General features: G+C 45.6%; 2 protein-coding genes and 1 pseudogene across 4 annotated transcripts; 2 read left to right on the forward strand and 1 right to left on the reverse strand.

Moving 5' to 3' along the window:
- Nucleotides 1–1,822: 1,822 nt before the first annotated feature.
- Nucleotides 1,823–23,254, forward strand: CMPK1 (cytidine/uridine monophosphate kinase 1; the record flags this gene model as incomplete). Of its 2 annotated transcripts, XM_084243606.1 has the most annotated exons (6): nucleotides 1,823–1,993; nucleotides 19,157–19,303; nucleotides 20,097–20,249; nucleotides 21,828–21,904; nucleotides 22,128–22,224; nucleotides 23,213–23,254. In XM_084243606.1, the coding sequence occupies 6 exons, from the start codon at nucleotides 1,823–1,825 to the stop codon at nucleotides 23,252–23,254; spliced, it is 687 nt and encodes a 228-aa protein (XP_084099732.1). The 2 variants fall into 2 exon arrangements, with proteins under 2 accessions (XP_084099732.1, XP_084099733.1); XM_084243607.1 differs by lacking the exon at nucleotides 19,157–19,303.
- LOC311177735 (large ribosomal subunit protein eL6-like) lies at nucleotides 10,510–11,179 on the reverse strand (annotated as a pseudogene). Its single transcript has one exon. The product of its transcript is annotated as a large ribosomal subunit protein eL6-like (transcript).
- Nucleotides 23,255–54,425: 31,171 nt separating the features above from the next.
- On the forward strand, nucleotides 54,426–55,415 carry FOXE3 (forkhead box E3; the record flags this gene model as incomplete). The annotated part of the gene is made up of 1 exon (XM_084242046.1): nucleotides 54,426–55,415. Exon 1 carries the CDS (start codon nucleotides 54,501–54,503, stop codon nucleotides 55,413–55,415), a length of 915 nt encoding a protein of 304 aa, XP_084098172.1. The 5' UTR covers nucleotides 54,426–54,500.
- Between the last annotated feature and the right edge of the window lie 16,215 nt (nucleotides 55,416–71,630).

The raw sequence follows: 71,630 nt of genomic DNA on the forward strand, positions 1-71,630 counted from the left end.
TTGCAGCTCCTATTACAAATGAAGTTCTTCCTTTCTAAGCCCTTGTAAGTCCTCTGAGATTCTCCATGCGCCCTTTGAATCCATCCGATTTTCTTCTCAAGGGGTTAACTCTCTCCTTCTAAGGAAATCATTTCCAGTAGTTTCAATACAAGCTCTATTGTAACACTGTGCAACAGAACTTTTTGTGATGATGGAAATGTTCTGTATGTGTGCTGTCCAATACAGCTTCACTAGCCACATGTGATTACAGGGCACTAGAAATATGGCTAGTGTGATTGAGGAACTGAATTTTTAATTCTACTTAATGTAATTAAATTGCCATGTGATTAGTGGTTACCATATTAGACACCCGGTTCTTGTCTCCCATCCTAAATAAACTTTTCCTTTTGCCCCTAATTCTTTCTGTTGTCTTCATTTCCTCACTTACTATCTACTTGTTTTTAATATAGTTTCAAATTAAATATAATGTGTGGCAGTAGATTCATAAATCCAAAGATTCAAAGTTACCAAATCCAATTTAGGGTATATTTGCTTTATATGCAAGCATACGTACTCATTTGCTTTTAATAGTGTTGACCTCTACATCAACACAATCCTACCCCAAATTCTCTCCTCTGCTGGAACACCACATTCTCCTAATTTTCCTCCTACATTTTTGGCTCTTCCTTTTCAGAACCTTTCTCCTTTCTCCAACTTCCAAAGGTCTGTTACCAAGGCTCATTCCTCGGACTCCTATTCTTCTTCCTTAAGGTTTAATCCTAATGCAGGTGGCAAGGAAATGGAATTATAGTTAAAAGGCTTCACATTGCAGTTAGACTATAACTGAAAACTTCCTTAACCAAAGGGTTTAAATGACCTGTCACTGGCCTAACTCTCCCACCTTCCACCCCCACTCATAGAGATCTGGTCTCAGAAACCCTCTTTCAATTGCTGGCCAGCTTTCAATTGCTCCAACAAGACAAGTCTTTACAGCTTTTGCATGTACCTTTCTCTCTGGAACATTCTTTCCCAGTCTTTGCCTGCTTTTGCTCTTTCCTAGCTATTGGTTTAAACATCACCTCTCAGGGCCTACCTGGTAGCGCAAGGGGTTAAGACTGCAGCACAAGTTCCATCCCCAGCCAGGTCGCTACCCACACGGTGCAGCAGACCTCTCCTGTCTTCCCGCTGCTCCCCTCCGCAGTGTATTTCGGTCAATCTGTCTGTTCTGTTCCCCACTCTGTCTCTGGTGAATCCTCTCACCCCCTGCACCTCTGTCCTGTACCCCAGTTCTGGTATGCATAAATAAATAAATCTTTTTTTAAAAAAAGTCACCTCTCAGAGGCTTTCCCTGATTCTTTCCCAGAATGACACGCATCCTTTGCTATTCCTTCGTTGTTTTCCTTCAAAGACCGTGGCTGTCTTTTTCGCTTCGCGTGGAATTGTTTAGGTTGGCTGCCTCCCCCTTGGAAGTGACACTCCCAGCGAGCAGAGACTACGGCCTTTGCTCTGTCGTGCACCACGGCCCAGACTCCAGCACAGGCCCGACCCGAGGAGGGCGGGGTAAGATAGCGGCGGAACGAGTCACCTGCAGACCGGGGGCCCAGGGGGCGCGGACCCGCGACGGACGCGGGCCGGCCGGGGGCGGGGGCGCCGCGCTTAGCCCGGGAAGCCGAGGAAGCCCCGCCCCTTCCGGCCGCGGCGCGGACGCCAGGGCAGCCACGGCTGCGGGGCGGCTGCGGGCGCCGGCTCGGCCCGCCCCCTTCTCCCCGCCCCGCCCCGCCCCGCGCCGCCGCGGCCAGCCGCTGGCTGTCAGCTCCCTCAGCGTCCCGGGGAGCCGCGGTGTATGCTGAGCCGCTGCGGCCGCCGGCTGCTGCACGTCCTGGGCCTTGACTTCCCCCTGCTGACTCGCCGGCCGCTTTTCCTCTGTCCTCGTCGCCTCATGAAGCCGCTGGTCGTGTTTGTCCTCGGCGGTCCTGGCGCCGGCAAGGGGACCCAGTGCGCCCGCATTGTCGAGGTGAGGCCCGGGCAGCTGACGCGCTCCGGGGCTGGACCGGACGTCGGCTCGGCCTGTCTCGGCGCGCCCGGCTGTGCGCACCCGCGGGCCGCGGACTACGAGCCCCGGCGACCCACGCGCCGGCCGCGTGGCGGTGGTCGGGGGTCCCCTGGCGCGCGGCATGTCGGGACTGGTAGTTCGCCGGCCCCGGGGCGCCCAGAATGGAAGGGGACCGCTTGGGGTCGCTTTGTTTCTGCGCCCCTCTGTCCGTACATTCTGGCGACCAAGTTCGTCTCGAGAGTGAGCTGGGAGAGGGCTCCCAGGAGGGCCGGCATCCAGGGGCCCCTGGCGCGCAGTCAGCGGGGCGCTGGTGGTGGTGAGGGCAGCAGAAGCGTAGATTTGGGTTAGAGGCCCTTGGAGGGGAAACTGGCTTTTCCTCTTGGCCCCTCCCCGCAGGCCCTCTAAACTCCGAACCCCTCCACTTACCAGTGTTTACCCTAGAAAGATGCCTCTGGGGCGGGGTGCTTCTTTAGATGTCCCAGGATATGCCCTTAGCTCTTCCTGACCCCGGCTCTGGCAGTACCAGCCTGCAAAGAGGCTCAGCCTGGGCTTGTCGGGTGGAAATAGCCCGGAAGCTGGTACTGAGATCGAGCTTCTGCCTCTGGCCCTGCTGCCAGCTCACGCTCTGTCCATCGCTAAGTCACTTCCTCTCTCCAAGTCTCAGTTGCCCTTTCTAGAATGTTAGGAGAGAATGTGCAGCCAGATTTAAACTCAATATAAAATCCCTCCCAACTCTAAGTTTTTTTTTCCCCTTTTCCTTCAAGGTACTATAGGTTATCAGTTCAATTCTGATAACAGTTCTCGAGCAGATGACGTGGTTAGTTGCAGTGACACTATGAGGGGGAAGACAGTGGAGAATCTGAGGAATGTTTGGGAGAAAAGCAAAGCTATGTAGAAATAGAAGAGATGGTGCTGGTGCTGTGAAACACCCAAAGAATCTCGGTGACCAAAAAAAGTATTGAACCAGAACTTCTAAAGTAATTCCTTCCTCTGTTCCAGGATATGACTTATATATCACTTATATGACTTATATTGTTTTGGACTTTCACTCCTTTCCTGTATTTACACAATCCAAATATACTGTCCTATATTTTATACCCTAAAGAGCGTTCAGAAAAAGTTGGGTGGTAACATCTCCTTCATTATCTGTCCTACAGCTGTTTTTATAATCGATCATTTTTAGGAATAAAAGTGGAACTAATTCAACAAAAAAAATACATGGATATATATACTTATTTGTTGGTTCTTTTCACTTTTAAAAGACAAGTGACAATTGGATAGTTTCAATTTTTTTGCTTTATTATAAAATGACTTATACATGTAAATAACATGATATGGAGAGGAACTAAGATTAACTAAGATTTAGAGTTACACAGATAGGGTTCAAGCCCAAACTATCACTTTCAGTTTCTTAGGCTCAGAGAAATGACTTTTAGCTTGAGTTCCTATGTAAAAAGGGTGTAACAATCAATACCTGTCTACTGGTATCTGTGAATTTTAAATGAAGTAAAATATGTGATACACATAGATGCAAATACTTTTTTTTTCATCTTGAACTTCCTGTTCTTAATCTATGAGGTTGGTTATTTTTACTTTGAAGTTGTATTACTTTTTATAAATAGTTTTATGACCGTTACATTTGAAAACATTGAAATATTTTTTTCTGAATCATAATGCTACCAAATATCCACACCCAAACTAATAATACTATGTTACTCCATCGTATTAAAAATAATCTACCTTCTGGAACTAGTATTTACTCTATTTAATAATGATATTTTAGACCTAATGATTAATTATAAGATTTCTAGATGAGATATGTTTCTTATTCTTGAGGATTTCGCAAATTATACGAGCTTAAACTGTTTTAAATGATCATCTTTTCTCACGAAAATATTTACTCTTGAATTTAGTTGTCATAAACATGAAATTGTTATCTACAAATTACAAATACTGTATAATTTCACAGTTGCTATCCCATAGCTAAGTAAATCAGACAATAAATTGTCTACAGTCCGTTAAGTCAGAGGTTTTTTTCCCTTTTTCAGTGTCTTGCATTTTGACTCATTTTTTTATTATTCAGGCAAACATAAGCTGAATCTGAAATACTGTTACTGTGTGGAGTAAAGTTTTATAAATCAAGGTTAATTCCCCTGCCATAACTCCAGTCCTGATGTAATTCACAGGTTGCCTGAAATGTTGCTGAAATAGAATTATTTCTTTGGAAAAATTGCATTGATTTCCATCTTAAGCTGCCAGAAGTACATCTTTGGGCCCTGGCTACAGAGCATGATTTGACACTCATGTCAGATGTCCAGGGATATTAATATTAGCTATGAGGGTGTGACCAGAGGGAAGTTGACATATACTTTTTTCTTCTGGAGATTGTTCTACCACTGCTATTTGCTCTCACACCTTGAGGAAGAAAAGGCAATTCTGACATACAGTGTCTTCTGAAAGTGTTCTAAACTGGAAAGGTTAGGTTTGAGGGGGTTTCGGTTGACTTTGCCTGTTGATTTGTAACTGATCTTTTTCAGTTTTACTTTCTAATTGTTTATAAACCTATATCCTCTCATATGCAATTTGGTTTTGAAAATTGCCATCTTTGAAATCAGTGCAATAATACTTTATTAGAGCTGAGTGCTCAGAGTGGAGTTATTGTGGAATAACTTGTTACAAAAAAATTATTATGTGGATACTGTGTCATTTTTGAGCTTTTAAAGTTAAGCTTTATATTGTTTTGGCCCAAGAAAAATTATGGTGCTGTAACTTAAACTTGTCTTTTTGCATTTGTTAGCTGGAAGAGATATTTATTTATTTATTTATTTATTAAATTTATAGAGGCATGTTTAGTTATTTGTTTGTTTGTTTGTTTATACATGCACTGGGTACAGTCAGAAGCACGGGAGGGTGAGAGAATTCACCAGAGCCAGAGCAGGGAGCAGAGCAGGCAGAAGGACCAAAGTACACTGCTGAGGGGAACAGCGGGCAGCAGGAGAGGTCTCCTCCGGTGGAGGTGGCCAGGGAGCAGCTGGGGATCAAACCAGCGCCACAGAGGCCGCGGGCAGCTTCGCAACCCAGCGCTCAACCGCTGCGCCACCGGGGAGGCCCCCTGGAAGAGATATTTAAACGTCTACTCTTTTAAAGGTGGTAGGGCATTTTTTTTTTTAATCTAAACAAATTATGCAGGACACTCGCTTGTCCTAAGATGTGAAATAGTTTTTACTTTGGTCCCCAGGGGGCGCCCAAGTAGCACTTTACTCTCCCTATATCAGGAACTACTAGCTCCTTCAGGCAGATTTCTCCTTTAACACTTCACTTTACTCTCGTTGAATAAAATTGATAGGTTTGTGAAAATCTGTTGAACATTCGAAAATTTCCAAGCTTTTTGATTGCAAATCCCCAAAGCATATTACCACTTGTAGAAGAAACTAGATAGAATCTCCTTTTGGTGGGGTAGTATAGAGTGAGATAGGTATTTGTTTGTTTAATAGAAAGTTTATATTACCTGTACAAAGGATAGCCCACAGAATCCCTGACTCTTCTAAAGCACTACACTTCCATTAATATTTGTATCATGGTGGTTTTTTGTTGAGAACCCAGAGGAGGTGTTCAAAAGTAATACACATTTCTTAAATGTTTAATCCTGAGGTCACCAATTTTAACTGTCTGGTATTAACTACTTCTACATCTCTCTCTCTCAATGTTCTTACAAGTCAAAATGCAAATATTTGCCTTTTTTTAACCTCTAAATGTGATTATCCTATTTTTTTACTGACTCTGCCTACATTTGCCTTGCTCAAGGCCCCTCTTCAATATCTGTTCTTCCTCTTAAACTTACTCCCTTGGAAATCTGCTTGATTTACACCTTTTGGGTTAATGTTTCAGTGACAGCAATTGGTTAATCTAAGCACCACCTTTCAGTTAATGATAGAGGACTGTAGTCAGTGAAGACCTCCCAAAATCATATAGAATATAGTATTTTAGCATTTGTCCTTCTGAATTGAAATTCAGAGCATTTCAGAGAAGTCATTTTAGTCCTGGGACTTTACGACCAGATAAGAGAGAAAGGGTGGAGGCAGGGCATAACTGTCTTATTCTTTGCATCAGGTTGTCCTCACCACTCTGACTCCTGTATCCTGTTGCCTTAAAGCTAGTACTTTTAACCCAGTTACCATATGAAAATGTATCTGCTCTAACACTTCAGTTGCTTTTACCTGACAACATTTTTATAGACTGAACATGCCATTAGAGCATTTAGAACTTTATAGAGAACAGGTGTAAGGGAATATATTGTTTGCTGACAGTTTTATGCTCTCTGGTGAACACAACTAACAAGACATTGTTGGGGGGAAGGGATGTCCTGAACAAACTCCACAAACAGGTTTTATGAACTCCACCCCCACCCCAGACCAAAGAGATCCAAGACACCAAGGGTTACAAATCCCATGATGTCATCACTACTGAAGGGAGGGTTGCTGGGAACCGATGGTGAAGTTAAGCAGCCAGGTTTGGTATATAACCAGACATGTGGGCCTTGGGGGGCCTTGGCTTTTCGCCACCTTTCAGAGTGCTATTGGGGTTCCAGATCAGCGGAACTGTTAGGACACATTCACCAGTTTATCTCCCTCTCTTTCTCCCTGAGTTATTCATTTCTTCATTTCCCCTTTTTTGTAAATAAACCCTTACACTTTTTCTGTGTACCTGCGGTTGAGTCTCACTATAAGTCCCTTTTAAGCGCGCGGGTAAGGACCTCCCAAGCCAACCTATTTCACATTGGGGTTGCCCTGTAACAGCATCACTTTGATAAGGGAAAAGGCACCAGGTGTTACCTACCATTATCAGAAACTTTCACTTTGAGGGACTCAGTCCTGTGAAGCACGTTCATGCCTGGTTTCCATCAGTCTCCAGAAGACCCATAGTGAGTTCCTTGTCATTAGGCTATTATCATATATCAACAAGCAAGTAAATACGCCTAACTTAAGACTACACAAAAGACTGCTTCCCTGTCCACTTTTTGCTAGAACTTCTAGACTGTCTTAGCCATGAATGTTTGCCATTGGAAAGTAAGTGTTTAACCTAAGGATTATTTGCCTTTATAATTATGTATAGTTTAGATTAGATAATAACATGAATTTCTGTTTTCTTGGTGTCTACTAGGAGTAGAGAGACAGCCTAGAAGATGTTTTAATTATGTAACTGAGAATTGACTTAATAAATAATTTAGCTTTTTAAATAAAGAATTTTATTTACTACCTGTTTAATGATCATTGGATGAGGAAAGTGGAAATGGTAATGGTGTCAGAGGTGAAAAAGGGCTGCAATGAAGGGTGACCAGAAACTGGCTGGAGGGTGAGTCAAGTGTGCCTGACTGTTCAAAGTTCCTGGTCTCATCTCTGTGCTAGCATACAACAAAGCAAACAATAAAGTCCAATCAACTTCTGTTATTCAATGGTGTTAGGAATTTGAAGGCAAAAGACTGCATCTCTGTGTCTGTCACTTAAGAATTATGTCAGAGACCCACTTTGGGAATAATAGAGTCACTGATAGTCAGGAGATTGAGTTCAAGAGCAAGTTTCCTCTCCACTGACAAGTCAGCTTATCTGAATTTCCCCTTTTGTAAAATGAGGGGTGTGGAAATGGTCTTTAGTGTTAGGTAGTATATAACACTATAAGCAGCCAGATTTCCAATTGCTACGAATATCTGTGCCTTCTTTGCCTTTCTATGTGGTATGTATAGGAGCATCAAAGAATTGTATTAAATAAATAAATTTCATGTTTACATGGAACTTCAGAGTGGTAATAAAGAATGTGCCAAGTCAGGTAAAGGAATATTTTTGAAATAGAACAATTGTGTATGTGTGGTTTTTTTAATTAAAAATATTTAAGAAATAGGAGTTAGACTGATAGTCTTTTTTAATTTTAATTTAATTTAATTTTATATATATTTTTACATCATTTTTCATTTTTGCACATTGTATGCATTTTCATCTTGGTTATAGTCCCCATACAATTCCCACCCTCCTTATTTTGACATAATCCCTCCTATTCCCCGCCCTACCCTAGACTGATAGTCTTACAGTGAGGCATGGTATTAGAATGTAGATTTTTTTTTTTTAAAGATTTATTTATTTCTTTATACAAGCACTGGTTACAGTCAGAAGCACAGGAGGGTGAGAGAATTCACCAGAGCCAGAGTGGAGAGCAGAACAGGCAGACTGACGAAGTACACCGCTGACGGGAGCAGTGGGCGGCAGGAGAGGTCTGTGCGCCATGTGGGACCCTCGCCGGCAGCTGGGGATCAAACCGGTGCTGCAGAGGCTGCGGGCAGCCTCGCAGTGCTCAACCGCTGCGCCACCAGGGGAGGCCCTAGAATGTAGATTTTGATGTCAGCTATTGGTTTGAATCTCAGTCTACCATCTACAACCTTGTTGCTTCACTTTTCTGATTCTGAATCTTCATTTGTAAAGCAAGGATAATAATGTCAACTTCACTGGGTCGTTATAAAGATGAAGTGAGATTATGGTCCTTCAGTGCTTAGCGTATTTATTGGAAACCTTTTACTCAAATTTACTGGAAACTTATATTTACTCAAATTTATTGGAAACTTACTTTTCATTTACAATATCACAAACACATATGGACATATTAGTAAATGTACTTTTGTCATATAATTTATGTAACTATCATGTTCTACAAATTGGACACATTACTTAGTTATTTCCTATTTTGGAAACTTTATTTTACAGTTATTGTATTTTGTGCTTTAAATCAAGTGTTATTGAGATATAATTAACACATAATACAATTTACCCATGAAGTATATAGTTCAATGGAGTTGGTAATTGCATTAATTTTTAAATATTGTGGCAAAATGTAACATGAGATTTGCCATTTTAACCATTTTAAGTGTACAATTCATTGGCATTAATTACATCCACAGTGTTGTATAGCCATAGCTACGTTTCTGAAACTTCATCTCTCCAAACAGAAACTGTACCATTAAGCAATAATTCCCCATTTCTTTCTCCCCCAAGTCCTTAGTTACCTCTAACCTTCTTTCTGCCTCTATAAATTTGCCTGTTTAAAGTACTTATATAAGTGTATATATGCTACACGTATATACACATGCACACACATACACAAATGCATATACACACACTCACATATGTATAAAGGGAATCATAATATTTGTCTTTTAGTGACTGCCTTATGAATAGTATGTTTTTAAGGTTAATCCATGTTACCTGAATTCCTTTGTTCCTTTTTCTACCTGTTCATGTGTGTGTGTGTGTGTGTGAGAGAGAGAGATTTCATTTATCCATTCATCTGTTGTTGGATACTTAGGCTACTCCGCCTTTTGGCTACTGTGACTAATGCTGTAATGAACCTTGGCATACAAGCATTGGTTTGAGTCCCTGTTTTCAGTTCTTTTTTTTTTTTTCATTAGGAGCTTTTTATTAATTCACATTGTTTTTACATTTTCATTAGTTCTTCAGAGTAAAATAGTTGTTTACAATTCACACGCATCAATTGATATATTAACTGATACATTAACTCGGTCCTAAAAAAGCTACTCAGATAGCTTGGACAATACTGTTTTTAGTTCTTAAGTAACTCTCAGACCGTCTACCACAGCAGCTCTACCATTTTATGTTCCTACCAGCAGTGTACAAGAGTTCTGGTTTCTCCACATCTTCACCAATTACCATTTTCTGCTGCTGTTTGTTTAATTATAGCCAATTTAGTTGGTATGAAGTGGTACCTCATTGTGGTTTTGATTTGCATTGCCCTAGTGACTAATGATGTAGTCATCTTTTTGTGGACTTGTTAGCTTTTTGTCTGTTTTCTTTGGAGAAATGTCTATTTAAGGCCTTAGTCCGTTTTTAAATTATTTGTCTTTTTGTTGTTGCGTTATAGTTCTTTGAAGATTCTAGATGTTAAGTCCTTATAAGATATATGTTGTACAAATACTTTATTTAACCTTTGGAGGAGTTGCTTGACTGCTTTTCCAAGTTGCTGCATCATTTTACATTGCCACCAGCAGGGGCATGAGAGTTCTAACTGCTCTGGGTACTGGCTAACACTTCCTATCTTCTTTTGATTTTGTTTTTTTTTTTTCAGTTTTTTTAAGTAGTGTCCTTGAAGCACAGAAGTTTTTTATTTCAATGAGATTTTACTATCTTGCGTATTAATACATACAGTATACTTTCTATTGCCTGTGGTGCAGAGGCTGGTAGGTGGGAGAAGTTGCCTATTTTGCAGATGGTTTTCAGCATTCTTCCTGGTATGTAACGTGACGGGAAAAATATTTTCCTGTAAGCTAACCACGTTTTAGGGCAGTTCCTTGTATGAAGAAATTAGACTCTAATCAAGGACCAGGAATCTCTTATATCTGCTTTGTAATTTCCTGTTTCTCCTGTGTGTCAAAGAGCTCATCTTCCAGCTGTTGGGGCTTACACAGTTTTTTCTTGAAGTTAAGTATCAGTGAGATGTTTGGGGATTTTCACCTCAGTGGTATTACTTTTGGTGGAGGTAGTGATGACACATTTGTGGTGTGTTCTATGCAGAGGAACTCGATTGAGGGACAGAGGTCCAGTCATAAGTAGCAAACCACAGTATGACTCCTTTAGGGGAAATCACCCTCTTACCTCTGTGGTGCCCAGTGAGATTGAGCAGAATGGGTCCAGGAGTGATGCTAGCTTTCAGTTTTCTCACATGCTGAGCAAAGGGTTTTTGCTATGGCCCAACAGCTTTAAGGCACATTTTCAGTAGCATAATAGTATCTGGGTCTTTTGTGACGTTTAATCACTCTGGTTCTTCATTCTTTCCACCACTAATGTGTTTTGTGATGGTAGCAGGAACCTTCTCTGTTTTCTTTTCAATTCTGGGTTTGGATGTTGAATACTTCCTCTTGTGCATGGCCTTTCTGGAATACATAGCAGGTTGGGAAGATCTACTGATTCCTCTGACTAGGCCAGGGTTTCAGCTGCAGTGGGGCTTCCTTAGGCATCTGACCTTGAGGTTATTCTTCTTAACACTGCCACCCGCGTCAGCCTCCTTGGCTTCAGGTTTCTTCTCTTTAGCTGGCTTCTCAGCCTTGTCGCCGCCATCTTGCAAGATGGGGGAGAGAATTAAGGCCAACATGTTGGCCTTAATAGAACATGTTCTGTTGGCACAGATTGTTGGACTAAAAATGAAAATGGTTTCTTGTTCAAGAAGATTCATTTTCTCTAAAAATTCAGTTGAGATGTTGCTTGGCACAATAAAGTTCTGCCAATGCTCCAAGGAGGCTAGAAGCAGTGTATGGAGGTGTCATTTCCAGAATATCTTGCTTATAATTTTGAACTCTAGTGTCTAGAGTAGGGATTCATTGAAATATGTTTTCTTTTAAGTCTTTGAGCTGTGCCTTTTGGATCTTGTCAACTGAATGTGTCTCTAAATTTCCATCTGTTTCTAGGATATAAAAATGGACTGTTTTCTGTCTCCTTCTATAACTCTTGACTCCATGCCCATGCAGTGTGTTTCTATGTTGCTATATTATACTTTTGTTTCTCCTTTGTTTAGGGAATGGATCTCTTTCCAGAGAAATTTTTATCTAAACATTTGATTTGATTTTTGCTGCTATTCTCTACAATGATTTAGTTTAAAATTTTAAGTTTTTGATTGTCCAAGGTACTGTTTCCTTTATTTCTTGAAGTTGGGTGGTGTTTTTATTTGGGAATTTTAATCTTTACCGTGAGGTTACTTGGAATTTCATTTTGCCTGTACTCTTAGGGTATGACATTAAAAAAAACACTTAAATTATTAATCTTTCTTTGTGGTATTCGCTTTTTAAAGATATGTGGATACTATATATGCTTAAAATTAAAAGTACATAAGGTGAGAAGTAAAAGTTCTCTTTTGTCAACCATACCTACTCTCCTTATGTGTAATCACGTGTAAGTTTTGTTATGTGTGCCACTCTGTTCCTTTTTAGATGTTTTTATACACAAGATATAAAGCACACACACGTGTGCATACACGTTACTTATTGTTTCGTGATTTGATTTTTTTTTTTTGCTTAACCATTTATCATGGATAGCTTTCCATATCAGAACATATGAAATAATTCCATATCATTCATTATATATAAGTAATTTATTTTGCAGTTTACATATTGGGTAGGCATTTGGATTTTCTGTTTACACATGATGCTGTTTTGAACATTCATGTACATATGCAACTATTTCAGTAGCATAGCTCTTAAAAATGGAATTACTGAGCCAAAGGGTATGCAAGCTTAAATGTTGGTAGACTCTGCCAAATTGCCCTCTTAAACAGCTAAACCAGGTTACACTCCCACAGAATATGAGGATGCTGGTTTCGCCTGCAAACCTCCTAGACTATCTTTGCCTTAACCGGATATAACATCTTTTTATTTTAACCAGTCTGAAGGATGGAAAATAGAATCACATTGTTTTAATTTGCATTTTCATGATTACTAGTGAGGTTGAACAACTCTTCTTTTTTCTTTCTGTGAATTGTTTGTTCTTATCCTTTGCTTATTTTTGTGGTAGTCTTTTCCTTGTTAGCAGAATCTCTTTATATATAATGTATATTATCCTGTCACCTTTGTATGGTGAAAACATTTTCTTCCAGGCTGTCGCTTGTCATTTGATTACATTTATGATGTCTTTGTACAGAAGTTTTTATGTGGTCAAACATAGATTTTAGCATTTTGGTTCTTGTTTAGTAATACCTTTCCCTATTTAGAGATTATTTTCCTCATACTGTCTTTGGGCTTTTGCTTAAATTGTGTTGTTTTAGAACTTCAATTCATGTGGAATTTAGTTTTCCATAATGTATGCAGGGATCTAATTTATTTATTTTTTAATCTGGATGCCATTTGTACGGGTATCATTTATTAAATAGTTCATCTTTTTGCCATTGATTTTTACATGCTGATTCTGTATCATTTATTGAATTCCGATTTATACTTGAGTCTGTTTTTGGAATCTGTTGAGTTTTATTATTCTATTTTATACGAGTATCACACATTTTTATTACTGTAGCTTTATATTTTCTGTCACCTGGTAAACAAGTTCCCATTTGTAGTTGTTACTATTTTCAATTTTGGTCATTCTCTCAAATTTATTCTTTCTGATATACCTGAGTGTCAGATTATCAAGTTTCATTAAAAAATTAACCCTGGTCAGTTGAAGGTTGAGGTTACAATAAACTTACAGATTAATTTGTGGAAAATTCAAATACAGTACAGTAAATTCTTGTTGGTTCTCTTTAAAAAAAAAAAAAAAGATTTATTTATGCATACAAGAGCTGGGGTGTAGGCCAGAGATGGAGAGAAGTGAGAGGATTCACCAGGGACAGAACAGTTAGATCTACTGAAATACACTGCTGCGGGGAGACAGGAGAGGTCTGGTGCGCCATGTGTTAGCTTCCTGGCCAGGATTGAACTCTTGCATCAGTGACTGCTGACAGCTTCGTAGTGCTGACACTTAACTTCATGCGCCACCAGGGTGGCCCCTCTCTTAATTTAAAAAATTTGTTTTTTATGGTCTTGAGATCCTTGCTGATTCTGTTTCTCTAAATGCATTTCTCCATTAGTTTGATAATTTTGCAGATGCTTAAATGTTATGTTTTAGTATGTTATTACATTCAGAATTTAGTCACCTTTGTTTACATTTCTATTTTTAAAAGAGAAGCTGAGGTATTAAAAAGTTTCTATTTTGTGATGATACTCTTTGCAAATTGCAATGTCAAGTCATTCTCTCTTAAACTTTCTTTTTACTCCCTGTGTAAATGACATTCTTATTTTAATGTTATTTCCTTTCTTTTAAAAATAAGAAACAAGTACTGGTGGTCCTACTCAGTGCTAAGAAACCTCTTTCCTAAGGTGAAATAGAGGTTAGGGTTTCATCGAAGTGGTTTGATGTATGTCCTCCAGGGATTCTCACAGGAACTCCAAGAACTGAGTGCTAGGCTCATGCCCCACCTGCAACAGTGCTTAGGTTGCAGTGGTGTGAGTATGCAGCTTCTAGTGACTATGAGAATTGATCTTTTAATTAACAAAATCAGATGAGTGTTTCCTAAGATCAGCAATACCCTTGTGCCTGTCCATTAATGCTGGAAGTTTTCAAATTATTGCCTCTGAGCTCCTGGAATCCCTGCTGGGATTCATCTTTGAATCTGGCATAGTCTTTATTTTTGACCATTTTCCTTCCCTACTAATTCAAGGAATGCAGAATATTCAGAACTGAAATGAATTGAAAGAAAAATACTGGAAATGAGCAAAAGTAATGAAATTGAAGTGTGAAAATTCTAATTCATAGTTGCTAGAGGGATCATTTGGTGTGTAAATAAGACACCAGTATCCTCAATTACCTGAGAACCCATCTGCAAAATGTTAGAGGGATATCCAGGCCTACAAAAATGAGGTAACAGTTTGGTGGCTTGTAACGCACTCTTCAAATTTTATTTATTGTTTGGTCTTCTTGCCACTTCCTCTGAAGAATCAACTTTTCCCACAAGCAGACAGTGCTGGTAAAGAATTAATTCCTTAGGAAAAGTTATGCAAATATGAATAATTGCCCTCATTAGTTAATAACAGAACTCAAGTCACTTTATATATGCAAAGTCACTTTTACATCCTTTATGAATAAACCTATGTTTGCCCCTGTATCAGCACATTGCCTGACATTCAGTAAAAATGCATGGATTTAAAATAAATGTCAGGTATTGCCTGAATTAAGGTTTTCTTACATGAAGGGCAAAACATTGAGAAAAATGAAATGGTGCTATAATTTTCTGCAGTTAAATAGATTATAGTCCTCATTTCTCCTTTGCAGGATTTAAGCTTTTAAAATGTCACTAATTACAAAGATGAAAATGATGTAAGAATTATATAAAATAAAATATTTTTTAAAAAATTAAATAAAATGTCACTAATTAGAGAAAGAAGTATGCTTAATGTTTGGAGTCTGTCTACTAAAGCTTGTTGCTTAAATAAAGATTTGACTTGGTTTATACTTTCCATAGTATATAGTTAATATTTGGATTTGCAATTAAATAGGTCAAATGCATTTGAAATACAATGAGGGCGGATTAAAAATGAGATGGGAAATACACTAGCACTTTAGATATTACACTCAGAGTCTTTGTTTTTAATGATAACTTTTCCTTAATGGTGGTAACAGGAAAAATTCTAAGGAATTTAAAAGGAATCCTAAAAAGTTGAACAGTTTTGGGCCTCCCCGGTGGCGCAGCGGTTGAGCGCTGGGTTGCGAAGCTGCCCGCGGCCTCTGCGGCTCTGGTTCGATCCCCAGCTGCTCCCCGGCCACCTGAGGAGGGTCCCACATGGCGCGCAGACCTCTCCTGCCGCCCGCTGCTCCCTTCAGCAGTGTACTTCGGTCCTTCTGCCTGCTCTGCTCCCCGCTCTGGCTCTGGTGAATTCTCTCACCCTCCCGCGCTTCTGACTGTACCCAGTGCTTGTATAAACAAAACAAACAAACAAACAAATAAATAAAACATGCCTCTAAAAAAAAAAAAAAAAAGTTGAACAGTTTTAAGTATTTGTGTACTGTGTAGCATCTTACAGTTGAAGAAAAGAAAGTTTCCCCAGACTGCCAGATACTGTTCTGGAAAGCCCTTTTATCAGAAGTCTCATTTAGAGCAACTGGAAAAAGTTCTATTGGAAATAATGCCTTTAAAATAAATGTTAGACTTAAAATTTTGTTGGGGTGCTGTAGGCTCTAAAGCTATCTTTTTGCAATAAATACCAGATGGGTGAATCTGCATAATTCTGCAGTAGTCCCTGCAGCATTTTGGGGTGTTGTGCTGAAGGTACTTTGTTGACAGTACATATCCAGAGTTTAGATTTTTAAGGTTCACCAATATTACAGGGATTATAAAGTAAGTTTAGACTTAAATGCTTCATAGATGTGTCAGCTATTTAAAGAGTACCCAGTGGTTTTAACTCAGTTGCTTTAACATATATTAATATTTGTATCTGCTATCTCTGCTGTGTTCCTTATATATATTGATAATTCAGTAGCAGACCAGTGGATGGAAGGAGGGTACTGGTATCCACTTTTCTTCCTGCCTCCAAGGACTTGCCATTTATGCATCATTTGTATCTTGAACTCTGTTTTTGTTCACATAGAACCTCTTACCAGGATATGGAAAGAAGGAAAGACAATTGCTAATAACTGAGAGAAACTGATCAAGATGATTTGAGAGTTGATACCATAAAATAGTCAGTGCGTGCTAGCTGTAGTAAAATAGAGTGCCATTCTGTCCTTGTTGAGAATGTGATGCTTTTTCCCCCCTCCCTCCAAATCTTAGTTATGATTCATGAAAGTTATTGAGTTGTTTTTCAGCTTATTAAAGGAGAAAATGAAAGTAAAAAATTGAGACAATTACTCTAAATGAATTGAGTTTATACATTTGTCAATAGAATTCTATTTTTAGTTGAATAATACCTTGTGATCCAGCCTCTGTATTTTATAGAATGTTTAACCTGCTATGGTTTCGATTGTTACTCTTAAGACTGTAGTTAGTGACCCACTAGATTTTAATTGCAAGGAAATTTCAGAAAATGTGAAAAAGTGTGGTTAACCCTAGGAAATATCCATTCTTGCTTTCCTCAAAGTTGGCATCAGTGACTACTTAATGACAGCAGAATACTTTGAAAACATGTTCTGTAAAGTCCAGCTATTATTAAAATACCATAATTACTGTGTGTGAGTGACAGTTGCTTTTTTGTTGTAGAAACTGTGGTAAGAGGAAAACTTCTGCAAACTCCTTAAGAAAAATATAATACAAAAAAGCATGTGGCAAATTAAAGGGGAAAAAAAGGGAATGTGGATGAGAAATAGAAAACCATGCATAGGTTTGACATTGTTACATTCATTTAAATTCCTTGTTTCCTTGGACTTTGCAGATGAGGTTGTTTTCTCTCTTTTTTATAGTATGTTTTAAAATACCATTTTTATATCTCTATAATTTACAATGCAGTAATGCCAAAATCCATTTTAATGTAATATAAAGCTTTCAAATTTGATTTTTCCAGTGTCGGGAAACAAACTGAGTACTAATTTTTCAGTTACTAGCTAGGCTCCTGACTGTATATGTTGCTCATAAAGCAGAGGCTGCCTATACAGAGCAGTCTGTACTGTTGGTGTTTCACTGAGCATTTGCTCTTGTTTAGTACTGTCTCCTCATTTACTCAATATTCCCATATGCTATAATCTCTACACCAGATGAGAGCATCCGGCAAGCGTAGACTTCAAGTGTGAGCCAAAGTAAGCGGTGGGAAATGAAGCTTCTAATAAAATTTTGTGGACAACTGTTGCAGAATGTTTTCTGAAAATGGTACATAATAAATGGAAAAGTAGGTCACAACTCATTTTTTATAAAGTCCTTTCTACACCCATCTTTCAAAAGTTTGCTTATGCTCAGTGATCAAAGTAGTCACTTACAAATGGTGTAGTGTGGAAATAATTTTAAAATAACAATTTAAATAATTAAACGATTTTATTTTTTCCATTTTCTGTAAGCAATGGCTTTTTTTTTTTTTTTTAAAGATTTATTTATTTATTTATACAAGCACTGGGTACAGTCAGAAGCGCGGGAGGGTGAGAGGATTCACCAGAGCAGGGAGCAGAACAGGCAGAAGGACCGAAGTACACTGCTGAGGGGAGCTGAGGGGCGCTGAGGGGAGCTGAGAGGAGCAGCAGGAGAGGAGCAGCAAGAGAGGTCTGTGCACCATGTGGGACCCTCGCTGGTGTCTGGGGATCGAACTGGCACTGTAGAGGCTGCGGCAGCTTCGCAGCGCAGCACTCAACCACTGCGCCACCAGGGGAGGCCCAGCAATGGCTTTTTAAAAAAAGCCTATTACAAGTAACAACACATTTGATCATTTCTTCTCATGGAAAGGGCTGTGTGACTAAGACACAGGAATGATACTATGGTTTTCTTTTATTCTCATCAAACTTTATTCCCAATTTTAGTCAGCAAATAAACTGTTTAGAGTTTGTTTGCCTTTGCTAACGATCTTACCATTAGCTTACTTTAGTAAGCAAGAACAAGTTGAGCCAACAATTTTTGGAATGGAAAGAGAATATGGAGTCTCTAATAAAAATAAAAAAATCACCAGAGCTTGAGTGATTCAAAGAGTTTCTGTAAAATTGAAACATGACGTTTACAGAGGTGGGAGTATGGGCTGCCTCAAATCTTAACTTTGAAATTAAAGAAAATTTAAGTTATCAAATAGTTATGATCCACTTTCTATGGATAAGGTAAAGAAACATGTAAGGTGTCGTAAGAATTTGGGATGAGATCGTTGTAACTGAATATTAAATATAGTTTTGATGTTCTAATATTTAAGAGTAAAACAGTTTAAAAATAGACTTTTTGGTTCTTTTGATTTAATTAAAGAGAATGTGATCACGTTCCTGTGGAAGAAGATGCTTTTCAGTATTCAGAAGTCTCTCTTAGAGCTGTATTGTTTTCTTATTTCAACCATGGGGAAATGATAGAACAACAGCATAGCATCTTACGTGACTCAGCTCAGCTCTTACTGTATACTTTGACCTAATTTACCATTTGTATGTTCTTAATAAGTTATAGTCACAATCATAATAACCCTATCTATTGATCTTGTGCAGGATATTTATATTTATTATCTCACTTAAGCTCCTCGATTGGTCTTTTTGTCAAAATCATTTAAGTGAAAAATATAATGTAAAAATGCTTCCAGATTATTAAAAATAAGTGTCTTAATTGATGGTTTTTATCCCCTACCATGTGTCAGACTCTCTCGTGGGCAATTTGTATATTTTAGCTCATTTCACCATCACCACTAAGTTGTATGAAAGCGGTGTCTATATTCCCATGTGATAGGTAAGATCTCTCTAGAGAGGGAGGAAGGGGCCTTTGAATGTGGTAAGAAAGATACTGGTCCAGGTGGAGAGACTGCAAATCCACACGCCAGAGCAGTCAGGAAAACTGATTTCTTGGAGGAGTTAGGACTGTTGCTGCTTATTGAGAAAGGGAACAAATCCTGTATTCCTACCACTGAGGTAAATGTATTCTCATTTTTTTTCTTTATGTTATTTCTTTCAGAAATATGGCTATATACATCTTTCTGCAGGAGAACTTCTTCGTGATGAAAGGAAAAACCCAGATTCGCAGTATGGTGAACTCATTGAGAAGTACATTAAAGATGGAAAGATAGTGCCAGTTGAGATAACCATCAGTTTATTAAAGAGGGTAAGGAGTGTGAATGCCAACCAGTTTAAACCAGAAAGGAAATGAGAAATTAAATGCACCTTTGCTTTGAGTAATTAAGGAATCAGAGTATTGAACTTCTTGCTTGTGTCCTGGTGTTTGAGAATGGCAGAAGTGGAAATTCCACTTTCACCTGGGAAGAAATTGGGCAGTAGTAGGGATTCTGTTTCTTGGTCTAGGAGCAGCTACAGCTGAACTTACCATCCATATATGTACACTGGACCCTTCCTTCCCAATGCACAGTTCTCTCTTCTATTTCAATGTCTTCTTCCTTTTCTCCTCCTCCTCTCCTTTTTCTTTCTCTGAGAATCTGAGGCCTTCAGAAGCCATGCTTCCCATCACAGCATGGTGATTTAGGAAGGCGATAGGGAAGACCAGTCACGCTCTCTAGTAGCTGGAGCAAAAATAGGGCTTGTATCTGAACACTATTCATGACTGTATGTGTGAAAAAAAAAAATATATATATATATATATAAGCATATATATATATGAGATAATATGTGAAAGTAATATATGCTTATTATAGAAAATACACATTACAGAAAAAACTAGTGTAAAAGTATGTGTATAGAATGGGGGAGGAGTACAGTACCCAAATGTCACCAACTTGAAGCAGCCATAATGCATTGGTTCATTTCCTTTAAGTCTTTTTTTTTCTTTCTCTGCACCTTTCACTCTACTTACGATTTAAGGTGATCGATAAAACTCACATATATCTACCACCCTGCTTAAGAAATTGCATTTTGTTTCAACCTGCATCATCTTTTGCCTTTAGGAAATGGATCAGACAATGGCTGTCAACGCACAGAAGAATAAATTCTTGATTGATGGGTTTCCAAGAAACCAAGATAACCTTCAAGGGTGGAATAAGACCATGGATGGGAAGGCAGATGTATCTTTTGTTCTGTTTTTTGACTGTAATAATGAGGTAATGAAAATCTTCTTTTGCCTGCATGGGCTTTAGGCAGCCACTGGTCAGTTAATAAAGAAAAAGTGTGGGTTTTTAAATTTATATTTACATTTTATATTGATATCTTGAATTGGTAGACGGAGTGGACAGAACAGCACTGTGTTGCTGTTGGAATATTAAAATCTGTTTGACATCAGCAACCTTATGGACCTAAATTTTGAGGAAAAAAAGAAGTTCTGTTTTAAATTGACAACTGACTTACACAATAATGTTAAGTAATGAAGCTGACTTATTACTTTCTTAGGTATGCACTGTTACCAGAGCATCTCACCTTAGGTTGTCATTTGTGGAAAACAAACTCACATTTCTGGAAGTCGAGAAAACTCTTTTTAAAAGACATACACATACACACGCATATACATATATATGTATATGTGTATATATTTATGATAGCCTGTTTGTCTTCTAAGAATGAAATGATCTTGAGAATAGCAGGAAAGCATTCCTTTTCCCTCAGAAACTTCTAATAACACACCCCAGACATACCTTTGAATAACTAAATGAATTTCTCGGAATCATTTAATTAAAAGGCCTGACTGTTTGACAGCTGTAATATAAATTTCATTACATTAATGCCAACAGCCTGAATGAATAAGAATCTGAAATAGTGCCTTGAAGGAAGTTGGCTCTTCTTTGGTTGAATCACAAATGTGCCTCTGGTAGAGACTTGTTGCAGCCTTTGAGTTGTTTTAAAATGTAACTCTGTTCTTCCAACCCCCAAAAATATGTTTTCACTTATTCTTCAAAGTTAACTTTAGAATGTTACCACAACTTTATAACTAAGGAATGTTTATTCACGATTAACAAGGAATACTCTATTCAAATGCAAATATGTTGACTCTTAAATATTTGGGTATTGATGGAATTAATCGAAAAGTAAGCAAAAATGGAGCAAAGTTTGAGGCATGTAATTCATACCTAATAAGTTAATAATATATCCTAGATGGAACCATATACATACAGATCTTCTTTTTATTGCGGTTTGAAAAAAAAATACACAGGAAAAACTGAGTCATGAATGAATTCTTATTATGCTCTGTACTTACTTAACCTAGTTTATATAAATTGAACCACATGTTTGAATTTAAAAGGACTTTGCATGTTGATTAATAAATTAGACGCATTGGGTTTAATGTAGGGTGTTTTTTTAAATCACTTCAAACTTTATTCTCTTTTCAATATAAGAGAATGGCAAATTCATATCTCTGTATTTTTTAAATAACTTTTTAAAAAAGATTTATTTTTATTTATTTATGCATATAAGAACTGGGGTGTAGGTCAGAGATGCCGGAGGTGGGGGGAGAGGATTACCAGAGACAGAGTATGGAGCAGAACATGTGGATCTACTGAAATACACTGCTGAGGGGAGCAGTGGGAGAGACAGGAGAGGTCTGCTGCTGCACCCTGTGGGTTAGCTCCCCCGCCCGGCATCGAACTCATGCCACAGTGGCTGGCAATAGTTTGATAACCCTGAGACTTTAACCCCTGCGCCACCAGGAGGCCCTTAATAACTTTTAATTTATTTTTCATTTTTAGATCTGTATTGAACGCTGTCTCGAGAGGGGGAAGAGTAGTGGCAGGAGTGATGACAACAGAGAGAGCTTGGAAAAGAGGTACTTTGCAGTTTTTACACATAGCAACCTCACTTTCAGTTTGGAACTTCAGTCACATTAAATACGTGCCGCACTTTGGTCCAGGCTGAAATAGGTAACAAAACTTGTCTCAGGAGATGTTGAGGGAGTCAGTTGAGTCTGTGACGTTGTCTTCTGAGCTATCCTGTAACATGGAGGACAGTGGATGGTTTCTTAAAACTTTGCAATATTGGTTTCTTTGCAGAATTCAAACCTATCTTCAGTCAACAAAACCAATTATTGACCTATATGAAGAAATGGGGAAAGTAAAGAAAATAGATGCTTCTAAATCTGTTGATGAAGTGAGTATCCCTAGCTTGCCACTAAAAACAAGAAGTCAAGTTAAATTGTGATTTTTTTTTTTTTTTTTTGAGAGGATGGGCAGGAGAAAAAGAAATACTATGGCAAATTAGTTGGTTTATCAGACACCAGAGACTAAATAAAAAATGTAGTCCTTTTTGGATAAAGAGTCTATTACATGAATGAGAAGTCATTTAGCTTGCCCCTGCTGTTTTCATCTCTTCCGTCACAGAGCACGTGGCTCTAGAGGTGGGGGTTTCCATGGCTCCACAGGAGTCAGTGCTATCTCTACATTGAGGGGGTTGGAAAACTTCAGTGCCCGGAAGATATTTCTAGCTTCTTTCACTTTACCTAATCTCCCTTTTTCTTATTCCCTGAGTCTTCTTCCTCTGGACCTTTCTTTTTTTCATATAATCATTTTTGTTTTTTAATTCATTGCCACTCATGAGGTAAACTAATATATCAGAAAATTTTGTGTTTTAGAATCATTACTAAGGCGATAAACCACTCTAGTTTATATTGTAAGCCCTTTTGTTTATCAAATTATTGGTAGCCTACCATTTCTCTGTTTTAAAAGCACTAATAAAATTGAGTGCACATGTTCATAATTTTATATATATTTATGATGTATTACGGCCTAAAGAAATATAGATGAAATTAAAGAATTATAACTTTTAGTGATGTTTTGAAAATTTATATAAAAGTGACTTTATTTTATTGTTTTTTTTGAGTTAACTTTGGTTTATAATATTACATAAATTTCAGGTGAACATTATAATGTGACACCTTTATACCCTATGGTAGCTTACTTACCACTAAAGGACTAGTTTCCATCTGTCACCATATAATTGACCCGTGTTACCCATTTCACCCTCTCCCTCTACTTCCCTTCCTCTGTGGTATGAAAGTGATTTTGTTAACAGGAACTTAGTGATACGATGATTTAATAATACCAACTTTAAAAATTATTATTATCTTTTTCCTTTACAGGTTTTTGATGAAGTTGTGAAGGTTTTTGACAAAGAAGGCTAACTCTAAACCTGAAAGCATCCTAGATATCATGCTTGAATATTGCTTTGATAGCTGCTATCACAAACCCTTTTTAAGGCGATTTTAACCTTTGGTAATAACATCTCAGTTAATGGTGGGAAGGTATGTAGAAAGACAAATTACATTTTTTTATCTACAGTTTTTTTTTGGTCTTAGGGGTAGACAGTGAATTTGGGTTTAATTTATCTTAGCTATGGTGCTCGCAAAACAGAAGGATATCGGCTAGTTCTTTTTATTAGAAAAGAATATCCCTTTTATAGTTTGTGCCTTTTTGTGAGCAAAACTTTTTAGTGTATGTGTACATCCCTTTAGTAATTACAAGATGTTAGGCGTAGGGATACCCTCTTCCCCTCTTTCTTGCAGGTTTTAAATTTCCGACCTGCTAAGTGAATTTGTGGACCAAATTCCAAAGGAACTTTTTGTGTAGTCAGTTCTTGCACAATGTGTTTGGTAAACAAACTCATGAAATGAATTCCTAGAAGTGTTTTAGTATTTATCAAATAACTGACCATTTCCTACAGAATTATAAAGAAACGTAGGCTTTATGTTGTACCACAACTTGTACAAAGTTGTGTGATAGGGCATATTCTTTACTTCCAGGGATGGGGATGAAGATACGGGGGGGTTCAGAGCCTGGAAGAATTGTCAGCTTTATTCTGACAAAAATCTGAGGGTAACGAGTAAGGACTGTGTCTAATGACATATGTTCCTTAGCAGTGGAACCTTGAAGTGTGTGTATTAGATTGACGGTAAAATGATTTGGTTAGCATTTCAGTAACACTTCAAAAATTTTTTTTTGTTTGTTTTCTTACTAAATATAGTGTTAGAAAAAGAAATCTAATGGTTAAATTTCCCATTTGTATTTTATTTTCTTGAATATTTTTTTCATAGTTATTTGTTTAAGAAGATTTAAAAATCATTGCACTTTGGTCAAAAAAATGATAAATATATCTAATAAATGTTTGATTCCCTCCCTGGCTACTTTTATTTAGTAAATTGTTTTGGGGGCATCATGTTGAAGCACTGAAAGGTACAGAATTTTAAAGAGCAGATAGAGTCCAAGGGAATTTTCTCTTAAGTCCATTCTTCCTTTAAAAATCTCTGAGAAATTTATTTTTGCCTTTTTCTGCCATCACGAATACAAAGGAGGGTCCAAGGTTCTTAACATGATATTTATTAAAATACTTCTCATTTTTAACACTTACTTTGGCATACAGGGTTCAATCAGGCAAGAAATTTTATCTTTATATAATTAGATTTTATATTTAAAGTCATTAGGAATAGTGAGGACAATTTATGGATGTAGCCACATTATAAAAGATTAAATTGTTTCTATGTGTGATTGTGTTATGAAATTCACTTATTAATGATAAATTTCTTAACATATTGCCATTAGAAAACAAAATATCCATAAATACTGTAACATACCAGCCACCAAAATTTGCATTGATATTATCTTGGTATCTGGGAAAAGATTGTAATGAATTCTGATCTAGTGATTCAGTCCAGCCAGGATAGGAACACTTTGCTGGTAGTTTAATCAAACAGCTGTAATATGAAGCAAGAGTATGAAGAATAAAGTTTTGAGGGCATCCCTACTCACATATGTGAAAACACCTATCAGATGGGAATCTAAATATTTATACTGGTATTGTGAAGATAACCTAAAGGTTTTTAAGAAGACTGCTAAAACTAGGTGCTTTGCTTCCTTTCATCAAATATCTTTCTGTGACATTTGAGAACAGAATCCAAGAAACATAAAATTACTAAATTATGGGGCTTTGCTTTTTAAGTAGAAAAACATGTTGACAATATTGAGTTTAAAATTTGATTGAGATAAATCTGTCTTCACTAGTTTGGCTATTCCTTTTGTTAAAGATACAGTCACTGAGAAGATTTTGACATTCTTGAAAGACCCCTATGGAAGCATTGCTATTTTTTTTAATTAACTAACATTATTTCCATTCAGTGATGTTGGATGTATATGAATTATTTAGTAAATAATCCAATAAATTTTGTGCTATAGCCTTTGTTGTTTGCTGGTTCAGATTTCTGTTCTTCAAGCATATGGAAGATCAAGAAGTATCATATTTAACATATGGGTCCTTGCACGGCAGAAACAGTTCAGGATCCAGGAGAATTTTCTGCTCTGTGTGTTATGTTTGTGCGTCTTGAATTAAGCAGAAAGCATGAGTTTATCCCATTCCTTCAAGAAGTAATCTGGATTGAGGCACAAGCAGCCTATTTCATTACCCGCCCGCAGCGTCAAAATTGCTCATCTCTTTGAGGGGGAAATTGGCAGCAGGCAATGTATCTCAAGATGCAGGTTTTTTTGTGGGCTTATGGCTTTGTCCATGTAATTTAAGTGGTTGCCTGACATTCCAGTGGTCCCTGGAGAAAATAATGGCAGAAAGTATTGACCAGACTAGACTAGGTCAGCATCTTTTCCCTGGAGATTTGGCCCTTCTTCTTCAAACACAAAGCAGTTGCAGAAACCATAGTGTTACAAACACATTCTCTGCCTGCCTCAGTTTCCTGTCTAAAAGTTGCACTCTAATATGAAAAGACCTTCAGTTGTCTTCTGCTGGCTAAGCTCAGTCATTCATGTATATCCTATTTCAATTATCTAGCCTACCTGTGTATTATAGCTAAATTATGTACTTCTTAATTCTAAGCCATTTTTTAAAAAGTGAAACAAAAAGGAAGCTCATGTATTGTGTACCAAAGGAAAAAGGTAAAAATGATCCTAATCACTTTTCCCTTTATTTTCTCACCTATGACTCCAATGTAAGTACTCTCTGGGATCCGGGTGTTCCTTCCTTGAAGGAGTGCCATTGTAATGTGGACCTCCTGTGAGTGCTCAGCTCACCCTCTTTCCTGACCTGGGAAAGGAAGGGCTGAAGGACTGAGTTGAATTTCTGGCTACCACCCTACATACCCTTTGCCAACAGTACCAGCTCCAGACTCTCAGGCTCTCATCAGGGGGCAGCCAAGCTCTTATGGGATCCCTGCTCATCAGAGCAAAACATGTTTCTCTTGGGCCTGTCTTCTTCAAAGAAGCTTTTCTTTCATAACTTTGTCCTCCTAAAAACCCAGGCATAAGAAAAGAGGATTTAGTTTTTTTTTTTCCCTTTCGGTAGTAAAGGGTAATATAGCAGCATTTCTCTAGGTGAGGTTCTTTCAGCCACAGAAAACTTTTTTTATGATACTTTTTTTAATTAACTATACAGCTTCTGAACACTGGCCTTCGACAGCCTAACCAACTGGAGGAAAAGCATCTGCAGGGTTGGCTACCGCATTTTATCCCTAAGGTGGATAATCCAGCCAGCTTTATCCACAGTGGAATCAAGTGGCTAACTAGCATACTGTATATACAGTAGCAGATGCAGTCTCTTTTGGCTGAGTAAAGACATTTAAAAAGAAAGTAAAATTCAGAAAAAAACATGTATGTGAACTTTGGGAATGCTCTGTTATTACCCTTTAGAAGACTTCCTAGAAGAAATAAACTTAGTATCTGCTTCTATGAAATTAAGGAGAAAAAATTTATGCACTGGGCCCAAGATGGTGTCCATGAAGACCCTGGAGTTGGATGTTACCCATGCAGCCCTTTGAGGACTCTGGGTGGAACTGGCCCTCTCAGCCACTGACTCAAACGGCTTCCAGGGCCAGAAGAGATAGACACGGGGTTGTTCAGCGATCAGTACTTAAAAGCACAAAACTTGTGCCTGGCTTACCCTAGGTTATTTATTAGTTTTATATAGAAGAATTTCCACAAGTGGCTTCAAAGATGTTGCCAGAACCTGGTTAGAGTATCTGATCATAAGGCAGGCCCAAATGACATCAAAGGTAATTTTGTTTTTCTTTTTAGTTACCAGGTAATGGACACAGTAGGCACTAGCTTCATCCTATCCTCATTTGGAATAGTGGTCAAGATGGACACATTATTTATATTACTTGGGGGTGGGGTTGCTAAAGTTTAATAGTTAACTTCAGATGTATCAAAATAGTCCCACATCAAAATGATCACTGGAAACATCAGAAACCCCCTGGTGTCAAAATAGCTGTGTCAGAATGTCTGTCAGACATGACAAGAGCAGGCTATCTGTATTTCTGTCCCTGTTTAGGGTCTTGACTTAGGTCTGGAGAAGTACTCTTCAGGGAAATACAGAAACTGGGACTTGAGGCTGCTACTTTTTTTTTTTTTAAGATTATTTATGCATGTAAGAGCTGGGGTACAGGCCAGAGATGTGGGGGGTGAGAGGATTCACCAAGGACAGAGTGGGGAACAGATCGACCAAAGTATACTGCTGAGGAGAGCAGTGGGCAAGTCAGGAGAGGTCTGCTGCGCCATGGGGGTTGCTTCCTGGCCAGCTGGGGTTCAAACTCTTGCTGCAGAGGCAGCAGATTGCTTCACAGTGCGGTGCTTAACCCTTTGCGCCACCAGTGAGGCCCGAGGCTGCTACTTCTGTGGAGGATGGAAGGTTCAGAATTTAAAGAATGGGATGAGATGAGGTTGGATGGGGTGGGGAGAACAAGAGAGAGAAGTAGTCTAGTCTACGTCATACCTGATGGCTCTTGTAGGAACGATTTACATGCCATAACCACTTCCACCATTTCTTAATCCAAATTCTTCGTAATCCCAGACTGTATTCCTGCTCCTTTCCATGAGTAGTTTGTTGCTGAAAATGGGTTTCATGAATGTGACTCCCTTAACACTATTTATCTTTATTTACCCTAAACTTGTGGCTTAAGTAGTAGAGTGTAGGTATTAGCTTGTATATCTGACCTAAGAAAACAGCTATTTATCCCAGCTAAATCATTATCTTATACGATGGAATGCAGGTCATAACTAACTGCAGAAATGACAGCTAGATGCAAGTAGGAGGTGTTATTACAGTGTATAGTCACATTCACGTGGGATCAGACATGTTAATTGAGCTGTCACTGAGCAAACCAAATTTCAGAGATACTGACCTCTGTGGGTATGTTCTGAGTCTGGGGGTGGAGCCAGCACCTCCTATCACCAGACCAGATGACAACAGCACTAAAATGATGACATTACCAAAAAGTTGGCTGGCCATTCATTCAAAATATGTCGAGACAGGTTTACTAGGAATACAATGATCAGTATACAGCCCTGCCCTCAATAAACTCACTAAGTAAGCTCAAGACTAGTAGTTTCTTAACTGTATTGTTTCTGTAGTGCTTTTTAAAAATTTTATTTTATATAATTCGTACATCATTTTTCATTTTTGCACAATGTATGCATTTTCATTTGGTTATATTCCCCATACAATTGCACCCCCCCTTATTTTAACTCTAATCCTTCCTCCCCCCACCCCCCGTCGTGTGTCTCTGGTTTATAGTTGCTTGTTGATTTTGATTTTTACTTTGTATTAATTAGTCTTTTTCCTGGTCCCTTATTTAGGTTTTCTAAATTCCTGCTATGAGTGAGACCATCCGGTATTTTTCTTTTTCTTTCTGACTTATTTTGCGAGCATGACCCCTTCCAGCTCCATCCATGTTGCTGTAGTGCCTTTTTAATGTTGACAAATATTTTGATCTCATTTTGCTTTCCTAGTGAGGCAGGTTGGGATCATTTTGTTTCCTGGATGGTTTAACTTAGGCCCCCGGAGTCCAAATCAACTGACCTGTTTAGTTGTGAGTCTGGAACTGGAACCAGACCTCTGGGTCTTAGGCCATGTGCCTCTGACTGGCATTGCCTACCTGTAATAAAGCCCACTTTTGAAGAGTAACCTCTAATACCCACCATGCTTCCTCAGTCCCTAGCCTCTTAAGTCTTCATTTTCTCCCTTGTACCTACGACCAGTTGCGAGTGTCTGCTTACCGTATAACTCCCCTGATAGACTGAGTACATGTGCCAGGAGAGCAAAAATGATGTCTGTCTTCTTCATCTTGGTTTCCCAGTGCCTGCACCTAATAGGCACTCGATTTTTTTTTCTCGGAAAAAATTGGTGGTAACTTGTAGGGTAAAAGAATTAATTGGGCTTTTTGTTCCATTAGCCTCTGTGGCCATCACCAGTGGCCTTGATCTTGTTAATGCAGAAAGTGCTTGCTAGCATGGGCACGGGCACATGGGCCTGACTATGGACACCTGGAGTGTGGTGTAGGCATGTGTATGTGTGCACACCCGAACCTAGAGGCCAGGGCTATAAGGGCAGCTATAGGAGGATGAGCGGTGTGACTACAGAAGAGGCAAGACCACAAGATGACACAAGAGAGAACGCCAGAGAGAGCCCAGAGAAAGAGTGTAGAAGATGGGCTGGGGGGCTTAGTTGCTGCCAGCCCCTTGACCCCTGGCCTGCCCTGCGCCTGCTTACACTACATAACTAGCTACAAGTTGCATCACTGAACTTTAGATCCCAATTGGGCCTGCTTGTGATCTGAGGGTTCTATTTTGATCCTGCCCAAAAGTTAGAAGCTGATAACCATGAAATATGGGGGAGGGGAGATGAATTTTCGAGCCCACCATCCTCCTCCTACTTTTAGTACACAACCCATAGACTGTTTTAGAAGGTAAACAATGTTTTGACAAAAATCTTGGTAGCCACCCATAATTCATCTTCGTTGCTAGATTTTCGACCTATTGTAACTACTTTAATATTACAGTGTTATGACAGAGAATCTCTAGGAAGATTTTGACAGGTTTTGGTTCTTGTTAACAGATCTGAAATGGTTTAGTGTAATTTTCTACTTGAAATCTGTAGGACAAATAAGGTGAATGAGGCTTTTTTTTTCATCTACTGTTGCTGGCCTCTGGCTACCACCTGTGGTCTTGTGCGCCGGCTAGGTTGCGTGAATCTTGGGCCAAGGGGCCTGGGTGCCGGGCACGCTCACCTTTGATTCCAGACACTGGGCTGAGAAGCCAAAGAGCACGGGGTGTGCACTTATGTAAATGTGCACACCTGAGCCTGGAAGGGCGGTGTAGTGTAAGGAAAAATGTCAGGCTTTTCAGCCCTCCCGCCATCAGGATAGATGATGGATCCTTGCAGTCCTGAATGCATGCCTGATGGCGGGCACCTGGAATAGGGTGTGGGCATAGGTAGATGGGATTCACCTGGGCTAAGACTGGGCTTTTAAGGGCGGTGTCATGAGGACGCCAGTAGAAGCCGAGAGAGAAGCAGAAGCAGAGATCACTGGAGAGCCCAGATAGAGTGAGGATTTGCTGGGGGCTGGGAGGACTGCCAGCCTCCCAGCACCCCTGCCTGCTGTGTACTGGGCAAATCCCAATAAAAGACCTGCAAAAACCACTGAGGACTCTGACTCCTCCTTTACCCGGTCTGCTGGATATTAGAAAACCTGCACTGTGGTCTTCTGACCCTACAGGAGGGATAAAAGGGTGGCGTCCCTCAGTGAGTTGTGACACGAGACTGAGAACGCCAGAGAGAAGCAAGAAAAAGCCTCTGTCCCCTTGTTCAGTATTAAAGACCTGCAAAAATCTGCCCACAGCTCAAAAATCCTCTCCATCTGCAAGAATTGAATAAACCTACCTGGCCTGGGATGGTTGCACAACGAAGTCCTACGAGACTACAGTGTCTCCAGCACTTTCACTGTTTACTGAATCGGGGAAGGAAAGTGAGAAGCTTTCAGCCTTTCTCTGCTGTTATGCCATGTAGTTCTTGATTAAGAAAGTCTTTGTTGTAGTTCTCTTTTCTCTTACCTGACAGAGAAGATTCTTAATACATTTTATTCTTAATACATCAATGCATTTTACTGATAATTGAAAGAAGGAAAGTGTCCTTCTCAAAGTCTTTTAGCTAGTTAGAAAAAGAACATGACCCAGAAGCCAGCTGTCCTCTTGCCTACCTCTCATTCCTCTACACCATTATGCTTTTATCTCTAGTTATAGCAAGGCCTAAGAAGGCAAACTATACGTCGTGATGCCCCAAAGTCACTACTGTTTAACAGCACTTCATTCAATGTGCTGAACACACATTGCTTTTTATAATGTTTTAAAATATATGCAATTAATGCCTCAGGCTTCCCTTTTCCACCCCCTCCAGATTCTAATTGAATTTTAAAGTTTCCACAGGTGTATCTAAACAAATGGTTCTCACACTGCACTGTATCTGAACCAGCTGGAAGGTTAAACTCAGCTTGCTAGAGCACCCCCATGTTTTACTGGTTCGGTAGGTCTGGGGCAGTCCGAGAATTTGCATTTCTTATATCACTGTTTCTCATAAAGTTCCAAGTGATGCAGCTGGAACTCTCAAAGTGATGACTTTGGGAGCCATGGCACTAAACATGATCAGAGCAGATCCCAGCTTTGCATCTTTGTGGGCAAGAGCCCGATCTTGTCTTTTATCTATGGTTCCCAGCAGAGTGTGTGAAATTAGTGCTTGATGAATGATAAATTCATGATGACCTTAGTGAAAGCTTGCAAATCAAGCAGTTGCCAAGTTCACTATCTCAGAAGCTCATGGATTGAAGGGAGAGAAGTCCTGCAAGGCCATAAAATGTTCTACTAAAGAGGTTGTCAAGTGGATAACATCTTGACATAGTAGGGCTGCTCTCATCTCACACAGCAGCTGCCACTGTCTAGGTGAGATGGGGCAGAGGCAAGAGCCACTGTCTGCAGACCTCTGAAGGGAGGTGGAGAAGATGTGATCGGTGTGGGCGTAAGGGCACAGCTAAGGCAGTAGAAGCAACAGAAGTGTAGGGTAAGTGACTTAATCAGGATATTTATGCCACTAGCGTCTGTGGCTATTACCTGTGGCCTAGATCATGTTAACTCAGAAGGTGCGTGGGTGTAGGGCACTTGTGCCTGATTGTGGACACCTGAGCATGGGTGCGCGCGCATGTGCAAGTGTGCACACCTGTGGTGTGCCATGTCGGAATCTCCCTGTCCGGCCAGGATAGAACCCGCACTGCAGAGGCTGCGGACAGCTTCAACCACCTGCGCCACTAGGGAGGCCCCCAAATTCTCTCTTAAACTGTTAGAACGATGGTGAACCTACCTGGCTTGGCATGGTTGCACAAGGGAGACCTTTTAAAGTCAGGGCCACCCACAGTGAATTGGGCTGCTTGAGGATGTGAGGTGTGCTTGCCGCTACTGGAAGTGTCCAAGCACAGCCTGGATGCCCACTTGGCAGGTGTTTTGGAATTCTCTAGCCCTGAGATTCTGTGGTTTGGGGACCATCTTATTGAAAGTGTGGCTATCTAATTCCGAAGTCCCCCTGGACTTCTCTGCCACAGGAGCAGGGAGGAAAGGCTAAGGAACATCGTGATAGTGTAGGGTAATGTAAAAGGTATCAGGCTATTGTGCCCTCCTGCCATTAGGATAGATGATGGAACCCTGCGGTCCTGAATGCATGCCTGATGGCGGGCACCTGGAGTAGGGTGTGGCATAGGTGGGATTCGACTGGGCTTTTAAGGGCGGCATCACGGGGACACCAGCAGAAGCCAAGAGAGAAGCAAGAGAAGCAGAAGCTGAGAGAAGGCCGGAGAGCCCAGAGTGAAGACCTGCTGGGTGCTGGGAGGCCTGCCAGCCTACTGGCCCCCCAGCACCCCCAGCACCCTTGCCTGCTGTGTACCGGGTAAATCCCAATAAAAGACCTGCAAAAACCACTGAGGACGCTGACTCCTCCTTTACCTGGTCTGCTGGGTCTTAGAAAACCTGCACTGTGGTCTTGCCCCTACAGATAGACAGGACCTTGCAGAGGGCCCAAACCTGAGAACCTTCCCTAGGCTTCTGTCTCTGCCTCTCAGGTGTCCTCCCGAGGCCCGAGGCCCGGAATACCTACTCAACAAAGTTTCTTAGATATGCTACTGGCGGTTGGGAGGGAAACAGCACTAGCAAAAGGGAGTGAGGATGAGTGAGGGGTGGGGGAGTGGGGGACCCGTGTACCAACCAACGGGAGATAGGACTATGTGAAGATAAGGTGGGGAGATAGAATGGACAGGTAAAGGAATGTTGGTCCAAATGAGAATGCTGGGTAACTTCCGGGCTGGATGAGTCCGTTTGACAATGGCTTCTCAGATTTTGGAGGCTGTTTCCTCCACCCTTCCCTTATTCTTCTTTACCTCCTCATGGTAAGCTCCCTTGAGTTCCATTCTGAACACTTAATGGTTTTTCCATCTCACTAGGGACAGTTTGCAAACCCTCCCTGACTTGGCCTGGGTTGGGTCTGGGCCTGGGGCCGGCTCAAGCGAGCCGGGGAGAGGAGGTGGCTCCCAGCAATAAGCAACCCACAGAATTGTGTCTGTTATTTAAGAAAAGTTTCTGGGTTTTCGGCTAATTGCAAAAATACATAATGGATGCTTTTCGCATCTGCTAGTTATTCTGGAACAGGCCTCCATCCAAGAGCAAACTTTAAACAAACAATAAGATTACGGAGCTTAACTATTTCAATGTGTAACAGAAAAGCAAGCCAAGGCCCCAAAAGTTTCATTAACACACATGCATTTAGACACAAGCAATCACACCGACAGATACACATATATACAAACACAGAGATGCATACACACAGGCTTGTACACAAGCAGCCAGCACATACCTGCACGCACAACCCGCACACATGTGCCCATCACCAGGACACATTCTATACACACACACACACACACATTATACATGTATACATCCACACGACTGGGAAGCACAAACATGCAACCCCAGACACGGGTGCATTTGCACAAATCGTTGTCACTGCACAAAGTACTCCTACTGAGTGGAAGAGAGGGTGCTCAGGCCCAATGTAAGAGAAGCAATCAGCTGGGCACTTGACTGTCAGAGGCATCAGATGTAGTGGCTCAATATGGCCACTAAGGGGCGCCCAGGATCCACCCTACTGCCACCTTTCACTAGTTTGTCAGCCAGTCAATTGTTTCTGCAACCGCAAGCCAGCAATCTTGTTCTGCCTCCTTGCACAGAGCTGGGAGGCTCCTTGCTCCTAGAACCAACTTTCTAAGATGTGCTGTATTCACTCTTTCCTTTCTTGCTCATTCTTGCCACTTAAAAAAAAAGCACAACTCCCCATCCCATCTCCCTTCTAGCTAAATGCAGACTTCAGTGCCCCTGCCCTGTCCTCTGAGTGCTCCTTGGAGAACTGCTCAGTCAAGTCTTGATCATAATCTGACCTTTACTGAAAGCGTCTCCCTCAGGAGCAGCTGTCAAAGTCCCAGTTATTTTTCAAAGTCTGTTTCAGCATCCCCCAGTGCAGGATTGCCCAAATTAACAATGCATGTTAAAATAATTGAATGAATGAGTTAATGGCCAGCTAACACTCTCTTCCTTCCCCACCAACCCTAGCTGGAGAGGGTCCTCACCCTCTGGCACCTGCCTCCTGGCTTGCTTTGTATTCGTGTGCTTGTATGAAACAAACCTCAGCTTCGGGACACAGTGAGGCCAGAAAAACTCAACATGCCATGAAGTCAGTGCCTTGTACCTCCCTGACAGGTAGACCCCCCAGAAACAGAAACCCATCTTCCCTGACAGCCCTCCTCACCAGACAGTTCAGACTTCAAGAAAGTGCTTCTGTGTTCCTCTTCCTTAAACATACCTAGAGCCTCTTCTTCTGGACATGACTGGCCTGGAAAAGACAAGATTTCTGCTCATCCAGAAGCTAACAGCTTGGAGAGGATGGGTAACCAGCACAGCAGGAGGCTGTGCAGTCAGCCAGTACAGAGTGTAGAAGGTGTGAGGAACTTCCCAGAGTGAGGCAAGGAGTCAGGGAAACATTTACAGAGGGAGTGAGAGCTGCACAGACACTCACAGCATGGATAAGAACAATAATTACGGTTGTTTATTGACTGTTTACTGTGTTCGTGACTGCTAATCCTCACAGAGGAAAAATTCTAGCCAGGTCTGCCTGTCCACCGTCTGAGAGTTGAACCACTAAGCCAAAACACCTCCCTCCCTACCACCTTCTTTCTCCTCTCTCTCTCCCTCCTGGCTACAGGTTTATTCCATACAAAAATAATCTCTAACTTCACTGAGGTGACGGACCACATCCAAGACCAAATCCACCTCTAAGCTGGAATTTGGTTGCTGACTCAGCTCCTGTCTTTTTCCTGTTGGCACCAAAGGGCCCAGCGTCTGCCTGTAAGTGCTGCTGCTTCTCCTGGGGGTCCCGCAGACTGCTTTGGGTCCTGCTGGACTCTGCTGGCTGCCGCACAGGGTAGCAGTGACCTCAGGGGGCAGGTGGAGATGCTCCCAGACATACCAGACACCCTTGTTGTTCAGGTGCCTGCAGAAATATCTCCCAGCGGGCCTCCCTGGTGGCGCAAGGGTTTGGGACACAGCCTATGAGGTGGTCCACAGTCACTGCAGCACGAGTTCGATCCCCTGGCTGGCCAGGGAGCAAGAAACCCACATGGTGCAGCAGACCTCTCCTGACTTGCCGTCTGCTCCCCTCAGCAGTATATTTCAGTAGATCTGCCTGTTCTGCTCCCCACTCTGTCTCTGGTGAATCCTCTCACCATCTACACCTCTGGCCTGTACCTCAGTTCTTATATGCATAAATAAATAAATCTTAAAAAAAAAAGTCTCCAGGCAAACTTCCTCCATAGAGTCTCCTGACTTGAAGGCCTTCTTATCTTAAAGATGGCGCACATTCTTGTTCAAAGCTTGGGCGTTTAGGCATGTGGACATGCTTCTTGGGCACCAGCCCTCCCTCCTTAAAAAGCAATTCGTAAGTGTCAACCCTGTGCTTCTTGGCATTGACATCATGGCAGTTTCTGTGTCCTGAGCTGGGCTGGAAAGCCAAAACACTTCTTTTTGGTTTTTGTTTTATATCCTTATTAGGGTTTTGACAGTATAGGATATCCCCCCTCAGATATGGTCTCCAGAGCTCTCCCTCCACTGAGGTACCACAATCCTCCACCATAGTCCATGTGCCTCCCTACCCCCTCTGGACACCTCAGCTTTCAAGGGTTGGTTTTAATCTGACCTTTTGTTTGGATTCTCTAGGTGCCACATATAAGTGATACCAAAACAATACAAACACAGTAAGAGTTCAAGGGGAGGACAGGGAGGGGGGCATGCTAGGTGCTTGCATTTCCTGTGGCTACATGACAAACCACCACAGCGTGGCAGTTTGAAACACTTGCTGCCCACAGTGGTGTGGGTCAGAAGTCAGGGTTGTCCGCTCAGTGTCACAAAGCCTAAATCAAGATACTGGCTGGGGCAGGCTCTCATCAGAAGGCTCAGGAAAGACCCCACTTCCATGCTCATTCATAGCTTAACCCATAGAATGTGCTGGAACTGACATTTTGAACTTTCACAATTAGGTCACAAGTCTTGCAGCATCTGTGTGACACTCAAAAAAAGGCTTAATGCTTGAAACACTTGCCCTAGGAAACCAGCTGCATGCAGTGGGACACCCAAGGCCATCTGGAGAGGTCACATGCAAATGTCCTGGCCTCCATCCCTCGCTGCACTGCCCCTGGACATCCAGCATGAGGTTCTGAGTATGCAGTGAGCCATCCAGGACATCCGGGCTGCTCGAGCCTTAGACTGTGCCTGGGCAGTCCCCAGCAGATGGCAACCACATCAGAGACCTCACGTGAGAGCCGACTATTTGAGCCCAGTCAATCTACAGAAGGATGAAAGATGTAATACATTGTGGTTTTAAGATGCTGGACTTTGGGGGCGATTTGTTATGTGGCAATAGATGATTAGAATAGTTAGTTGGCTTTCTTCTAGCCCAGTGCCTCAAGTTACAAAATGGCTGCCTCAGCTGCAAGCATCAATTCGAACAACCACATCTGAAAGCAGAAGAGAAAATGAGGATGGTGCAAAGACTTTCTCCTAGAGTGACTGTAAGTGGGACGAAAATCTTACCCCGAAGTCCTCCAAGAGAATCCCCCACGTTTCTCACTGGCCAGAATGGGGTCAAGCGGACTGCCATTGACTAAAAAGGTTGAGGCAGAGCCTCATTAGTGAGAAGTAGGTGAAGAGAAAGGAGGCTGGTAGTGACTGTGGGTGGGCCACTGTCTGCCATACTTGTTGATGTGGTGGTTATTCTAGGAGAAAGAAGAATCAGGTAGGAAAATAACCCAAGGCCAAAGGGACCTTCGCTGCTCCTCCTGAAACAGAGTTGCCTCTGAGGTTTATCAAAAGCCCATTCTTTTTTTTTTTTTTAAAGATTTACTTATGCATACAAGAACTGGGGTGTAGACCAGAGGTGCGGGGGTGAGAGGATTCACCAGAGAGAGTGGAGAGCAGAACAGGCAGATCTACTGAAATACACTGCTGAGGGGAGCAGCGGGCGAGGCAGGAGGGGTCTGCTGCGCCATGTGAGTTGCCCCTAGCCGGCTGGGGATCGAACTCATGTTGCAGAGGCTGCGGATTGCTTCATAGTGCTGTGCTTAACCCCTTGCACCCCCAGGGAGGCCCCCCAAAGCTCTTTATACAGGAAACAGTGTGTCATGGCTAGGCTTCCTCATGGAGGCCGAGCCTTGCTCTTCTGCTTGCCATTGGTGAAAAATTGGTTTCCTCTTCTGTGCTTCAGTTTCCTCACCTGTACAATGAAAATATTCCTTTCAACCCCCTAGGGCTAGAAGCCAGGGCTGAGGGAAGTGCTGGATGCGTCACATGTGTGGAGGCTACGTATTGCCCATGTCAAGCTCAACAGAGCCTGCCTCTAGCCACAGATGTCGGGATTTGCCAAACAAACCCTAATCACTTAATGAGAAATGAAAATGGTGCCTGGTTCCTCCACTTAATTGCCCCTTTGAAAACAACACACGGGAGATTTATAGTAATCACCATAATCGCCTCATAAAAACCCGAGAATTTAAAGACTGACATGCCTCATTTCTGGGAGGAATTAGAGGCAAAATTTAAGGCAAGGAATTCCTGGCCTGCTTGGCCTTGGCTCCCTGGAATTTGGGACTGCCTACGCGGAGCCTGCCGCCCTGGACAGCCAAATGCCACTGCCAGTGCTCCACTGCCAAAGGGGCCTCCCAGGCCAGTGCTCTTGGCCTCATCGCCCAGCCTTGCTAAGGAAGCTAGACCCAATGTGCCGAGAAGGCCTGCGTGCCTGAGGGCTGGTGGAAGCCCACAAGGGGCAGGGGCCTATGAACCCATTTGCAACGTCTGAGCTAAAGGACAGGAAGGGAGGTCGGGGAACACAGGCTGTCCCTGGCCTGTGGCAAACACAAGGCCTTCCTGAGGCCACCTGGTGTAGACTCACACACCTCCTGGAAAAGAGAGGTTTTCTAAGATGGCCTGATAGCACGGAGGTTCACCCTCTGCTCAGCAGAAACCTGTTCCATCCACTTATAACTGGACCTTGAAAGCTGACTGTCAAGGTTAGGATGTAAGTGGGCTCAGGATCACGGGACGGCAAATCTAGGAATGGCTGCCAGGGCCTCTCCAGCTTCTCCCTGAGACAGCAACTTCTTCTCTCTCACAAGCCACACTCACTCATTCAAGAGTGTCTGAAAAGTCCCTAATGTGTATCAGAAACTATCCATTCTTAGCACAGTAGTCAGAGCAATCCTTTTTTATTTATATATTTATTTTAAAAGATTTATTTATGCATACAAGAACTGGGGTTCAGGCCAGAGGTGTGGGACGGTGAGAGGATTCACCAGAGACAGAGTGGGGAGCAGAACAGGCAGACTGATGAAATACACTGCTGAGGGGAGCAGCAGGCGAGACAGGAGAGGTCTGCTGCGCTATGTGGGTCAACTCCCTGGCCAGGATCGAACTTGTGCTGCAGTGGCTGCGAACAGCTTCATAGTGCTGCGTCTTCTCATACCCTTGCGCCACCAGGGAGGCCTCCAGAGCAATCCTTTTTAAAGCTAAATCAGATCGTCACTCTGCCACCCCCAGTGGTAGCAGGCTCATTGCTCCAGCCTGGCTCATTCTCCTCCAGCCACTCAGGCCTCCTGCCCTCGCTCTGCCTGCAGGGCCAGCCTCCTGCTGTGGCTCTTTGGAACTTGCTGTTCCCACAGTCTGCAATGTCCTCCCCCACGCACCCAATGGTTCTTTTCCCTTCTCTCCTTCCAGGCCCTTCCTGATCTCCCTAGGTAAAATCCCACCCTTCCCTCTCTCTAATCTCCCTGCTTTTTTTCTGTCCATCGTGCTTATTACCCTCTAAGACTTAATGCACTAAACGATTTGCTTATTGGCATCTCTCTACATTGGTAGCTCTACAGGGAAGGGATTTTTTTCCTTTTCTGAGTTGTCTCTTTACTACCCAGCTCAGTGCTGTCACATCGGGGACTGAATGAACAAGTGGGAATAAAGCAGCACAAGAGACAGAGCCCCACCCTCATGGAATTCACAGCCTGATGGTAGAGACGGACATCACACAGGCAGTCACCCGTGGACTAAGCAACTGCAACTGTGCTAAATCACGGAGGGGGAGCAGCAGGTGGGAGCGACCGGAGGGCAGTCTGGGAACTCTGTCTGGAGGTCTGTGTGAGAGGATTAGACATGCAGGGTAAGGAGGGCCTGGCGCCATGAAGCATTAGGAGAAAGAGGAAGCCAGGCTGCCACCTCCAGCCCTCTAAAGATGATGGAAAGCCATAAAGAGAGGGCACCACCTTCGAAAGGGGTTCAAGTCCCTGCTCCACCCCTCACCTATTCAAGCTGGGGCAAGCCATCCGGTGCCAGGGCACTTGTCTCTCTGGCCATACACATGGAGAAAGGACTTCCAGCTAGGCTCGTGGGGACGAAGAGATGAAATTAGTCAAGGGTGGAACGGGCAGGCACTCAGTAAGTACTCATTTCCTGCTTCTTTCTGCTTTGTCCAACCTTTGAACATCCAGTTTCTTTTCAAATTGCCACTCCAAACTCTTCCGGCCATTTGTGAGACTTGGGGAGCAGCATAAGGAAGGGAAGCATCTAATCAACCTGGATGTGGAACTACAGGTTAACCAAGAGCAGCAGGATCTTCCAGGAGAATGGTTTGGTAGATTAGATCGACCCTTGTGCCCCAGATCCTCCTGGACTCCAGGCCAGCTGTGTTTGGCTTTGGAGCCATTGACTACATATCCCAATAAACTCCAGGTTTCCTATCTGTGGGTCCTAGGGCCATGTGACTAGATGAAGCATGGGCCCAGGAGGTTGAAGACCTAGTCAAGCTGCCTCACCCTGGGGGGTACACTCCTTGACTTGTGACCTAGAGAGTGCTCCCCACACCTACCAGGGCTCACAATCATGCAGCACATGCATGTCTCTGCACACAGACCCACACCCACCACCCACCCTTTGCAGGAGGACTGCCTCCTTCACATCCCTTGCATCTTGCTACTCTCTGGGCTGGTAGGTCGGGGAGGGAATTTGATAAGGAGGCAGCAAAATGACTCTTCCATGCTTAGCACAGACACTGGATACACTCAGGCATTTAGCAAACTTCCCTTCCGTGAACCAGCCCCCCTGTTGGGCAATAGAGAAGCAGATGAATCAGATCTGAGTGCTAGCCCCCCGGGGCTCACATTCTAGTGATTCCTGCACAGATAATTATAATATAAACTACATGGTAGAGGGACCCTGGGGAAGCCAGAAAGAGAGCCGGGGTTTCAGTCTGAGGCTGGGGGAGGGCCACAGGAAAGGCTTTTGGGGTGAGGTGGCTTTGGAGGAGGCTGAGGTAGGATGGAAGGGCTGGTGGAACTGCACAAGGGCCTAGGGGAGGGGTCGTGAGGGGCAGGTCCAGAAATGGCAAATAGCCTGGTGTCTGGTGGGTTAGCTTGGGAGGGACGTGTTCACTGCAGTGACTGGATTTGTAACCAGCATCCGAGGTGAATGTCTCCCTAACCCTCCCAACATGCTCCAGACACATGGATGTTTTGGAGGAACTTCTAGGGGGGCAGAGACCACTGTCTTTCTTGGCCCCTACTTCACCTCTGTGCTTGGCTGTCCATTCAGCTCCTTCAAATTGGACTCCCTTGCATCACCTCCGGTGTCCCCTGAGAAGCCCTCCTACCTCTCCTCTCTGCTGATAGCCCTCCCATCTTCAAGGGCAAGGAGTCTGTTGCTCCAGGGAAGCCCTCCTCACCTCTCCTCACCAGACCACCTACAGAGGCTGAAGTATCCCGGTGGACTCACACAGTGATCTTGTTTTCCACAAAGGCACTGGGGTGTGTGCTAAAAAATCCTATTATCGCAACAAGAAATCAACTACAGTGGTGTCCACAAAGAAAGGGCTGGATCACAATGTCCGGGAGTGTCCAACAACCTAACCCAGAGAAGGACTTGACGCAGTTGGAGAAAGCCCTCAGGAACCTGGGAGGCATCTCCCTGCCTCTCTCTCTGTCCTAGTCTCTTCCCAGCCTGGCCTTTTTTGCTCCTCTGGCACCTGGTAGGTCCAGACAGGTGGAAAGAATATTCAAATTCCTAAAAGCGGGTGATTGGTTCCACTGAAGCAGGTGTCCAACTCTGAGTTAATCCACTTTGGGAAGGGGAAGAGGAGCAAGGGTCACGACTGCCGGCTACATCCCCATAGTCATGGTGACTGGATCCCACACTAGAGCCAAGTGCTCGTCCGGGTCCTTTTTCTAACAGCAGCTCTTTTACCTCTGTTTGCTGAATTGTAAGTTTGGGTGCATGGAACGGCCAGGTTCCCAAACCTCATGGAGAAAGTAGCCTGGGAACGGGAAGCTGACCTGAAGCGGATGTTTGAGAACTTGTTCCAGACACCCTTAAATCCAGCTTCATCCTCACCCTGAGTTGATAGCCAATCTATCTCCCCTCATGCATTTTTTAAAGTTAGAGTTGGTATCCTGTCACTTGTGCCAACAATTCCTGATCCCAACCTTCCCTCTTCAAGTCTCAGTATCCTTATCTATAAAATGATGGGGTCACACCCTGCCCCTTTGTCCTTGATGCTCTATTTGTTTTTTTTAAGATTAATTTATTATGCATACAAGAACTGGGGTACAGGCCAGAGGTGTGGGAGGGTAAGAGGATTCACCAGAGACAGAGCAGGGAGCAGAACAGACTGATTGAAGTACACTGCTGAGGGGAGCAGCGAGTGAGTCAGGAGAGGTCTGCTGTGCCATGTGGGTCACCTCCCTGGCCAGGGATTGAACTCATGCTGCAGAGGCTGCGGACAGCTTCATGGGTTGTGTAACCCCTTGCACTCTCAGGGAGGCCCTGTCCTTGATGCTCTATTGACTATCAATTAGTCAGTCAGCATCCACTGTACATTTTTTCTGTCCCTGGCTCAATGTTGGACACTGGCACTCTTACTAGAGGAATAGCTCATATACTCAGTTCTCAGGTTTGCAGAGCTGGGTAGGGGAGGGAGCTAAGCAAGGCTTCAGCACTGAATGTGGTCATGGCTGTGACAGAGGGAAGCACAAGAGCTGTGGGGAAGTCAAAGGAGACAAATAGTTTGGAAGGCTTCCTGGAGGAGGTGGCAGAAGCTGAGTCTTTCAGATGCAGGTGGATCTGGAGAGAGGAAGAAAGGCAGTCCGGGCAGAAGAACCCACCTTTTTGAGGGTGCAAAGGAGAATGAGCAAAGCGGCAGCCTAGGAGGGGAGGGGAAGGGACACAAGTGGAACTTATTTGCATAATCTGCGCATGTAATTTCTGGGGAAACAACAACAATAACAAACCTCCATTTTTCAAGCTTGGAAAATCCCTAGGGTGGAGTCTTTGAACAGAGATGAAAAGAAGTGACTCTTGACCACAGTAAAGTAGTGGAGGGAATGAGTCTTCCCCATGCCAGCCCCACTAGTCCACAGTCCCATCAGGGAAGCGAGGCTCCCAGTTGAATCCAGTGAGTGGTCCTAAGGCTGTTGGACCCATCTATAAATAGGAATGCCAGGAGCCCAATGCCAAGCCGACAGCAGAAGAGCAGCCCAGGCAGGCCTGGGAGGAGCAGCGTAAACATCCGTCCCTTGTAGGAAACATACTCATTACATTCTGAGCAAAGGCAATTCACAATGCACCCTGGAAAAAACATGCAGTTATTGCCCCCAAACATCCCAAAGCCCTACTAATGACTGCACGCCTACTCCAAAGGCATAAACTGTTCCAGATGGTGCTTCCCGCCTCTGGGACAGACCATCCTTCTCCCTGCTAGAGGTTCTGGACTCATTCTGGGGTTCTAGTCCTCCATGACACATATAGTTGGCTGCAGGATTTTGGAGTAAGTGGCTGCCCTCTCCAGGCCTCCTAGGGACAGTCTACCGAATCTTTCCCTTAACAGACTGTTGGGGGGGACCATGCCTGCTGGCCTAGTGAGGTATCAGGCGGGAGACCAGGAACTAATGCTCTAAGTGATAAGGGGTGAGTTTTCAATTTCTACATCTAGCAAGTGGCCATTCATTTGTAGGGAAGCTGAAATTTGTAAACTCAAAGTCCCCAAAGCACTGAGGGCTGCTACCACTGGATAAGCCCTGGGGCTTGGAAATGCTTTCTAGAGAGGCTAACTCTGGAGCCTGCCTCTGCTTCTATGAACTTTCATTTCCTGCTTTGTAAATTGGGGATGTTTCTGAAATTAGCAGTTTTTCTGGTTGAAGAACTCCTGCATGCCTAGTGTCTATTTGAGGGTAGGGGGATTCAATCAACCCATTTTTGAACGGGTGAGATACTCACATGATTCCAAGTTCAAAAGATACAAATGGTGCAGAGCTAAAATCTCCCTCTCCCGTCCCATACCATTTTCTCCCCCCAAGGCAACCATTGTTATTGGTTTCTGGTGTATTAAATATATACAAATATTAAAAATCTGTGTTTTGAAGAGTTAACATACGTACAGCAAAGGGTGTATGTCTCAAGGGCACAATCTGACAACTTGGTCAATAATGTTCATCATTCTAACTCCCAAAAAGAAAAAAAGAAAAAGCACCCCAGTTCCATCACCCAGAGATAACTGTGATATTTTAGTATCTTTACTTCCTATTTTTTTCTATGTACATATAATATACATGAACATCAGAAGCATCCCATGTCACTTTTGTACTGTTTTTTGGTATTTAACATTATATCATGAACACATCCTCATGTTATCAAGCATTCCTCAAAGGTTTACCTCTCCCAGGGTTTGTCCAGTATTTCAGGGAGTGGACCCAACCTTCCTGCAGGGCATTAGGCCTGTCCACCCAGATACACAGCGTGTTCCCCCATAACAGTGATGGCCATCCTTACCACACCTCGCTGAGCATGTCCCGCAACATGAAATCCTACAGGAAGGCGACTGAGTCAAACAGAATGAACTATAATAGAACTCAGGGTGAAGTAGGGAGGTCAGTCAGACTCACAGAATCCCACATTAGAGGTGGTACATAAGGCTCTGGCCTGGAGCTGGGCACAGACAGCTCCAAGAGTGTGAGCTTAGCCGTCCCAGAGATAGCTCCTCTGTCTCTCAAGGCCCTGGCTCTAGACAACCTGAGAATCTCAATCTCCTCTGAGCTTTATTTTTTAAAAAGATTTATTTTTATTTATGCATACAAGAACTGGGGTACGGGCCAGAGGTGTGAGAAGATTCACCAGAGACAGAGTGGGGAACAGAACAGGCGGATTGACTGAAATACACTGCTGAAGGGGGCAGCGGGCGAGACAGGAGAGGTCTGCTGTGCCATGTGGGTAGCTCCCTGGCTGGGGATTGAACTCGTGCTGCAGTGGCTGTGGAGAGCTTCATTTGTGCTCTCTTAACCCTTTGCACCACCAGGGAGGCCCTGAGCTTTATTATTTTAATGGTTGGAGTCTGGTCAAGTGGTGGACTGCTGAGGGTTTAATAGCTGGATCTCAGGACAGGGAAGGAGGGGCATCCTGATTTGCAGCAGTTGCCAATTTCTGGGAGGTAGAAACTCCCACTGTGGCCAATTTCAAACAACCAACACTTGCCTGGAATCGGAAAGCAGAGCTGGGATGGGATGCCTAAATCTCCTAAGCTGAGGGGAGCCACTCCAGTTCTAGCCTCTCTACCCTGCTTTTTCTTAACCCTCCTATCAACCTCCCCTTCCCTTCTTAAACCCTTGTTCCACCCCCCTTCCCCCCCAATCCTTGGTGATAAAGATTTAACATTTTGTGGTGAAAGTTGCTCAAGAATGAGAATGTCCTCTCCCATTTCTCTAAGGAGAAACGGAGGCTCAAGTAGGTCAGGATGGTTGCCTGGGTCACCCAGCCAGATGGTCTTTCAGATCTGACTCCCTGGTCTTTGCTTCTCAGATGGGCGTCTGTGTGTCCCACTGAGGAAATACATGGTCTTTTCTGACCACTCTTCTTCCTCTCAGGGACTCCTGAGCCCAGATCCACAAGAGGATGGGTGCCAGGTCTAGTATTAAGGAGCTGAGACCAAGTCAGGAGACACCCCAGGAGCCTCTCGGGCAAGGCTCTATAGAAGCTGCCCTGTCTTGTCGACTCCAGTCTGATCTGCCTGCCTCATAATAGCAGATTTCGCTGAGGTTTCCTCTCCTCCTCCCTAAGGGAACTGGTGCTTTTTTTGGTTTATTTTTTGTTTTTCAGTGTCCGCTGTGTTCCACGAAGCAACCTGCTTCAGGGGAAAGCGACCCATCCCTAGACTGGGGGTAGGTGGTTCCGAGGAGTCCCAGTCAAGCCTGGTGTTCACACCTTCTTGCAGTGATTGGTTTAGGAATGGGGGCGTGGTACACTTCTAGCCAATGAGAGCAGAGGAGAGCTTCCTCTCCTGAAAGAGACCACCTCTCTTCCTCCTGATTCTAGGAACTGGGCTATCCTAGTTTTGGGTGCTGTGATTATCTTGTCAGCCTGAAGATGAAGGCAACCCATGGGGGATAGCAGAGTCTAGTGAGAAAGGGCACAGAACCCTCACTGTTTCTGGTCTTCTTGTTGGGGAGAAAGTATTTCCCGACAGACCAAATTGCTTTGAGTTGAGAGTTTCTGTTACTTGAATCCAAGTGTCCTCAATGATAAAACCCTTCTGCTCCATCTTCCACATTGCAAATACAGTGATTATAGTACAGGAGGAATCTTGTCACATCACTTTCTGATTCCAGTCCTTCAATGACTTTTTTTTTTTTTAAAGAAGTGACAAGTATATTTTATTTATTTTTTTAAGATTTATTTATACAAGCACTGGGTACAGTCAGAAGCGCGGGAGGGTGAGAGAATTCACCAGAGCCAGAGTGGGGAGCAGAGCAGGCAGAAGGATGGAAGTACACTGCTGAGGGGAGCAGTGAGCGTGGCAGGAGAGGTCTGCGCACCATGTGGGACCCTCGCCCTGCAGCTGGGGATCGAACCGGCGCTACAGAGGCTGCTGGCAGCCTCGAAGCCTAGCACTCAACCGCTGCACCACGGGGGAGGGCCAGTCCTTCAATGACTTCTTTGGCCAGTTGGATAAAGTCTTCATTCAATGTCCCCTTTCCCTGCAGAACACTCACCCCCCTCTCAGACAGATGTGGATCCTAGGAGTATTGGTCTTTCATTGGCTCCCTAGTGCCTCGCACAGAGTCTGCCACAAGACAGGAACTTAGTAAATACTGTTGAATAAATGCTAAGGAGATGGGGGTCAGAATTAAGCCTCTATTTTTGACTTTGTACTGACTTTTGGCAAGTCTCTCCCCTTTCTGGGGCTCAATCTCCAAAACTGTAAAGAAGGTACATTGGACTAAAGTGGTTACTTAAGAGTAGGCATTAAAAAAAATGCCTCTCCATCATTCCATGTGATAGCGGTTGTGCTTTTAGCATCCATTTATGGATTTAAAATAAAAATGACTCAAAGCTTTTCAATGTGGTTATCAGCCACAGCAGCGACATACATTGGAAAAACATTCCTACTTGCGTGTGTGAGACATATTGTGCCTCCACTTTACAGAGAGTAGTGGGTGCCACGTGGTTTCCAGATACTTTGCTTTAGTGAAGGGGCCCATAGACTGGGAGTCATTGTCTTCAATCATCTCAGAGTTCTTGGGCAGTCGGGTCTAACAGGGGCCCTGGAGTCGTGCTGGTTGCTCAGGATCTTACTGCAACTAAGCGTTGAATTCAAACTTACTCTTCAGCCTAGGTTCCCTTGGGTCAGCCAGCCTGGCCGACAGTGTTACTGCTTCTCAGCTTCTCTGGAAATAAGAAACAGGGCACTAGGAGAGCCCTGAGACTAGAGTGCAGGGAGGAGGTAGATGGCAGAACGCTGACAGCCCAAAATGACACGGAACATACTTCAGATGCCGAGTTTGTGGTTTAGGAGCGGCTGGAATTACATCCTCAGGGCTGAGCCAACATTGTCTTGAGTCTGAGCCCGTGCTGAGTCTGGACCCTGCTGAAGCAGGACCTGGTGGGGGGTCTCACCCAGGGCTGCAGAGCAGAGCAGAGAGGCAGTGAGGGCAGGAGGCAGATTCCTAGCTGGAAGTCAGGCACGGGAACTTTAGCCGCTCCAGACACATGTGGTTGTTTGTTCCCTTGTTCATTCATTACTCATTCATTCATTCAGCAAGGCTGTCAGTCAACTAGTGGGCACTGAGTCCCGCAGTTCTGCAGTCTGGCATTGGGTCTAGGATGTTGTGGGCACAGGAGGCAGACATGGGGCATGTGCTGAGGTCTCTCTGAGTAGGCCAGGGCAGAGGCACCATAGGCCTTTTGCCTGTGGAAGGGAAAGGGAAAGAGACACTGAGGAATATTTTCTAGAGGATTAAGAGGTTATATCTGTAAGCAGTTCTCAAAGGACAGGGAGGAAGGCGTGTGCATCAGGCAGGTCAAGGAAGACAAGGCCTTCCAGGCAGTGGCTGGGGGGAGAAGTGGTGATCTCCCTCTCTGGGTTTGCAGGGGAACACCCTCAGGGTTTTTGTTCACTTGTTTGTTATTTGTTTGACAAAGTGGAGTGGGACTCTTTCAGGGGGACCAGAGGGACTTCTTATTAATAAAGGTGTTAGGAGATCAAGAGACGGCAATGGAAAAACAAATGAGTTTGTATTTGTATCTAAAGTTGGGAAAGCAGGTTGTGCTCATTTCAGTTTGCAAAGACTCAGGATGAGAGAGGACTTGGCACTTTGGCTGAGAGTAGCTGCGTGTAGAATGTGTGTGTTGCAGGGGAAGCTGGGCAAGGGAGGTGGGGAGGGGTCGGGCAGTCAGGCTGCAGGTCACTTGTATGGAACCTGCCAGTATCTGACTCAGGAGGCAACGGGGAGCCCCTCAAGGTATTTAAGCAGGGCCCACATGGGCGATCTCTCTAGTTGCTAGGTAGAGAAGGAATAGGAGGGGGAGGTGTGGAGACCAGCCAGAAGGCTACTGCAGTGGGCAGTGTGACAATTAACCTGGATAAGAACTGAGACAAAGGACAAGAGAGGAGAAAGGACTTGAGAGAAATTTCTAAGAACTGACAGGTCTTGGTAACTGGAGGTGGTGGGAGAGGGAAAGGAAGGAGTAGAGGATGATGGTCAGTCCCTGGACTATGTGACAGAGTGGATGTTTAAGACATTGTCTAGGATAGACGGCTGGAGGTTCTTTGTCCTGATCTGGAATGAAAGGAAACGAAGGGTCTCATGCAGCCCTGGAGCCAGAGCCATGGTTCACACCATCTCAGGATCAGCCTCCCTTCTGCCTCTAGCCCCTTCCCTTTCCAGGTTGTCTGTGCCACACTGATCTGAACAAGGGCTCTGACTATGTCATGTGGCTGCTGATAATTCAAAGGAAAAATCCAAGCTCCTTGACCTGGAAATAAAGTCATCTACAATCTGACCTTGTCTGCCTTCTTTTCTCGGTCCCTTAACACTGCACACTGGCTCAGCGAATAGTCACTACGGCAGCAACAACAGCTTACACACAGCACTGATATGTCCTGAGAACTTGACGTATATTAGCTCATGTAATTCTTAGAAAAATACAGAGTCTTGCATGAATGAACCAGACTCTGCAGAATGAACCAGACTCTCTTGCCTTCAGACCTTTACATCTACAGTTTTCTCGGTCTGGGGTATCCAGCGCCCTTTCCGTCATATGACACGTGTTTATTGACCATTAGCTTGCGTAGGGACATTGACTAAATAGAGAGCCAGGCATCCAAAATGAGTGCAATATGGCACCTGCCCTCCATGGAGACAGTCTAGTGTGGGAACCAGACACAGAAGAGTCAATCAGGGAAGCACAGTGATGGGACAGCATGGGGCACAGACAGTGAGCCTCTCGTCCAGCCTGGGGCTGCCACGCTGGACAGCTGCAATTTTATGCCCTCCAGGAAGCCTTACCAACTTCACCAAGCTGGATGAGGTCTCTCTTTTATACCCCACAGTCCCTTCTCTGCCTGTATCGCACACCTACCAACTCGTATGGGGAGTGTGTGCAGCTGAGCACAGTGAAGGCAGAGACGAGTCGGACTCCTCACTGATGGAGCACTGGGCACCCTGGACACAGTCTCTTAGGATCGGCTGAATGGAAGTGCTTGAGGAACGAAGAGTTGCCAAGGGGATGGTGATGGTGGTGGGGCTCCTCCTGGGTTCTTCACAGATGCTCTCCCCAAAGCCAGGCCTATCTTTGCCCCTTTCCTGAGCCTGGAACAGGTCCTTCGGCTCACTGGGCTCACCAACAGGGTCAGGTTGTGTGAATAAGGCTGGGGCTTCTCCTTCCATCCCTCATTCAGGACTAGCCTGGTTAGAAAAGGCTACACCAACAAACATCCCAATGTGCCCCTCAACCAGCTTGGAACTGTTGGTCAAAGGCTCCCGAGGAAAGAACTAGACTCTTGGCAGCTCCAGTTTTGGGGGCTAGGGGAAGGAGGCCCTGCAGCAGCCCTAAGGATAACAGGGTGCGGGGGGTGGGGTGAGGGTATCCCTAAGATTTCCTTTGGTTCCTAAGCCCCTTCTGTAGCCTCTGGGCCATGGGGTCTATGGATGCTCTGATGGGGGCCTTTGGGAGTAAGTGATTCTGAAGTGAACTCAAACTAAAGGGGTTTGAGCAATATTCCAGGAACCCTTTCGTGGTCTGGTGATAGCTCAGCTTAAATAGTTCTCCCACTGCACCCCCCCCCCAATCTTTATATGGGGCTCTTGCAGAGGGGGTGGGAATTGGACTAAGGACCTAAAGTGGCATTCAGCTTCAGACTTCCCTCCTGGCAGAGTGGTGGGGAAGCTCTGCCTGCATCCTCTGCTCCTTGCCTTGAAATCGTCTTGGCTCCTGGTGTCACTATAGAGGTGGGTTTGGGGGCAGGGAGCCTTGGGGTTAATGCTAACAGCTTTGGACAGGGTGGGAATTTTTCCTATCTAGGGAGCCATCAACACTGTGTGCCCTGACCTGGGCCTTTGGCCTCCAAAGGGCAGTGGGAAGGCTGGCCCCAGGGCCAATCCCTGGCCACTAATCCCTCCTGCCAGCCTGAATATCCACCCAGCGTGGTCAGACAAAGGGCTGCCCAGCCCAGCCGCTGTGTTCCTCCTGCCCCAGGGGCTTCACTCAGACACTGGGCTGCCTGGGATCCAGGCCCATGAGAAAGGGGCCGCCTTCACTGGCCATCTTATGCCCGGATGCTTAGCCACATCCCATCCGGCCCAGGGCCTGTGAACAGAGGGCCCAGCCACGCTGAAAACATGGATTAGCCCTTGGGCTACCCCCTGACACCGGCTTGCTTGGCTCTGGGAAGCAGGCCATTGGAGGGGGTCAGGCAGGCACAGAGAGCTAGAAAAGTCTGGGTTCTCACCCCTTTGACCAAATTCTGTACCCCCACCCTCCCCGGGGTTAGTATGGCCTACTCCATAGTCAGTACCGTTTACTGAAAATATCCTATGTCCCATGCTCCACATATGGATTAGAAAATTGAAAGGAGAAGAAAATGGCAGGCTGTCGTGGGAAGCAGGAAGAGCACTCTTTACCCTCATCTGCAGATACCACACAGGGGCTGTGCCAGGCACCTTTCCAGGGGCTACGTCCCTAAAGGAAAGTGGGACAAGATGGTGCCTCGGTGCCTGAGTTGAGCTGCAGGGGTACACTGAATCTGGTTGAAAACATGCAGACTCTGAGGGCCTCCCCGGTGGCGCAGCGGTTGAGCACTGGGTTGCGAAGCTGCCCACAGCCTTTGCAGTGCCGGTTTGCTCCCCGGCCACCAGGAGGAGGGTCCCACATGGTGTGCAGACCTCTCCTGCCCGCCCGCTGCTCCCCTCAGCAGTGTACTTCGGTCCTTCTGCCTGTTCTGCTCCCCGCTCTGGCTCTGGTGAATTCTCTCACTCTCCCTGCACTTCTGACTGTACTCAGTGCTTGTATAAATAAATAAATAAATAGATAGATAAATAAATAAATAAATCTTTAAAAAAAAAAAAAACATGCAGAGTCTGAAATTGTTTCTCTCCTATTTCTGGGTTAATACTGGAAATGCCAGCTGTGTCATTGAAAAAAAAAATCTTATTACCAAGTGCCCATGAAGGCCGGGCACATTCATCCAGGACCTCGTTTGAATTTCATACCAACCAGGAGAGGGTTCATCACTGTTCCTCTTCGGCAGGCAAGGAAACTGCTGCTGCAGTTGTCTAGCTTTTTCTGTCCAGCTGTTCACCATGTCTTGTGTGAGGTGTGAACTGGGCTCAGGCCCTAGAGTTAGAGGTGGAGAGGGCAGTGGGGGGGGGGGGCCTTGGGTGAATACACTGGGCTGACTGCTCATCTGTTGTGGGGTGGGGCCTCTAGATTTTAGTGTCATCTCCTTCCTCTGCTTCTACAACCCTTCTGCCCACCTCTCTTGTGGTGGCTGTTGTCTGTGTGCCCATCTCTTTACCAGATCATGCAGATTGTGGGTCTTTCATCTCTTGCTGTTAGAGGGAAAGGATGTCCTGAGCTAATTCCATGCAGGCTTTGTGGACTCCACCCCCACTCCAGACCAAAGCCATCAAGACATTGGGAAAGACAAATCCCGTCACCACCAAAGGGAAGGTGGCTGGGACCTGAAGGTGGAGTTAAGCAGCCAGGTTTGGTATAAAAACCAAATACGTGGGCTCACTCTCTCGCTCACTTCCTGGCTTCACGGCTCCTGGCTTCGGCCAGCTCTCAGAGCACCATTTGGGATTCCAGATCGGCGGATTGGGTAGGGCGCATTTAAAACTTTGTCTCCCACTTTTCTCCCTGAGCTGTACATTTCATTTGCCCTTCCCTTGTAAATAAACCTTTTATTAACCTTTCGCGTGTGCCTGCAGTAGAGTTTTGATAAGTCCTTTTAAGCGCGCGGGTGAGGACCCACAGTCAGGCACCCCGTTTTGTATCAGGGCTGTCCTATAACATTGCCTCTGAGCACTGCGAAGTGTCTGGTGAGCAATGTGGGCTAAGCTGAGGCAGAACAGAAGGAGGGGTGACATGGAGTCCATGTGGAATTGACAGGTTTAGAGATTGCCTGGATGTGGGGGAGGTAGGAGCCCAGATGTTGTCCACATTTCTGGGTGGTAGGTTTTGAGGAGGTCCATCTGCTGAGATCTGGAACTCGGGGAAGGGGAGCGGGTTGGCTTGAAGGGTGTGCTGCATGAAGGTTGCTATCCAATATGCTCTTAGGTTTGCTGACCTGGAGGCCAGGAGAGGGACTAGCAGCTCAAGTTGTGAGAGCTGGGAGAACTCTAGAGGAAATTATTTCTAAAAGATGGTGTTCTAAAAAGAGTGCTCTGAACTCCAATTGAATTTCTGCCACCAACTCTGTGTGAAGTTAGCTAGGTCACGTAAGCTCTAAGGGCCTTACTTTCCTCAGTTGCAAAACTGGGGTACTCACAAGTACCCCACAAGGTGTTCACACTTAAGTGGGATAATGGGCATCAAGTGCTGACCTTGTTCACAATATGCAGAATTGTGGCTGTTTTAACAGTGGCTGGACTGGAGCAGGGAGAAGGCGCCCCTTGAGCTCCCAGGGAGATGGTGGAGCTCATTCACAGGCCTGCTGCAGCTAGCCTTAAACATCTGAACCCAGTCTTCCATGCCAGGGCCAGAACCAGGCCCAGAGTGAGGCAAGCCAGGCAACTAAGGCCCCAAATTGAAGGAGGTCCTGGCCCTCAAGGGCTGGCCCTGCATGCCACCCAGACAGGGTCCCCTTGGAGAGAAACTGTAGGCACTCCACTTGCCTCACCCTTTATCACTCTGTTCCCCATCTCCTCTGTCCCTTAGACAAGGCTCTTTGAGACAAGATTCCTTGACCAAATAATTCCCTCCAAGCCCAGCTGGCTCTCTGGTCACTTTGGAAGTTTCCTGAAATGGTGTTAAGACAGCATTGCCTCTGGATGGTGGTGGTGGGGGGTGTTTCCCAGAGTTTTTAATAAAAATAGCTATGATTCCCCCTCCCACTTCTAGCCTCTGTGATATGTGAGTGTGCTCATTCTGGGTCAGTAAGCACCTCTCTCAAATTCCAGTCTGTGGAAGCACTTGGGTGATGGGGGTGTCTCTCTCTGACCCAGTAACTCACCTGGGAACTTAGGAGGCAGTGCAAGTCTGTGGTGTGTGCATGGTCCCTGCATGCTATGTGGGTGACAATGGGAGATTCCTCCCCGGTGGGGGTGGGGTGGGGGGCAACAGAAGGGACATGCCAGAATAGCAACTTCCCGTTAAAGATTTTTCTGGAGGCTCTTGATTTAAACCAGTCCTCTGGTTCCCAAATCTGTTAGCTGAACCCTCATGATTTTGTGTTTTTCAAAGAATGTAGGGTGAACAGGACTCCCGTGTGGGAGAGGTAGCAGGGAGAGGTTACCCTGAAGTTGACAACATCCTCCCCTAGACAAAGCCAAACATGTGGCTCTGCCTTTTCCTGGATCCTACCCTTTCTCTACTGACTAACGTCCCTCCCCTCCGAGGGTGACCTGACACTTCCCTGACCAGCGCAGCCTCCAGGTCACCCTCAGGGATGCTGATGGCTGGCTACGCTGCCAAGGAGGGGGTGTCATCTCTGCCTCAGCTGGGGTTGGAAGGACCTGGAGGAGGCTAGGAGAGGAGGCAGGAGGGGAAGGGACTCAGCAGAAAGGGGAGGGGGGCTCGGAGAAGGGGTGTCAAAAGTAATGGGTGAATTTGTGGTTAGCATTGACCCAAAGAGGAGGAGATTGAGCAAGGAAAGGCGCAAAAAGGGAAGTAGGGGTTGACCCCAGTAGGATGGATGGAGCCTAGGCGAGGGCTGACCCAGTGTTGATGGGGAAGGGATGAGCCTGGGTGTGGGAAAGACTGGCCTGAAGGGAAGAGACGAAGGGAGGGGCGAAATACAGGGTGGGGTGGGGGCTGTGGGCTTAGAGAGGGGGTTGGGAAAGCAAACCAGAGGGGACGCGCTGGTCAGGGGGGGAAGGTCCGAGCGCACTCTCTCGGATGGGGGGTTGCGGGGGCTGTGCCATATAAGGCGGGTCAGCAGCCGCTGCTCTCCAGGGCGAGGGCCAGGGCTGCCGCTCCCCAGTGACCGGGCGCAGCGACATGGAACCGTCCGCCGCTGGTCCGGGCTTCCCAGCTCTGCCGTCTGTCGCGCCGTCGGGGCCGCCGCCGTCGCCGCTCGCCGGGGCCCAGCCTGGACCCGAGCCCGAGGGGGCGGCCGCCGGCCGCGGGGAGCCGGACCCCGCGCCCGGCCCGGGCCGGCGGCGGCGGCGGCCCCTGCAGCGCGGGAAGCCGCCCTACTCGTACATCGCGCTCATCGCCATGGCGCTGGCGCACGCCCCGGGCCGCCGCCTCCCGCTGGCCGCCATCTACCGCTTCATCAGCGAGCGCTTCGCCTTCTACCGCGACGGCCCGCGCAAGTGGCAGAACAGCATCCGCCACAACCTCACGCTCAACGACTGCTTCGTCAAGGTGCCGCGCGAGCCCGGCAGCCCCGGCAAGGGCAACTACTGGACGCTCGACCCGGCGGCCGCCGGCATGTTCGACCACGGCAGCTTCCTGCGGCGCCGCCAGCGCTTCAAGCGCGCCCCGCCGCCCCCGCCCGAGGCCGCGCCGCCCGGGCCCGCCGCCCGCCCGCCGCCCCGCCCCTCCGCGCCCTGCGCGCCCGCCCCGCCCGCGCCGCCGCCCGCCCGCCCCGGCCCCGGCCCCGGCCCCGCGCCGCCGCCGCGCCTCTTCAGCGTCCACAGCCTGGTGAGCCCGCCGCCCGAGCCGGCCGGGCCCGGCGCCCCCCAGCCGCCCTGCTGCGCCGCGCCCGACGCCGGCGCCGCCTTCCCGCCGCTCTACTCGCCCGCCCCCGACCGCCTGGGGCCGCCCCCGACGCGCCCCGGCCCCGGCCCCCTCCCTGCTGAGCCCCTCCTGGCCTTGGCGGGGCCCGCGGCGGCGTTCGGCCCGCTGGGCCCGGGGGAGGCCTACCTGAGCCCGCCGGGCTACGCGCCGGGGCTGGAGCGCTACCTGTGAGGCTCCCCTCAGCAGCCCGGGGGCGCGTCTCCCCAGGGCTGGCGCGCCGCGGGGAGCGCCGCCCGACTGCGCCTCCGGGGGCCTGGGGCGCGGGCCTGGCCTCTCGGGCGAAGCACACCTGTTACATCTTCCTCTGTCCCCCGTCCCGGGGAGACGGCATCGGGCCAGTGCCTCTCTCCCTGCACCCCCATTTGTGCGTCCCTGATTTCTTCTCCCTCTGCGGCGAGGCCCCGGCCGCCGTGCACTGCCGCGGCGCTGTTCTGGGGTCCTGGGCCGCGAGCTGGGTCACCACCATTGAGCCGCACCCCTGGTCTCGGTTGAATCCCCAGCCTTGGGAACCCAGACCTTCGGTATCAAGCTGCCGCCTCCCGACTGGTTCCTTTCTTCTACCCGCCTACTTGTTTTTACAGCGCAGGAGAGGGCAGGCACTTGGGTTCAGGACGCCTTTGCTGTCTTCCCTTCATTTCCCCACAAGGCTCCCACCCCCATTTACTTGTTTGTCCTCAGTTTCCTCTGGAAGAGAGCTCCTCTTCCACAGACACTTCTGGCCGGGCTGTTCCGCCCGGGGTCCCGCGGACAGTTCTCCGAGACTTCTGACCCAAGAACACCGAGGGCTTCTGACTGAAAGAGGAGTTAGTGGGCTGCCCCAAGATCTGAACATTTTAGGGTTTGTTAGGTTATTATTAATTAAAGCTGGTTTAATTAAAATGGAAGCAGAAACCTGCCTCTGGGTCCATTGCTGGCTGGTGACTTCGGGGAGTAGTCTGGGAGCTAGTGAGCTTTGTTTAGGATCTGGATTAGGATTAGGACATGATCAAGACGTAGCTGCACCCATAGTAGCCCTAATAAAATGCCAACAACTGTGTGTCCCAGAACCTGGTAGAGATGGGAAGGGGGTGTGCACACACATGTACACGCTCTCCTGAGTTTATTTGGGTAGTGGTTTTGTCTGCTCTGTGGGGTTATTCCAGCTCCCATGGATAAGGGAGCACTGGCCATTTCTCCAACAAATATTTATGGAGTGTGCCACGCATGGTACTAGGCCCCGAAATATATCAGTAAACAAATAGGAAAGACCTCTGGCTGATGGACCAGTGGGGAAAGGACATGACTCCAATTACTCCTCAGAGACATGAGAGGAGCGCTGAAGCCTTGCTCTCAAGGTGTGGAACATGACCTTCAGCATCACTAGGGAGCTTGTTAGAAATGCAGACTCTCAGACTCACCATGATTCAGACTCACTGAATCATGAGATTCTAGTGATTTCCTCCAATATTCTAGAGGAAAGGTGCTGGGCATAGACTGGGGTATTTTAATGACTGATGCCCCCTATTTTAAGGAGTGGGACTGGGACCCCTATTTTAAGGAGTGGGACTGAGCCACATGACCCCTGCACGCTTCTGGAGCTAGATGTGGCACCATTAGCTAGGCCTCCTATCTTAGTTCCCCTGCTGGATTGGGAGCTAGGACAGCATCTATCTGAGCTGATTCATGGCTGTCCACAGTACCAAGGACAGGGCAGCGCTGAGTGGAGGGACTCAGAGGTTACCCTGTGAGGGAGTGACCTTTGACCTTTGATCTTGTCCTGCTTTCTGGTACTGACCCAAATGGCCTGATGCCAAAAGCATCAGGATTTTCCTAGCTTCCCCCCCCCCCCCCGACCCAGGGCTGGGTCTAGCAGTTTCCAGATTAGGTAGGGGCAAGAGTGAGGGGAGGTGATCAGTGTATCCTGAGCCCAGGGTGAATGTGATTTGCATTTGGACATACCTGATGCACCTCCTTATATACAAGTTTAAAGCTCCAGGGTGGTGATGGAGGGTGAGGTGGGGAGCAGGCAGCCCCCAAAGGGCAAAGGTATGGGATATGTGAAAAAGAACTGGGAAGGCAGTAGGTATGCAGTTGGGAATGAAATGTTCTGAATTGACATCACCCCCCTAGCTATTAGCCCCTTTGAGCAAGTCAGACTTATTTTCCTGATGCATGGCAGCCCTTCGCCTAATATGTGTTGAATGAATGAATGAACACCAGTGTCTAGTACTGAGTAATGACTGAGTTGACGGTTCTCTGGCACCTTCTACACATTCTCATTTGCAATCCTTTCAGTGGTCTGCAAAAGAAGTAAAAGACGTAGAGATGGAGGCTATTTCCTCATTTGTCAGTGAGGAAGTTGCCTCTCTCTGTGGCCCAGCAAGTAGCAGGAAGCACTTCAGGGCTTCAGTAGAGGGGAAGGGGTCCTTGCCTTCCTTGGACATATCTTGGATTGGCAAGGAACTAATTAAGAGGCGGTGTGTAACACCATTTGAAGAAGAAAATTTTCATTTTGATTTTTGAGAAGCTGTACTCAAATAGTGGAGAGCTAGACTTTCTACTACTTGCCAGGGCCTATACAGATGCAAACGCGAGACTGTTTATGCCCTTATGGAGTTTACTGTCTGGAAAGATTTGTCATTAGTGCCCTAAAAATTTTGACACTGTGGTAGATGTGGGGAAAAGCCAGAACAAAAGTCCTACCATAACTCTGTACTTAAAAAGCAACCAAACACTTTTTTCTCTGGATGTGAGATTTTCCCTCTGTTTGGAGAAAATAATCCAACTAGAACCTTTAGGAAACTAGAATTCATCTATAATTCATCTATAATCTGAAGGCACATTTTAAACAATTTTTGTTTTTATTAAATTGAAAGAAGCATATAACCTAACAAGTCAAATAAAAGCCTTTTTTTAATGGGGTCTTGCTCCACTCTCAGAACCCCTGCTTTCTTCCCTAGAAGTAGCTACTTCCCTAGAAGTGTCTTCTTTGGAATATACTTCCATATTTCCATGCTTTTGAACCTAGTGATTAACTTCCTATTAAGATACATGATCATTTACCTCTAAAATCTCTCCATATCCCCACCCAAATCACTACCTTTTGATTACATTAGGTTTTTCCATTTATATTACTGATATTATTGCTATATAAATATCATACTCTGATAGGCTACTTATATACCATAATTATAATTTCTTGTATTGTGCAATTTCTCATTTTCCTAGAGTCAATGTCTTTCCAAGTTTGCCTAGCTTTTTTGTACCTATAGCTAAATCTCCCTATATTTTCCAGTAAGTAATATAGTACAATTTTTCATGAAGTCAGCTGGTAAGAGAATCTATCATTGCTCTTGGTTGTCATGTTTTTCCTTTCAGGAAGCATCTCTCCCAGGACCCTCTGTCTTCCAGCTCCAGTCCTGGCTGATTGTTTTCCATGCCGGTGGCACAGACGTGGGCCTGAACTCTCCCTTCACTGTTATCCTTGGAATTCCTATCATCTCTATCCTGTATCGGATCTTCTGCCTTCTGGATTCCATATCTTCCTTTTCCTTGGTATATTTCTTTGTTTCAGTTGAGATACAATTTTTTTTAATTCTGCACATCGGAAAAAAAGATTATTTTAGTATGAGAAGGTAAGAGTGCACGTTGACAATGAGATGATTGAGTCAGAGCTATGTTTTTTGTACTTTTATTTTGGGGGAGCTGAGGAAGAGGAGAATGGCATATTAATTTCTGGGTTCAATATCAACTACCTTCTGGAGAACAGGAAAGTGGCTCCCTGTAATGAAAATGAGGGGTGCATGTGAGGCAAGAGGAACAAGGCAGGGAAACTGTTTTGCGTTCCTTATAGGAACAGGAGAGTGAAGGGGGTGCTTCCTGATATCAGGGGACTTGGAGCACTGAAAGGAGCATTTTGGACCCAGAATGGTGCTTGGAGCACTGAAAGGAGCATTTTGGACCCAGAATGGTGCTGGGCTGGTTAGGTAGGTTGCCTGCTGGACCTAGCTTTGGAACGATGCCAACGTTATGCTGCACATGAGAAATTAAGTACATAGGCAGGTGACATGCTTTTTAGACACTGGGACACATAGCTGTGAAGCGTCTCCGTGAGGCAGTCTTCAAGGCCTTAGGCATCACCTGGGAAGGCAGAAAGAAATATGGAGAGCCTTCAGTATTAGTGAGTGGGTTGGTTTAAACCCATGTGAAGAAAAATAGTAGCAGGAGGTGTGGGAGGGTTTTGTATGATGCAGGAGGTTGAAGTGGCCTCCTTTTAAAGGGAAAAAATTCTGTAGATCCTCATCCACTTTAATTTTTTATTGTCATCTCATTTAGTATGTGTAGGTCTAAAAATCCCTAGATTTGTATCTCTTATACAACTGTAAAGCAAATTAGGAAATGTTAATTTCAAGCAGCTACAAAATAAAAATGGAAGTTCATAACATTAATCAAATGTAAAATAAGATATTGTTTTGATGAAACTAAGCCACGTGCACCCTGAACGTGGCCCTGCTGCTCCACCCTAGGTCTCGTAGGTTTGCCCTACTTTGAGCCATGTGATGACCACTTTCATTCACATTTTTTTTTTTTGGAACATAATTGCAAGTATTCCTTCATACAGCAGACCAGCCACCAAGTAGTCCAAACATAGCACTTTATTTATACAGTCTACATTATTCTGGTCTTATTTCAAAATTAATGGAGTGCTACTTGCTGATGAATGCACTTGAAGACTCTAAGTATCAGCTGTCTGATATTTATGATTTTAGCAGTTTATCTAAGTGATCCAGAATATAACTATTTTAAAGATTATTATTACCTTGAAAATGCATTAAAAATGTTCATAAATTCCTATATGTATAAGAATAATGAACTAAGCACTTGAAAATTTAAAACCACTTTCCAAATGACTCTTTTTTTTTTTTTTTTTTTTTTTACAGTATTTTTTTTTTAATAGAGGCATGCTTTATTTATTTATTTATTTATTCATTTGTTTGTTTTGTTTATACATGCACTGGGTACAGTCAGAAGCGTGCGAGGGTGAGAGAATTCACCAGAGCCAGAGCAGGGAGCAGAGCAGGCAGAAGGACCGAAGTACACTGCTGAGGGGAGCAGCGGGCGGCAGGAGAGGTCTGCGCGCCATGTGGGACCCTCCTCCGGTGGCCGAGGAGCAGCCGGGGATCGAACTGGCGCTGCAGAGGCTGCTGGCAGCTTCGCAACCCAGCGCTCAACCGCTGCGCCACCGGGGAGGCCCTCCAAATGACTCTTAAGCTAGAAGAAAATTGATGTTATGGTGGACTATTTATAAATTAATAAAGGTGTGAACAGTACATACTAAAATCCATAGGATATTGTCAAACTTATATAGCTCCCAAAATGTCATTAAAGGGAAGCTCTCTGGTGTGGACAGGAGACAATTAAAAGGCTACTGCAGTAACCAGACAGGAAAGGATGGTGGTTTGGTGGCGGTAAAGGTGGCATGGAGAGAAGCAGATCTTCGAGGCGAAGAAACAAGAAGCCATTGGCTAAAGCCCTCCTATCCCACTGAGGTCATAAACTTTCCCATTTAATTATAACCTCATGCTGACTCTGACCCTGAAAGCCTGGCTATGGTCATTGACTGGAGTGACTGATTCAAGAAGTACTAATCTCAGTAGACCTGTTAGTGCAGAACAAACAGAAAACACTGTCAAAGACCAGTCCTCAAAGGCCCCACCAGAGAGCACCTAGGCTAGCTGATTTTGCCCATGAATTCCGTCACAGCAAAGAAACTATTTTTCTAGTTATAGCAATTGTTCCAGAACACAGAAAATATGGAAGTCATCCCAATTCTCTACTTAATTACATTATCAAAATCTGATAAGGAAGGGATGAACACACAAATATAGCCACTTTCATGTATGAAAGGAGATGCAAAATTCCTCAACAAAACATTAGCAAATTGAACATGGTAGGGTATTACAACAATGCATGATCAGGGCCTCCCCGGTGGCGCAGTGGTTGAGCGCTGGGTTGCGAAGCTGCCTGCGGCCTCTGCGGCGCCGGTTCGATCCCCGGCTGCTCCCCCGCCACTGGAGGAGGGTCCCACATGGCGCGCAGACCTCTCCTGCCGCCCGCTGCTCCCCTCAGCAGTGTACTTCAGTCCCTCTGCCTGCTCTGCTCCCCGCTCTGGCTCTGGTGAATTCTCTCACCCTCCCGCACTTCTGACTGTACCCAGTGCATGTATAAACAAAACAAACAAACAAACAAACAAATAAAAACATGCCTCTATTAATAAAAAAAAAAAAAACAATGCATGATCAACTACAGTTATCCCTGGAATGCAGGTGGCATTGTTAGAGATATTAACTCCTTTTTATGAATGATTAATTTGGGGCTCATAAAGATTAAGTGACTTACCCAGGACTAGCTGCAAAGTGACTTTCAGAGCAAGACTCCAAGTTGGAATGACTCCAAAGTCATTCTCTTTCTCTGAAGAAGAAGCAAGTGGAGGTGTAAACTTGGATTGACAGTCTCAGGCATCAATAAAATTCCTCAGTTCAGTATTCCAATATTCCCCCTTCTTGTACCCACAGTCCTGATCTTAAAGCACACCTTTCCAAGTCAGGTGACAAGTTTTGATTTCTTTTGCCTTTTCTTTTTTCCGCTGCCTTTCTCTTTCATGCTTCCCTCTCCTCCCCTTTCCTCTGCTTTTCTCTTTCCTCAGCTTCCCATATCAACTTTGTGGAGACAAAAGCGCCACCTATTGGCTACCTTGTGTGTACCTGGGTTGAGCCTGCAAATGTGGAATGAGGCCAAGATCTATTTGGATGCTTTTTTTGGACTGTGGTGGCTTCCGGTGGCTGAGAGGCACCTGTTCTAGTAGAGAACCCAATTATTTGGTGTGGAAGAGGGGTGAAACTGGCTGAAGTTCTTCTGTGGAGCCCTCCCAGATCTTTCCTCTTCTCTATCCCTCTTGGCAACCCTTGGTAGTTGCCCCACTATAGGGGACTTGGAATGGGAGTGGGGTGGGCAGTGCTCCGTGCAGAGAATCCTTTACTTTGTAAGAAGAAAGCATGTGGGGCTGGGGCTAGGAAACCTGAATTCTAGTCTAAGTCTAGTCTAAGTCTTAAGTTCTTTTCATTTCTCTGTCCTTCACAGCAATGTACAACTTTCTTCAAACTCCTGACTGCCCCTCAGGTGAGGACCCGGCCTTGCTCAGAGGAGTCAAATGTAGGTGCGTGACAATATTGTACGCAGAGCACTGACAAGATGGGGTGCTTTAGGTCATCTCGGTCACTTACCAGATCAGGCCTCTGCCTTGAGTTCAGCCTCAGGCTACCTTCAAACAGGGACACTGTGTTCTGCCCTCTCTGCCTGGCTGGGGCTGGTCATTATAATTGCTGCAGTGGCTGGCGATACTCTACTCTGCCAGGCTGTGGGCTTCCCAAGACACACAGGCCTGTGTCTTCTCTGTTCAGCAGACTGTCTCCCTGATCAGGCAGCCTGGCCAGGGCAGGGCATGTAGATACTTCCACCTGAACTTTGTTTTTTTTTGTTTTTTTAAGATTTATTTATTCATGCATACAAGAACTGGGGTACAGGCCAGAGGTGCGGGGGCTGGGGGGGGGGAGGTGAGATTCACCAGAGACAGAGTGGGGACCAGAACAGGCAGACTGACTGAAATACACTGCCGAGGGGAGCAGTGGGCGAGTCAGGAGAGGTCTGCTGTGCCATGTGGGTCAGCTCCCTGGCCGGCCAACGATCAAACTCATGCTGCAGTGGCTTGGGCTAGCTTCCTAGTGCTGAGACTGAACCCCTTGCACCACCAGGGAGGCCCTGGTTGGGAGTTTTGAAGGAGGGAAGGGAAGGCCTGCTGAACCTTTTCTATGAAACCCCTTTTCTTTCATCCTGATCCCTGTCCAGTCGGGTAGACTGAAGAAGTCTGACTGCTGCCAAAGCAGTGGGACCTAGAGAGGAGGGAAGGAGGGTGGAAGATCTGGGGCCTGAGCTAGCAAACTCACCCACTTCCTGCCTGGTGGGCAAACAGGAGCGCTCACAGGCACCTACCAGTTGCCCTGTCCTACCTTCAGCTCGTCAGCTGCCACCGCACGTGCTGTTGGAGCCTGAAGTGTTCAGTGTCCAGCACACAGTAACAGGTTTTATTACCCTCGGGTGCTGCACGCTCAGTCTTATTTATTGGAATGATTCCATTGTTTCTTTGAAAGTATTTATTTAACCGTTGAGTAGGTACTAAGTTTTCTTGGCTTTAAAAGTATAAAAAAGTAATCAGTGAAAAGTCTCTCTTCCATTTTTGTTCCCCGTTTTTTAAATTCACCCTCCTAGATATTTTTGTTGCATATATAAACCAATATAGACTTTATTTTCTCCTTAAAAACAAACAAACAAACAAACACACACACAACTGGAAGCATAATATTTACACTGTTATCTACTTTTTTTTTTTTCCACTGGACAATGTCTTGGAGCTCCTTCCAGATCAATATATAAACAACCTTATTTACAGATCAAGCTGTTCTTATCTAGATAGGCCACCATTTGCTTCACCGGCCCCCCATCCTTGGGCATTCACATTGTTTCCAACCCTTCCCCTTTCCCCAGTGGCCTTTGATGAGCTCTCCCGGTGCCCTGTCATTGTGTGCAGGTAGATCTGCAGGAAAAATTCTGAGAAGCGTGTTTCTATACAGCCGCGGGCAGGATGCCATGCCCCCTGCAGGGTTGTACAGGTCCTTTGGGCAGCTATACCCCGGGATTTCTCAATGGGATGGACCCTTAATGACCATGGTTAGAGCTGCACTTCTCAGAACTCACTGCCCTCCTCCTCATCAGAGTCTCTCACCAGGACCCCTTGTCAGATGTTTTAGCCTCTGGGTCCATCTGTCCAGGCTCCTCCTTTCTGGCTCTCAAACCCCAGGCCTCAGTGGCAGGTATAGGGGGAGGGCTCTTTGGCCCTCCACCACTCAGATGTCTCGGCCTCTGCCACATGTTGTCATCTTCTCTCCCCTGCCCTCCCTGTCTGCGACTCCCTCTGACCACAGAACCATGTTCTAAGCTCCGCTCCTCTCTGGTGTCATCTCCCATTGCATTGGCTCTAATTCCTCAAACAGGAGTGGCCCAGCTTATGGGAGGAAGTTCATGAGGGATGATCATGCAGAACCCCCAGGGAGAGGCATGCATGTCATGCTTGCTGGAAACAAAACCCTCAGCAGATTGTGGATTTCTGGGTTGGCCAGGTCCTGCAATGCCAGGTCATGCAGAGACGGTGCCAGTGGGGGCTGAGTAGGCTGGGATGAGTGGGGAGCCTGTTCTGGCAGGCCGAAGAGACTGTACAGGGCAACACCATGCAGAAACATGATTAGTATTCTGACCGTGAATGCAATTGCTCATTTGGCATTGTAAGTAGTTAAGAGTCCCGATTCTACAGCCAGACTGTCTAGAACACAGGAGGCACTTCTCACACAAGGGAACTGAGGATCTGGGAAGGAAGGACAGAGGCATGTCTGAGGTGACACAGGAAGGCAGGGGCAGGACTGGAGTAGAGCCCATGCCTCTCCAGTCAGGCTACACTGCTCTGTCTATTCACATGAACAAACCAGGGGGAGGTGCATTATTGGCAGGTTCAAGTAGGCGTCCTCAAATATGTCATGGTGAGAGAGGAAATCGAAGGATCTCACAGAGGTGTCCTGACCCCATAGTTAGTTCCAATAATAATAGGTCTCAAGAGTCCCTGAGAGGTGGCAAGCTATGCGACTTTGGTCTGTATCTCTAACCTAGTTCTCTGGATACTTTACAAATGAGGAAACTGAGGCTTAGAGAGATTATTGATCTTATTTGTCTTAGAAACACTAAGCAGTGGTGGAGCAGACATTGAACCCAGCTTTAAGACCTGTTCTGCTGTACTGAGATGCCTTTGAGATTCCTACCCAAGGAATACTAGCCTCCACTCAAGCATTTCCAGGGATGGGGGCTCACTACCATGGAAGTACGTATCATGTCCATGAGGAACAGCCCAGCTGGAATGTGTTCCTTTCGTGGAGTCACAGAAATTGAATCTCTTACCACTTTCAGGCTCCCTTTTGTCTCAGCCTCCCTGCCCCAAGTCAGCCCTGTAGAGATTTGGGAGGGGTGTGTGTGGCAGCTGTATCAACCCTGAACGCTTTATTCCTAAGCATACAACTGTAGACTGATCTGTTATGTCATGGAACACATTCCCATCCCTTCCTCTACTAATTAAGGTTAAGGTCAGTTGCTGTTTGTAAAATTCAACTCAAAAAAAGATAATCCATCCAGTCTAACTTAAGGAAAAGGGAGAATTGCTATTGGATGTCTGGAAAGTCTAAGTGATCTAGAGTTTCAGGCACAGCTTGATCCAGGGACTCAACATTGTTTCTAATCTGTCTCTTGTTGGGCTGTTTATGTACTTCAGTGTCAAACAGAACTCTGCTCATGGCAGGAACAATGGCCTCTGGCAGCTAAGTATGTATGCCTAGCTTCTGATCCAAAGGGAGAAGCACCTGCCTAAAGTCCCAGAGTCCGTAGATCCCTGCGTTCCAATATCAACTCTTGTAGAAGCAGTGATTGCCTCGACTTAGGTCACTTGCTTGTTCCTGGACCAATCACTGGGCCTTGAACTTGAAATGCTGTGTTTGACCCAGTCAAGTTACCTGTGAGGGGAACAGAGATTGGACAGTCCCATTAGGACCACATGGAACACGGAAGAAGAGGTCTTACTCAACTCAGCGTTGGGGTACCCTAAAACTGAAAACATGTTCAGCCTACCATACAAAGGAGATAGAGTTCTGTCCTATAAAGCAGGAATATTATGGCAGGTATTGGCTAGTTTGATTTGTCAAAACTATTTTTAAAAGTGAGAAACTGAGGCAGAGAGCATAAGCAAGAAATCTCATGACTTCAGGAGTCATGGGAAAACTCTGTGATGAGGGGGCATGTTTTCCCTGCAGGGATGGGGACTGATGGGGGAAAAACAATGTCCTCAGAGAACATGTATTTCTATTGATTATGTAAGCTAGCTTTCTGGGGAGTCCCAGACAAGAAGGATTGTCACACCATTCATTCACTCATTCATTCATTCATTCATTCATTCATTCAAGTATTCATATGTCTAACATTAATTGAGCACCTATATGTGTCAGGTTTTGCATCTGGCAGGAGGCATAGTGATTAATAGTGATGACAATGATGAGAAACATTTATGAACTTATAAAGTTTCAGGCACTGGGCTTTATAGGCATTATCTCATTTTATCATCATAATTCAATAAGTGTGGTACAACCATTATCCCCAATTTATAGACGAGGGAAGATGAGGATGAAGACAATTTAATACCTGTTCTACAGTTGATAGGAGCTGGCAGACAAACCATGAGGGAATTTCGGGTGCACAAAGGTGGGGGCCCCTCACAGTCAGGCAAGTGTGGGGTGTTTTCTGAGGGAAGCATCTCATAAAGCTTGACACTGGAAATGGACAGATCAGGAGGAGCAAACCAGGCAGGAACAAGCCTCTGCACAGGTGAAGAGGTGAGAAAGCAAACCAGATAGGAGTGCAGTGCAGGGGCCGGGGGTAAGGCTGGACAAGCAGGCATGGGACAGGCTGTTGACGAGCACAAGATGCCCAGAAAGTGAAGCTTCTCTGAGAAGGCCTCAGGCGAGTGGCTGATAGGACCAGGGCCTCCTACAAATTATACACAATAACCCTCTGGGCCTCTTCCAGTTGCTCTGTGGTGTTAGCAGCACCCTCTGGATATTAGCAGGAAAGGTTTCTGGGTCCCTCCCTTCCTTCCTGGGGCAAGGAGGTGAGTGAGATTTGTCTGAATTGGGTAGTTCCCAGCCTCCAATCCCACCTGCCTGCTATATAAGACACTTGGCCAAGCCCTGGAATTTGGAGCCCTTCATAGTAGCCTAATCTGGGCCTGGGTTGGGGAGGAAGAGACAGAGCTATTAGTGGGGCTACCCTATCTGCCTTCCTGACTGCCCCAACCTAGAGCAGTGACCCCCCCCTTTAGAGTTCCCACCTGCATTTCTCCTCTATGCCCAAACTCTCCCACCCAGACTTCACCCCATAAAAATGATCCCTTTCTCACCTTTACCTGCATGCCATCCAGGTGAAATGGAGAGGACTCTGACCTGGAAAACAGAATAGGGATAGTCTCACCTCTCCTACCAATTTACTGTGTGCCCTAAGGCAAATCAGTCCTCTCTCTGCATCTTAGTTTCCTCATCTGGCAAATGAGCTTTGAAAACCTAGAGTTCAATTTTGGGATAAATGACTCTGGTTTTGTTTACTGGGGAAAGAAAAACAGCACATCCAGCAATGCAGAGGTGGGTGAATGGCTGGAAGAATGGCCTCTTTGGAGAAGGGCCGGACAGGGAATGGGTTAGTTGACAGTGCAGTGTGGTGGCAGGAGCAAGCCTCAACTCCTGGGATAAAGCTTTTGGTTTGAGGAGCTGAGAGCAGGAAAAAGGGAAGCTGACTTGGGCTCCAGAGAAGGCTTCTTCCTGGCAGAGGCAGGATTTGAAGGTAGGGTACAGGCTGGGAAAGGAATCAAGCATGGGCGAAGAGGAGTAGGGAATGGCTTTGAGTCTGGGGTGACTTTGTTAACTGATGAAGTGGGGATGGTCCCAGTCCTGTCAGTGGTCCAGTTCCTGACTCTTGGCATGGATGGTGGCTCCTCCAGAGGTCGCTGTTTCCCAGGAATCAGTCGCCAGCACCTGTATGACAATGGCACTCGTGGGTTCCCTAACTCCCCTTCTGCGGGGTAACACTACCCAGCTCAGCTCCAGAAGGCGCGGGCTCCAGGCCACATTTCTTCCCTATGTGGGGACTAACGCTTCACGGTTTACCTTGCCTAGGGCTCCCCAAGCTAATGGTGAAGCACCCAGCCTGTGCTTGTGCTTTGAGTGGTGGAATTCCAGTGGCTCTGCCCCTTCCTGCCCCAATTCTGGGGTCCCAAGGGCATCCGGTTCAATGGTATTGCTGCTCCGGCAGATGGGGTGTAGATGGTAAGGAGCCTACCCCCTGGTCCCACTACAGTCTTCCTGACCCTCCTGCACTGTCAGGGTGTGCTCTCTGCCCTCTCCCTGCCGCTGTCACAAATCCTTGCTCAGGCTGGAGCCAGAAACATCCTCCTTCTGCGCCTGGTGTCCTTATGGGCCCAGGGCGAGTTTGCAGTCCCGGACGAGGTCGCGCTGCTTTAGACTCTGGGGTAAAGTTGGTGGCGAGCCTTCCAGGGCAATCCTTGGCACAGCTGGGAGGGGCGGATCAGGACAGGCACCGGTGGCTTAGGGACATACTTGGGCACGCAGAGCCACTGTCCCCCCGAAGGGCCGACGGGGCAGAGAAAGACTCTCAGATCCGGAAACTCAGAAGACCTTTAGACAGCAGGGGCCGAGGCTGAGGCTCCAGCACATTTGGAAGTGTCCACTGCTCCGTCGCTGCACATCTGTTCTCAGCGTGTGTTGCGTGTTTAATGTTGGTCTCTGCGGGCGCTGTTTCCACGCTCTCCTGCGCCAGAAACCCTCTTCCCACGAAGGACGAGGCGACAGATCCCGAAGCTCGCTCTAGTCTCAGCTGCCGCGCACTGCTGCGGCCGCGGGGTGCTCGGGCGAGACCCCCACCACGTGGTCCCGGCGTGGATGAGACCTGGAGGGGGCCCAAGTCAGGCATAATATTGGGATAGAGATAAAAATTTCTTCCGAGAAGAGAGGTGTACGCCGGCCGAAGGGCGCGGGGCTCCACAAAGACGCAGGTGGGCAGCAGGGGTGAAGGCGCACACGTTGGAGGCCCAGTCATTTCTGTGCTGGCAGCTGGCAGAGGGTCCGGCCTCCCCCTGAACTCTAACCCGGAGCCCCGCTCCTTTGTAAGGAGAGCCCCTGCAGGTCACAAGGTCTGGAGTTTCCCCGCCCCACCCCCCGGGGCCACCGGAGCCGAAGGCTTTTGAGCGGGCGAAGATCTGGGTGGAGAATGGGATGGAAAGACATACCCGCTGCCTCCAAACAACCGGCTGGCTCGGAGCTGCGGCCGTGGCGGTAGGGTCGGGAGGATACGCCCGGCGCTCCGCTATCCCCGAGGCCGGTCAGGCTGTGAGTAACCTGGGAGCCGGCAGGCGCGGCGTCCCCCGGCCCAGCTCAGGCTGCGCCGCGCGGCACGGAAAGGAGGGTCTCAGCGCGCAGGGAGCTCCAGAACCCGCAAGGCCGCGTGGGATGGTTTGGCCCTAGGTTCCCGCCTTCAGCTCCGCGCTGCTCTTCTCCAGTTTCACGATCGACTCGATTATTTTCTCATAATCAACCGAGAGCTCTCATTTCCCTGGAGTGGAAGAGCACAACACGTCCACAGGGGTCATAAGAAGGGAGGGGAGGGCCACCCCTGACAACGGATCACAACAAATGCGCCACAATTTCTCTGCGGTTATCGGAACATTTTGAGATGGGAAACCCCAGAACAGGCACCCTTCAAACGCGTGCCTCCCATTGATTCGGGCTGCTTTACGGGGGTGGCCAAACAATGAAGCTGAAGGAGTCAGCACGACCAGGGCCACTATAACTAAGACCGCAGAGGCCATTCCCTCCTGCTTCTTGGGGCTGCTGGCATGGGTGCTGGGCACAGGCTTCTGGAAAGTGCCCAGGTTTTCCCAGAAGGGAGCAGCCAACTCCCACCGGTGCAGATGCCCCCCAGCCCTCAAAGAGGCTCAGCCCCCAGGCCAGAAAAACAGGAACCACCAGGCTGGAGAGAAAAAGGGTACAGGACCAAAGAATCTTTAACAGTCCTGAACCAGCCCCCAGTGCACCTACTCCTGGCATTGTTCAAAACAAATTGACCCAGAGCCTTGAAAGAGATGAGAGGCTCCCAGAAATACCTACAGGCAAGAGTAAAACTAGGTCAGGGCTAAGCAGAGAGTTATTCAGAGAAATAGAGGAGCTCTCAACTAGGATTCCTCATACCAACTCCAGTCTTTCAAAAGCCTGGCAAGTCATGTGATCTTCTGGACCCGTCTCCACTCCTGTAAAAGTGTGGGTGTGTGTTTTTATGGCCTCTTTAAGATCCTGGCCATTCTCCTCTTGCAGACAGTGGCTGGTGTGTGTGTGTGTGTGTGGCAATCTATATCCCTTTCCCCCAACCTGGATCTCAGCAGCAGCAAGTGTGCAACAGAGGCACTGGCTGGTGGCTACAGCTGCTCCATAGAGCATTTCCCCTGGTGCAGTAGAAACAGGATTTTGGGGTCTTGAATACCTCGATCAATCTTTCCCTGAAGCTGGGCAGGAGGCTGGAACCTGGGGGATAAGGAGAGCACTGGGAAGGAAAGAAGCTACCGTTCTGAAGTGAAGGTATCAGATGGTGAGCTGCAGTAGGACGACGCCTTTGCTGTTTTTCTCTATATTTACTTAGACAGTAGGACTGAGCTGAGCTGGGCTAGGGTTGGTGTGGGTAGACTGTGGCATGTCTGAGTGTGAGAGAGGTCTTCATGTAGTAGAGCAAGCTTGGGATATCTGGAGGGTTGCCAGTTAAATCTGCTAAGTTTAGCAACCTAGGTATGTGAGTTTATGTAAACACCTGCAAGAAACTTCTCTTCTAGCGCCCCCCCCCCATTTTTTTGTTTTCCTGAAGAGCCCTACCACCTAGAAAATTCAATTCTAGTGTTACTAGTCCCTGCCCAATTTCCTTTTCATGCTTCGAAGATTAGACCTCTTCTCCTTTTCCTAAGGACAGTCTACTTATGGATCCCCTTGGTCTGAGACCCCAGAAGGGGTCATAGGTTATGACCTGCCAAACCTACCTCTCACCCTTCTCTGCTCTTAGCCCCATGGCTCAGGAGGATGGAGAATTCTATCATGGGCATTTCATGACAAGGACTGCTCTGGTAACTCCTGGATCAGAGTTCCCCCCACCTTCTGGACCTTCTTATGCTACGTGTGGAATAGATTTGTATTTGTTTCATAGACTGGAGGCTGCTGTTGGATGAAAAGGAGAACTTGTCCACCCTCACATGGGCTCTGCTGAGATACAGCCTACAGGGGCTGCACATTCCCCTCCACCATCTTATTTATAGGGACTTATTCATAGGGGACCTCATTTTTGTAGCAATGGGAGAGGATTCGATGGCAGCAGTAACGGGGGTGCGTGTTCTAGATCAGTGCTCTGGATCCAGGTGGGAGACACCACCACCACAGTCCCTTTCTCTTTCAGAGAACAGAGCCTGAAGAAGTCTGCGAAGTCCTCCCAGTACCCTCTCCCTCAGTAGCCTAGAGCGGTGAGCGGTGTGGCTACTTTCACATATTAGTCATAGTCATCACGAGGTGTTTTTAATTTCATTTTTACAGAGGAAGAAACAGAGGCAGAGTTTAAGAAACCGATCTAAGGTGACAGAGCTGGTAAGTAGTGACACCAGGATCG

This window comes from Talpa europaea (assembly GCF_964194135.1).
Source record: "Talpa europaea genome assembly, chromosome: 9".
Taxonomy (NCBI): Eukaryota; Metazoa; Chordata; class Mammalia; order Eulipotyphla; family Talpidae; genus Talpa; species Talpa europaea.